General features: G+C 41.8%; 1 long non-coding RNA gene across 1 annotated transcript; it reads right to left on the bottom strand.

The window, feature by feature from the left end:
* Positions 1-21450: 21450 nt before the first annotated feature.
* LOC123377065 lies at positions 21451-65553 on the bottom strand. Its single transcript, XR_006582066.1, has 3 exons — positions 65201-65553; positions 23076-23168; positions 21451-21658 (listed from the first exon to the last, which is right to left on the bottom strand). It is a non-coding gene; the product is annotated as an uncharacterized LOC123377065 (long non-coding RNA).
* Between the last annotated feature and the right edge of the window lie 6536 nt (positions 65554-72089).

Raw genomic sequence — 72089 nt, 5'->3', positions numbered from 1 at the left:
AGGTTGGAAGGTTACAAGACTGCTCGGCTATGCCCCATCCAAAAGACCAATAACAGTAAAGGGGAGCCTGTCAAGCTGTTCTGAAGTGGCTCAAGAGCATGAGTACCAGCCTCGGGGCAGACTGTTAAGAAACAGGGCACAAACTCCAAACTGGTGGCAAGTTCTATACTTCGATTTCACCAACCAATCAAATGTAAACTCAGGTACTATACATAGCTTTGACATGGAGTCACAGATGGTACCCTTACGTACTCTATCTTGTCACTCAGGTGAGCCTACTTTTGTGATAGATGGCCTCTTACACCAAGGATCATAGCAATATTCAGGTTACTCCCAGTCCCAAAGAATGAGTTACTTACCCCAGGTCAAGTGCACTTCAGATTTCACACCAAAGACAAAGGCAACGCTTATAGCCAATCCTATAATAAACTATCTAAAGATGTATTATATAGGAAAAGGAAACAAGAGTTACTTACAAGTTTAAAGCAGGTGAACACACACACAAGTGAGTTACAATCTCAAGTTTCAAAAGGTAACTGAAGCTCCTATAATAAGCAAGCGCTCTATGTCCTTTAGGCTAAGAAATAGAGTTGTTGCTTATGCCTAGAAAACCTTGCTTCTCAGAGTCCAAGCAGCATATCGATATAGTTCCTCCTTCTTAGAGGTTGTTTATTCCTTTCCCCCCCTTGCACTAAGCTGCAAACTCAGCTAATGTGAGGAATTCACTTGCATGACTCATATTCATGTGGGGCGAGAACAATCAATGTATTGCGTCTTCTTTAATATTCCACAATAGTTCATCTGGTGTTGATGGATCTTCCCCATTGGGCAGCACAAAATACTTTCTGTTGGAAACCAGCATTTCACACCAATTAATGTCTCTCTCCTGTCTGGTATTTTACACAGTTACATTGGCTTACAATACAAATGCTCAACATTATTTTATAATGTGGGCATACAGATGTTATAAGTGAGATTAATGCATACAGCAATTTACAAACATTCATTCAATAAAGAATGAATACTAAACACATTCTTATAATGCTAATATCTATTTCAACTATATCAGTGTTTCTCAAACTGGGGTCGCCGCTTGCGTAGGGAAAGCCCCTGGCGGGCCGGGCCAATGGGAGCTGCTGGAAGTGGCGAACCGCGGCCAGTGGGAGCTGCGATCAGCTGAACCTGTGGATGGGACAGGTAAACAAACCAGCCTGGCCCGCCAGGGGCTTTCCCTACACAAGCGGCGACCCCAGTTTGAGAAACACTGAATTATGTTAACACACGGGCTAGCCATACTGATCTAAGCTATGTCTTTGTCAGTGTTCAGTTGAGACATGGGGACCTTGGCATAAGCTGGCGCCAGGTATGCTATTGTCATGGAGCCCATAACATTTATGGATGGCAGAGTCATGAGGGGAGTTGTGGCCAAGGGCATGTAAGTATTCTGTTATCTGCTTCATATGAGAGCAAGGAAAGAAAAGATTTGGCTGAGAGAGACTTCCTTCTTCATCACATGGCTATTTCAGAGCAAGAAGGGCAGGAAAGGAGTAAGTCCGCAAGTTTGAAATATCTTCATGGAAAATGCCCTGCCATCAACCTCTACTCTATTAAATGGTGGAGACTCCAGCTTGAGCACTTCAGCCAATTGCCTTCTCTCACCACACTGTTCTGCCACACCCCATAGCAGCAATCGCTCAAATAGGAAAGTCTCAAGTCATATAGGACTTTCTAGGTGAAAACCAGCATGTTAAAATCCACTTGGAAACCAAGAGCTCCAATGCTTAGCTCCCATGAATGCAGTGGACTAGGTTAATATAACAGTTACATTCAGTAGAACGCCTGAGGGTGAAATCCTGTTGCCATTGACTTCAGTGGGACCAGAATTTCAGCCTGAGGGTTTTATGTCATTATATCATTTTAAATATGTTTAGTATACTTTTATGAAAGCATTTAAATCAGCAGCTCTTCAATGGTTCATGTACCATCTTCTTAAAAAACATTGTAGTGAAGTGACTAGATGGAACATTCACCTCACATTCCACAGTTGGGACCCCCTGATTAAAAAGACAAGGAAGGAATCTGAGATCTTAAATCTTTCAAAAAATGTCTGTACAGCTTTAAATTTACAAATACAAACACTTAAAGGTGGAAGGGAAAGTCACACCTGCCAATAACTGAATACAGGTATCTGTGTTCCTCCTGCATTTATGGCAACAACCATCATCCAACACACAGCAGGGACCTGTATTCCTCTGATAATTTTAAATGTTATCCCTATCACATACTTATAAAAGAAGTACTTAACATGAACTGAGGTTCATGTACCTTTTCATGAACAAGGAAAAAAAACAGTATTCAAATGGTCTATATTAAAATGTATCATTTGTAAATCTACCCCCATTTCAGGAAAGATGTGGACAAATTGGAGAAAGCCCAGAGAAGAGCAATAAAAATGATTAAATGTCTAGAAAACACGATCACTGAGGGACAATTGAAAAAACTGGGTTTGTTTAGTCTGGAGAAGAAAAGACTGAGGAGAGGACATGATAAGTTTTCAAGTACATAGGTTGTTACAAGGAGGAAGGAGAAAAATTGTTCTCCTTAACCTCTGAGGTTAGAACAAGAAGCAATGGGCTTAAATTGCAGCATTGGGTGGTTTAGGTTTGACATTAGGAAAAACTTCTTGACTATCAGGGTGGTTTAAGCACTGGACTAAATTGCCTAGGGAGGTTGTAGAATCTCCATCATTGGAGGTTTTTAAGAGCAGGTTAGACAAACAACTGTCAGGGATGGTCCAGATAATACTTAGCCCTGCCCTGAGTGTAGGGGACTGGATTAGATGACCTCTCGAGGTCTCTTCCAGTCCTATGTTTCTAAGATTCAGTTAACAAGTATGGGCTGTATCCTGCAGCCCTTACTCACATGAGCACTACCACTGATTTTAATAGGATTGCTCAAGATAGTAAAGGCTTCAGGATTGGATCCTTAAATAGTACAAACAGGGTTTTGTATTTAACGCACATTTCAATTCACTTTTAACCATCAAAAAAACCCTTTATAGTCTGTCAAGACATTTTTGAGGAGAAAAGGAGATCAAGGAGATCAAAGCAAAGGTTATTTCCCTGGCGAAATTCCTGCACTACCAGAATCAATTTTCTTTTGTTTAGTCAGATCACAATATGATTGTTGAATATGTGATTGTTAGTCTATGCATTTACAATGCTCCTAACACAGTAGTATCTAGGAATGGTACTATAAAGGAACTTCTATCCACCTCATCTTTATTGTAAGGAACTGAGTGGAATTTTCTATTACTATTCATTTATATTAGAATAGCACTAGAAGGATCAAGGCCTGTTGCTAAGTTCTGTAAAAGAGGTAGCTCCTATCCCCTTTTTTTAGTAGCCCTGAGACTTCTCTTTTAAATTAAATGATTTTGTATCAGCAGGACTGAACAGTTATGCTGTAATGGACTCCCTGTTCCCCAGTGACTGGATTGCAGGTGGTTTAAGAGAGAGGCTGCGGGAACGCAAAAATTAACAAAGTGCTCTTTTGGTGAGTGGCACCACTTGTTCTCAACTCGAGGAGAGTAGGTCCTGCAGCATGAAGGCTTGTGACCATGTTGTTTTGGGACTCATGACAAATTATGACAAACCAACAAATGCTTATTGAAGATGATCACCACTTTGGAGGTGGAAGCACAGGTGTGATCTGAAGCAGTGCCACTCAGACCGTAAACAGGTCCCATGTAGAACAGAAAATGCAATACTCCAACACCAGGCCTACCTTCCCTCAGGGAGCCTCTAGCACCCTGCAGTCTGGCTCCAGTCAGACCTTCCTTCAGGGAGTTGGTATAAGAATTCTGCTCTTCCTCTCAGCCTCCTCTCAAGAGAGCTGGCTCTCTCCTTTTAACCATATCCTCCAAGCCTGACAGCTCTTGCAGGTGATGGAGGGTGGGGCTGATTGAGCCCACAGCACCTGTGTTACCCCTTTTCTGCTCAGTGTGGGATTTGCAAACTCCATCACAGGGCTGCTTTCAAGTCTGTTGGATTCTTTAAGGTAATGTAGTCTTGCCTCCTTCTTTCAAATACCTTGAGGCTACAATATTTTGCAGAGGAAAAACAATTAAACTTTTTCTCTCTTCTATTGAAGAAATCATCAAATGAGCACAGAATTCTTCACATTAGTTCACAGATACAGACGTGAAGTAATGAGATTCAACTATGAGAGCAAGTGAGTACAACAGATCAACATTTGTGTGCTGCCATCTATACATTTTATATTGGCACCATAATAGGGAACATCTTTCTTCATTATCTAAATCAATGAAGACTTCTAAGTTATCAGAGAAAAATAACAAGTTGTTGGAGCAAAATAGTCTGAATATGAGTGAACAGTTAGTGATCAAAATTAAATTGTCTATTTCCCACTTGAATGCATATAAATACACTCAGAGATAAGGATGCAAGCTTGTTTTCCTTTCATTATTAGTCACCACATAATCAGCATATGATGCTTTTTGTCTCAATGTCAGTTTCATAGTTCGTGGCACAAACTTCATGAACAGTTCTGATGTTCTCCAAATAGCACAAATATTTATCCTAAATAAATCATGCCAAACTATGAGATGCACAGGAATGATGGTGGCAGGAACATTCTTCAGGAGAGTGACTTGCAGCAGGCAGCCTATGGGCTCTGGAGCTGTAGGATGGAGTCAGTTCCACTGACTCACTTTCTTGTCCTTAGAGAGTTGCTCACAACAGTTCTCATCATGAGTAAAAACCCACCTGGGTTACCTCCAGCACCTCATAAAAATCCTGCCGGGGCACCAAAGAACCTAGAGTAACTCTCAAACCAACCATGAGACACAGAGAATCCTAAGCCAAAAAGGCACTTAGCAGCAACACACTTCTAGATCACATTGTGGCCAAAGTCAGGTTCAGAGAGAAAGATGGGGAGAAGACTCACAAGCTATGCAGATGGTGCATAGTTTGATCAAATCCCTGCAGCACAGTTAAAAGTCTATCAGCGGTATATGGGTGATGCATAAATGGTCCTCAACCTCAAAGAGGCTGCACAACATTCAGGATATTATATACCAGTACCCATGCCACAGGATTTGTCCTGATAGACTTGCCCTTTAGAGTCTTACCAGTGCAACAAAAAAAAGCAGTTAAACCTAGCAGTGAAAATAAACAAAGAAAAAAATAGTCTAGAAAGAGAGTGCCTTCTTGGGGCTGTTCTGCTGGTATTTCCACAACGTGTGTCCATTCCATCTATTCTATCACTGGGGTATCTAAGACCTGGTGTACACTACGGGGTTAGGTTGAATTTAGCCGTGTTAGGTCGATTTACAAATGAATGCATTCACACAACCAACCCCGTTCCATTGACCTAAAGGGCTCTTAAAATCGACTTATATACTCCTCCCCAGTGAGGGGAGTAGCGCTAAAATCAACGTTGCTGGGTCAAATTTGGGGTAGTGCGGATGCAAATCGACAGTATTGGCCCCAGGAGCTATCCCAGAGTGCTCCATTGTGACCGCTCTGGACAGCACTTTGAACTCCGATACACTTGCCAGGTACACAGGAAAAGCCCCGAGAACTTTTGAATTTCATTTCCTGTTTGGTCAGCGTGGCAAACTCAGCAGCACAGGTGACCGTGCAGTCCCCCCCGAATCGTAGAGTGTAGAATGTTTCTGTGCTCCCCATATCATCTCCGTCCCTAAGGTTATCGCAGATTAGAAAGTGAAAAAACTGCTCTTGCGATGACATGTTTTCCGAGCTCATGCAGTCCTCCCGCACTGATAGGGGAGGCATGGAGGCATTCAGTGGCAGAGGCCAGGAAAGAATTAAGTGAGCATGGAGAGCAGAGACAGGACGCTATGCTGAGGCTAATGGAGGAGCAAACAGACATGATGAAGCAACTGTTGGAGCTGCAGGAAAGCCCACAAGAGCACAGACCCCGCACTGTTTAACCACCTACCCTCCTCCCCATGTTGCATAGCCTCCTCACCCAGGTGCCCAAGAACACGGGGTGGGAGGCTCCAGGCACCCAGCTACTCCACTCCAGAGGCTGGCCCAAGCAACAGAAGGCTGTCATTCAAACAGTTCGATTTTTGTGTGGCTACAATAAGCAATGTCCTTCCCTCCTCCCTCACCCCACTCGGGCTACCTTGTCCGTTATCTCATTTAATTAATAAAGAAAGAATACATGGTTTCAAAATAATAGTTGCTGTATTTCGAAGGTGGGAGGGTGGTTGGCTTACAAGGAATTAAAATCAACAGAGGGGGTTGGTTTGCATCAAGCAGAAACACACACAACTGTCACACCAAAGCCTAGCCAGTCATGAAACTGGTTTTCAAAGCCTTTCTGATGTGCAGCATGCCTTGCTGTGCTCTTCTAATCACCCTGGTGTCTGGCACGAAACGATCATCTGCCATTGCTTTCATGGAGGGAGGGGCGACTGACGACATGTACCCAAAACCACCCGTGACAATGTTTTTGCCCCATCAGGCATTAGGAGCTTAACCCAGAATTCCAATGGACAGCGGAGACTGTGGGAATTGTGGGATAGCTACCCATAGTACACCTCTCTGTAAGTCAATGCTAGCCACGGTAGTGAGGATGCATTCCACCGACTTAATGCGCTTAGTGTGGACCTACTCAATCAACTGTATAAAATCGATTTCTAAAAATCGACTTCTATAAAATCAACCTAATTTCATAGTGTAGAGATACCCTAAGAGTACATCTACACTGCACCCATGCAGCTCACTTAGACATACCTGAACTAGCTTTAATCTAGCTAGCACAGGAACTGGAGCAGTGAAACCACAGGAGCACGGGTTAGCTGCCCAGGTAAGTACCCAGCGTTCTGTGCTGAAGCCCAAGCTACCGTGGCTTCACAGCTATCAGTAATTCGGCTAGCTAGATTAAAGTTATCTCAGACACATCCAATTGCAGTGTAGATGAACTTTAAATATAATTTGAAGAGTAGAACTTGGTGCAATATTAATATTTCCACTATTTCTGTCACACTGAACCAAACACAGTGGGACTGAGATTCCATTGCCTTGCACCTTATGCAGCCATTGATGCCTGCATAGAGTGAATAGAAAGTGGATATAAACCCTTGCAGATTAGGATGGCAAAGTTTTAAACCCTGTGTCCACATGTCTATATGATTAAATAAGGTAGACGGTTCTTGTAGCGGGATGGTCACCCCGCTCATGCCCTGAAGGGCTTAAAACAGCCCTGGGAGAGGGCTGGGGTGGGGGAAAGGGTAGGCTGATGGGGAAAGCAGCCACGGCTGTGGCCAGCTTAATCAGGGCCCAGCTGGCCCTTATAAGAGGGCAGTGGGCCAGAAGCTAACACACTCTCTCTCTCTTGCTTCTTGAAAGAGAAGGGCCTGGCTGTCTGGGAGCTGAGCAGGGCACCTGAGGTGGAGCAGTGCTGGGGAAGGGCAGAGGGATCTGGGAGCTCCAGCCAGGAAAAACCCCAGGCTGCAGGCCTTGCAAAAAAGGCAAAATAGGTACTGGGACTGCAGAGGGGCAGCCCAGAGATAGGCAAAGGCAGCAGGTCCTAACCCCCCTTGCAGACGATGAGTGGTTTACAGACTGCAGTCTGCCCCAGTGACCTGGGGCTAGATGGTGACTCGCAGTAGCCACTGAGGCAGGGTGGAGATAGAGGGTTGGGGGTTCCCCTGGGTGGGGAGACCCAGGTTGTGGGTTACCACTAGGGGCAGAACCCAAGTGAGACACCGGCCTGCAGAGGGCGCTCCGGGCTGGGAGAGCTAATTCCCAGGATGATACCACAGTTCTCTATACCATATGAGGAACAACTGATGTGAGACAAGACTTTCACTGTCACAGAAGGCAAAATTTGGTCTAGTATATGTATACAGTATCTTCCTCATATTTCTGTATGTTACATGCTATTCAGTGATTATAATTCCCTCCACACAACACTACGTCATTTACACTTAGTGATGGAGAACCTCACAAGGCTGATTAGTTGAATTTAGTATTCAGACACTTGGGGGCAGATTCTTGCCCTCTATTACATGAGTCTAGCAACTTGGGATTTACATCATCAACGTAACCAAACATCAGTGGCCCATCATGATTAGCTCAAATTTTTCCAAGCCTCTTTGGAACTGATCAGGAAACCTTGTGAGAAAAAAATGAGCTTTCTTGGGACATTCTCAATACTATTTGCTGTAACAACAAAATAGGATAAAACAGCCTGATTCCCTTACATCCATATACCCAGAAGTAACAACATTGAAATCCATGGAAAAAAATCACACACAATCAAAATCAGCGTAAGTGAGAACACAATTAGGCCCAGTGTTACATTCAAAATGTTTCCTCTTCTGAACTTTTCAGTTGCTAAGCAGCTTAGATATACATAAACATTTAACAAAGGCTATTTCAAACTAGAAAAAAACCCCACTTTGAATTAGGCTTGGCTTGAGGCAATTCTCACATTCTCCTCACTCTCAAATAGTTCACCCATCCCTAATTTACACATGACTGGATTTGTGGACTGCACCATGGCCAACATTACCCAGAGCATTTTTTTTCCCCAATACATCAGACACACCAATGCATTAAGAAAATACTGTTTAAAAAAAGTGAAGTTATGTAAAACATTCAGCAGCAATATGCAGTGATGATTTACATGTTTCTCAGCAACATTTTATCCACTAATCAAATAAAAAAGGCAGTTGTATTAGTGACACACACATCAGAATATTCCGATATTACTCTGACTACATAAATTATTTTCCAGTTTGATTATACATCACTGCCTACATACCTGTAATGGAGCTTCTGACAGAGAATGTTTAAGATCCTTTTCATGTGAATGCAGCATTTTCCACTGTTCTCAGTACTGTCCCCAACAGCAATTGTCTGTTTAATTGAAAAATTTCCAGTCCAATAAAGACCATAAAACCTGGATGATTACAAGGATCTTGACAGGCATATGTCTTGGGTTATTTCAAGAGAGTATTCTTCATAAAGACAGCAAGTATCCATAGCACCATGTGCAATTGGTTATACTTATAGCTCTAAGATACTCAGTCAAGTGTGGAAAAAAATATTATTCTAGGAGGGATTTGCTTTACAGCATCTATTGAATCAAACCTTCCTTCTTTAAAGGAATAATTCTGGAACAAACTGAAAAAAAAATTAATAGCCTGTTTTAGACTGTGCCCAAATGATAGTCGCATCCACAAATATTTATGGGAACAAAATTGTGCCTGCAGTTACATTTAGCTGAAAATTGTGAGCATAACAAAGGAGACCAGGTTTTAAAAATCTTACTCAAAATGTCCAGACATGCAAGCCTAGCCCCCCAAAAACATCTACATTTGGATTATTTTTCCCTTCTAACTTTTTGGATTAGGCTTTAACTGCCTACACACAAATTATTCCCGGTTCCTGAATAACCTGTACTAAATTAAGTGCCCTCCAATCCTGTAGGCAGTCAAGGAATACCTCCCTAATGGAACTTCCTCCCTGGAGAATGAAGGTACATAGTAACAGAGATGAATTAATCAATTGATCCATTACACCTGAACACAGATTAACAGCTTCAGTTTCCACTGTGTGATAGCCAATATGGGAAAGAATGGGGGAGGGACTGAAGGAGTATAGACAGTTCTCTCAGGAAAGAATGTAGCAACATGGAGGAAAAATGGTAACCTTTTGATCTGAGCTGTTCTTAACAAGGCACTCTGCTGGTGCATCAGGACTAAAATGGAAATATCTCTGTACTTCCCAATCAACATACAGCATCTACTTTTAGGTGCCACTGACTGACCATTCCAGAGCCTCAACTATTAATGCCTCTTTCTCCTCCTTTGGCGGCTAGCACTTCCAAGTGACTCACTAATAATACGCAGACTGGGGAGGGCAAGAGAGAGACTGGGGGCCAAAAAGTTTATCTTCAAAATACATAGCGAAGGACTTGCTGTGCCAGTAAGATAGCTGTGTTCTTGGCAGTGTGGCACCACTCTAACACAAGAGGAGCTCCTCAAAACATGACGTCCCCTGACTGGGGGGGCATAATATTTCCCAGAGCTCTCAAGTGCACAGAGGGTGCAGTTTGCACTCCCCTTCATAGCCAGCCAGTGCTCTAAACCACTGCATGGTGATGTCAAGGCAGGACATGTCCCTGTTCCTCTCCATTGTTTGGTGTGACTTGCACCGAGAGCAGTTCATGATAGTATAATACTTTTTTTTTCCCTGTAGTATGATTCCCCCCCCTTCTTAAATGCAACTAATGACTGAAAATAGATAGTTCACTGTGACTGGCCCTCATACAGGGCTATAGTATGCGGGGAAGGCTTCTTACACTTTTCCCTGCCACTGTCTGACTCATAGTCATCTTCACCACTGCCTTGTGAGGTAGGCAAGGATCATCTTTCCTGTTTTCCGTACATGGAAGCTGACGCACACAAAGGTTTGAGTGATGTGTGTCAGGCCACATAGACAGGGTCGGTATTAGATCTGGCATTCAGACACTGGAGCTCCTGCTTTGTAATCTTGGCTGAGATTTGAAATGTGCATCTTAGCCCTGCCCCCTGATACTTGTCTCTCTTTGGCCTCCTGCTTGACAAAGCCTTCCATCAACAAATGAGGCCCTCATGCTAGATCTATTAATGCTCCACACCCAAATGGTATCAACTCAGGACTTCAGATCTCTCTCTCTCTCTCTCTTTAAAATAAACAGATAAGTTTTATCCCAGAAGACTTGAGAGGAGGTGAAAGAGAAAGAGAGATCCTTGTGTGTACACTTTAATTCCAAGAGGTGCTGAGGTGTCAGTATGATGGGAGTTATAGAAGAACCTAGAAAGCCAAGATGGTCAAAAACATGGGGAGGGGTGAAGGGGAGACGGGAAAAGGGAGAGATTTTTAGCACAAATTTTCATTCACTCCATTTTTCTGTCAAAAGTTATGGAAATTTTATGACCAGCTCTTGGATAGCTATATAGATACTTAGTCATGTCCTGTACCGTCTGGAAAAATAGAAGAGTGATTCACACCAAAAATAAAATATTTGAACATGATGTGATGTCACACAATGTCGATCATGTCAATTCCTCTCCTCTTCCCTTACCCAAGTTGTTGGACAGTCTAGAGTTCATTTGAGAAATTAGGCCAATTGTTTAGAATCTTGGTGCAGTAGTCTATGATGGCTTATTACTTATTCCCTTTTCTTCTACCATGATCCCTTTTTTATTGTAGCACAGTTATGGCTATTTAGGAATTTTGCCATTGTCACTATATTTCACCCAATCGGCACTCATAACTTCATGGTGATAGTGGGGATAAACCCTCCTGCTTCAAAAGCAATGACCCTACTGCTCAAACTTAAAGAAAATCTCCTTAGTTCTAGTGCTATGCCTGCATTGAACAGTTAACCCAGATCACAACACTGAGGTTATACCAGCCTGGGTGTGAGCATCCAAACTGCAGCTCCCTATCTGTGTTACTCTGTCCTCATTTTTACTGCACTCGCCTGTGTGTTTCTGGAGGTATGTCCCATGATTCTCTGTCTCTAGGATTCTTTCCCAGTCACTTGTGTCAGTTGTGGGAGACATTATCTGTCCTTCACTGGGAATTGCAGGAAGGCATTGTGCACTTACAGAACTCAAGTGATTTTGCCTGTGTCCATCCTCACTAAAGAATGGGTAGGTTACAACCAGATTTCTAACATTTTCCTCTATACACTCCCGAGTAAACTAGCCTGGGCTTAATTTCAGAGGTTATTCCTGTGCACATGGTAGGTGGGGTTAAAGCTAACCCAGGGTAACAGCCTGGTTTAACTATGGAGTGTAGACATACCGTACTATAAGAGGGACTATAAAGAAGTGCCATTCTGATTCCATCCAGTAGAAGGCAATACATATATACAGCCAGTTCATGGCACTGCAGCTAAGGCCTAAGGAAACCAATCCAAAAGAGGGCTCAGACTTTTTATTAGCTTGCAGCACTCTTCTGTTTCCATCTTGTTTAATAATCCTTCAGAAAGAGTTTGAAACCCTTGACAAACCAATTCAAGCATGCAGAGCAAAACATATGATGACCAGATGGCCCACGGTCTCATACTTCAGCATCCATATGTTTCAAATGTATTTGCAGATTGTTGTTAACAGACTTGTGGTTTAAACTCACATGGATCGTGCTTGGCAGGAAGAGGCCTTACAGATGTTCGCAATCTCCCTATTGCTATAGAATGTATTGTAATGGAAATTATGTTGATTTGCTGCATAACACTGCAAAGTAGCAAAAGATTTCTGTTATCTCTGATGTACTGTTGAGAAAAAAAACTGTTTTTCTTTAAAGAAATGAGACAGCCTTGGAAGACTATAATTTAATCTCAACTCTAATTTAATGAGTGCTTTCAGACTCAAATTATTATGATTAAATCTGATTCTTTTGGCTGAAAACACTGGATACTTTGAGGAATTAATTATTCTGAAAAATAACAATAAACCCAATGCCTGCCAGCACTGATGATCCCTTTGTAGCTTGGAGAAAAGATGCCACCTATATAGAGGCAAAAATGACTTCCATCCCTGATCACAGTGCAAAGTCATGTTAGAAATCTGAGCCATTTAGATTTCTGTGTGGATGACAGAGGAGTTAAGGATAAAACCCAGGTAAAAGCTCAAGTTAACTTTGCAGTTACAAACCCTTCCAGTATCCGGGCCTATGAAACACACAGAGGTGCAAGTTCTGATTCCATTCAGTAGGAGGCAGTACACAAAGACAGCCAATTCACTGCATTATTACGTTACTTTCTGTGAAGGACTGAACATTATACAGGCTGTCAAAGCATCATGATTTGAAGGAGGGTGATTTTAAATGTCGTTAAATCACAATGGAAAAATCCTTCTTAAAATGGAATACTTGAAAAGCTGCCTAAAACTTAATTAGAATAAAGGAGCATGTCTTAATACAAATTAGAGGACAAGATTTGTTTGAATTATATAGCCCTTATGCTTGATAGTTTGATTAATTTCTTCATTTTTATTTTTCATACAGTCAATTACATTTTGATCAAAATTACACCAAATTTAATTTACAGTGGTCTGAGATCAGAATGTGACTGATTGCCCCTGTAGTATCACAACAATGATGGAATAGCCAATGGGGCTACCCAGAAGTAAATAATGTCAGTTAAACAACATCTTAGCCTCAGGGTTAATCAGAAAAGACGATGGAAATAACAGGGAAATGTGTTAAGAACAAAGCTGACATGTCTGCCATAGCAGGCGTGCCATTGGGCAGCTGGGGGAACACATAAAAGGGTATGACCAAAATAATCCCTCTGATGAAAGGCACTTACAGGCAGGGCCGGCGCTTCCATTAGGTGACCCTAGGCGATCGCCTAGGGCACCAGGATTCGGGGGGTGGCATTTTGTGCGCTCCCCACAGGGCGCATGGGAGCTTCCGGTTCCACTCCCGTCGTGCCGCTGAAGAAGGACCTTCTGACGACGTGCCGCAGAAAACAGCGGCAGGCAACTGAGCAGCTCAATGACTGCCACCGTCACCTGTGGCATTTCGGCGGAGGATCCTTCTTCGGCGGCGCGATGGGAGTGGAACCGGAAGCTCTCGCGCATCCTGTGGGGAGTGCACAAAATGCCGTCCCCCCCGAATTCTGCCTAGGGCGCCAGAAACCCTGGCGCCGCTCCTGCCTAGAGGGGGAAACATGTGGGACTTAAAGAGGACCTGCAAAGAGCAGCCCACCATAGACTGGAATGATAAGCCTTGTTTGTGTTCTAAGCAATGTCTGACAGCCCAGGAGAGATTCAGATTCAGGCTGTTGTGCATCTTCTGGGGGCAGGATATTCTTGGTGATTGGATCTAACTCTGGAACACTCTTCTCTCTCATCATGTGGTCCACCAGTTCCTGGATTTGGTGACTTTCAAGTCAAGTTACAAAAGTCATTTTTTCCCAAGTTAATTTTGGGCAGACTGGGTGTATTGACTAAGGTTTGGGAAGCAGTTGGTTTCAGTGGATGTCGTGGTCCCTTTCACATAATATTTGATAATGATGGTAGAATATACAGAGCACTGGATGGTAATTTTCATACATCAAAAATCATTTTCATGACATTTACATAAATAAAGTTGTTGATACAAATTAATAAAAAGACATGGCTTAAACTCAGGAGCCTTTTCTATCACATTGTTAATTTTTACTGGAGTTATTAAATTAATTGTAAATTCCCATTCACGGTACTGAAATATTCTGTTGCAGAAAGCTGCTTCAAGAATTTTTTAGTAATGCTAACAAATATTTGGCCAACCAAAGTAACTCAGGCCTAAATTCAAATATGGCCTATGTTTCCTATACTAGAAAGGCCACACAATTACAAATATTAATCAACCATTCTCTGAGATTTAAGACACATGATCAAATCTAATCCCTAGTCATTTCTCTTTGGTTGACAAACAGTCTGCAAGCAATAATTAGAAAGTCGGTACTATAACATTCTTGTACTTCCATGGCAGTACTTTTATTTCGTATACACTGAACCATTCTGTTCTCAATATTCATTTCTGTACCATACTAATACCTGAAATTGTGCTTTCCTACACAGGAATTTGGCACATAATCAGCTACTGCCCTTCTACAATATCACACATTTCAGTTCTCCTCATTGCACATCAAACAAACCCAGAAAGCAAGGATGTTAGTATTTTAGTTCTGACCTGCTTTTTTCCACCTTACTTGAAACCACATCCTATTATTTGAAGTGCATCAATATCTTGCCTGTCTTCTTAGTGGGATTTGTGCTATGGAAGTTTGGACTTGTATTAAAGCTGGTCATACATTTTCCATCAAAATTGTTTTTTGACAAAAAATGTAAAACAAATATATTTTTCTCTACAAGTGTCTGCTTTCTGCAGTTTGATTTTTCATAAAAAAGACTTACTCAAAAATTGAAATATGGTTCTGAAATACTATCATAGTGCCTTGTGGGAGTTGTAGTTCAGTCACCTCATCCCCATTCTCTTCAATAGACTGGGCTTCCCAGACAGACTACATCTCCCATGATGCAACTGCCTCCCTTTACTATTGAGAGAGACAATGTCACTTCATGAAAAATGTCATATGACCAGGGAATCTGGCCTACAAGGAATGGGAGAATAAGGCAGCTGAGCTACAATCATTATTGCCAAAACAAAATTTTTCAGTTTTCAGCCAAAATACATTTGGCTTACATTTTCCACTGGAACATATAAACTGTATGTACAGATTACAGTACATTCCTTTGTGTGTGTGTATGTGTGTGTGCACACATACAATTTTCTTAATACAGGTCTATTATGTATTAAACTATCCAAGGCCTTTGCAAAACAAGAATTTGCATTTACTAAATGTCTGGAAATTTTATCTCGTGGTAGAACACTGTAATATTGAGAAAATTAACCAAGTGAACCCTCGCCTTGTTTATGTTTAATCTAATTAGGTTTATAATTATAACAATGACATGCTGTCATAATTAGGCTAGCTTCTGGCTTTACCCTTGCTCTATCCAGAATGTCTTTCCGGTCACTACTTTAAACATGGTAGTAGACAATATATACACCTATAAATAAAAATTGTCCAGTTATGGGAGTTACTTTACGATTACCTGATGTAGCTGTCCCAGTAGAGTAGCTAGAGGGATGTAGCATTAATTTCTTTATTTTGTAGAGTAGAACTACTTTAGCTAGAAATATATGGAAGATATAGCAGGCCAAATCCTTGGGGTTTGATTGTGGTTTTTAATCCACAGCCCTGAGTAGAACGAAGAAGAACACTAGCGAGATCATACAACTGTAAGAAAATCTCTCAAGGTCTATTCTCCTTGTGCATGGAGGTTGAAGAAGAGTGTGCAATCTATTCCTTCTCTGAGGTTGGAGCAGTTGCTCCTTGTCAGTATGCTGGCCTCACTCCAACAGCTGGTACAGGGGTTGATGGAAACAATGACCAACTGCTTTTTGCTGTTTGTTCCAACTGCTGCCTCCTTCTCCAGATCCTGGATGGACTGCTGTTGTGTGCAACTTCTACATAGCCATCTTGTGGAGGTTAGAAAGACTTCTTGATTACCCTAGAGCCACTGCGCTCATGCTGGTCCTGGTCACAATCTATCCCTTAGCATAGTGAATACCTGGGTACCAGGTGATGCACTGTGGAGGTTCTCAGAGCCACAATCTGTCCCTCAATGTTTCAAACAGCTGAATCTTAGGGTTGGACCATTTTGTTTTGGGTTTTTTTGGAAACAGAAATTATATGCCACCACACATATTCTTCAAATATCTGTGGCAAAAACAACTTTGTTTCAATTAAAAACACGTCTAAGCAATCAGTTCTTGATAAATGTCATCCTTGTTATGGAATTAGTGCAATATTTATCAAGATGAGTCTTATTTGCATATATGTCCTTCTTAATTACATTTGCATATGCATCACTGTAATTAGCCCACTTGCTTAAATATTGAATTATATAACTGATATGTGCACACCTTTTTAAAAAGTTACATGGCTGGTACAATTTGTAATTAGCTCTCCTTTCATGTGGGCTGGCAGGTCTATATTTTCATTTCACTCTCCTGGGAAATAAGGTGGACTAACTGTGAGGATCAGGAATAGGACGAGATCCCAAAGAACCCAAAACTGCGACATGGCAGCCAGAATGCCTCCCCGGGCATACACTAAACACCTTCTATGCCCTTTGGAAAGGCATATCTCTAAGCCCAGTGCTGACTTTGGCTTTCTAAAAAGAATCTTTTAGGAGACGTTTTACATAAATGCAACTAATCCCCCATCCCATGTTGAGAGGAGAAAAAGCAGACTCTTTCCCCCTCTCTCTTATCTTTTTTTTTTCCTCTTTCCTCCTGATATCCTCTTCCCCCTAACCTCAAATCATCTCGACCATATGTTTGGCCAGGGTTGAAACATGGTCCCCGCCTCCCCAACATCAGACCATAGGACTTGGGTTTCTTTTGGTTCAAAATCTTGAGCCCTTTTGCTGGATTGTACAAAATACTGGGGAAAGCCAATAAGTAAACCTTACTGGCCAAATGAGTGTAAGTTACTCAGAACAAATTTGCCATCTTGAGAGATGGCTGAATATTTTGTCAATAGATGTTATCATTTATTCAATCAGCATCACAATTCTTTGAATAAAACGTTGGACAAACGTTATTCAATTAGCCATAGTGTCCTTGGTCCATGGCTCTGTAAACCTATCTTTTACAAAGTAGGAGACAAATGGCAGATGAAAAGTTAACGTTTCAGGGCCTGATGAGTGAGCATACAATTTTCCACAGTCCAGATGGAGTGATTCGTGTTGGTCTGGCTTAAGAAGGAGCATGTGCCATCCCTTCTATACAAGTCATGGACTGCCTATAGAGTTTATAATACACACCAGATATGTTCATCATAAGTTCTTTTAATATTCTGCCAGGTATGGCCAAGGTGAGCTTAAATAGGGTATTTTACACACAGTGCCTTCAAGTGGTGGAACAGTATAATAAAGTTTAGCGTTTCATTTCATTTCTCCCTTTAAGTTCTATATTCCTACCACTTACAATATTTATACAAAACACATGAGCTTTGAAGTTCAGTACATATCAGTCTGTTAACCGTATCTGAATCATTCTGGTTTTCTAATTACACAACCTGAACACCCATTTTTTCATGTTCTCTCTGTGTGTGTGTATATATATATATATATCTTCCTACTGTATTTTCCACTGCATGCATCCGATGAAGTGGGTTTTCCCCCACGAAAGCTTATACTTAAATAAATTTGTTAGTCTCTAAGGTGCCACAAGTACTCCTCGTTCTTTTTGCATAAAAACTTGGTTATCTGTCTGTCCGTTAGTTTTGACGACTGGCTGTGGTCAGTTTGGAAACCTTGAATCTTCTTCTTATTCTGCATCCACCATCTGTAGAGTTTTCTATGGTGATTGTTCTTTCTCCACAACAAACTGTAGATGCAAATGGTTTCTGTCGAACTCCTCACTATTGACCTCGATCACAAATGATCAGGGTCCCAAATTCTTTTTCTTTATGACAGCTGGAGTCTCCATCCAATTTGACATGAACCTGGTTACCAGGTTCTAGGCCCAGAAGTTCTCTAATTGAATGACATCTGTTGTAAAAGTATTCGTACGCTCTTATAGTCTTTTTATTTGATTTGGATACTTTCTTCATGTCTTGCAACTTTGGAGACAGAACTATTGTTCTCACTTAAGAAAAGAATCTGAGATGCGTTCCCATTAGAAGTTGTGCTGTACTAGCAGCAGCTTTTATTGGTGTTTATCTGGTGTTTATCAGAAGTGCAGGGAATGGATCTCCCTGCTGTAGGATTTTCTTAGCTGTCTGTACAATTCTCTCAGTCTCTCCATTTGCTTGTAGATAATGTGAACTGCTAGTAAATTTTGTTTGGAATGACTTAAATTCTGCTGCAGTGAATTGTGGCCTGTTGCCTGTCACTAGCTGTTCTGGAATTCTAAAATTAGCAAAATTGCACATCAGGTTCTCAATAACACTGCAACATGTTATGTCTTTCAAATACCTTATTTCTCTATACCTGGTAAATAGTCCACTGTTATCAAGCAATGTCGTCCTCTGAATTTGCAGGTCTGTCAACTAGAGGTGTTTGCACACTGCATGATTCAGCATTGTCTCAAGTTGATTTGTAATGGATCTCCTTTCGAAAGTCCAATATTATCAAATCCTCCATGGAGGTCTTCCACCTTTCTCACTAGGCCCACCATGGCTGCCACACCGCAGCTGAGAACACAGTTGATCTTGGATCACATGCTCTCTGAATACATAGCTTTGGTCTTTGTAAGTGGTTTCTGTGGTGAACTGGCCAGTGCAGTTCAGAATACCTCCCGGGCTAGTCAGAGCTGTCTCAGGTGATTTAAACTCTGGGAGGGGTTCAAGGTGATTTTAAGTCCCTTCTGAGATGACTGTGACATCAGCTCCTCAGTGAAGTTTAAAGTAAAAAATCTTACCACGAATATTCAGTTTCACTCTCCAGGCAGGTTCTGTGTAATCATAAGGATAGATGCCAGAGCAATGGCTCTTAATTGTATGTAACATGAGTCAACTCCCTGACTGCTTTGGTGAGGCAAGCAGCTGCAAAATGTCCATATTTCATGCATGTATGACAAAGTGTGCCTCTGGCTGGACGAGCAGCATCTCTTGGGATATGACTTTTTCCACACATTGTGCATGTAGGCTGGAATCTGTCCCTTTTAGCCTTGGGGTTCTCACTCCTTGCCTCAGGGGTTTTCTGATAATGACGTTTAACATTCAAGCGTCTGTTTACAGTTTGTAGGCTAGTTTCAGTTTTTTCAAGTTTGTCAAGTTGCTCTAGGTCTTGCTGTTTCACCAGTTCAGACTGTTTTGCTATTTCAATAGATGTGTGTAGGGTTAGGTCTCTCTCTAATTGGAGCAGCTATACTATTAACCCAATAACCAACCTGATATTTTCATGTTTTGCATTCCCAAGGCACTCTAGTTCACCCATCTTATTATCTAAACTTCTAGCATTTGTGTACAAGCACTTTAAAAACTTGTCACTGTTTCTATGTCTGCCTTTTTTCTGATGTGTCAGATTATTTTTATGTGAATGTTTCTTGTCTGATCTGGCCCATACTTTATCCTCTTCCATCCTCTCCTCCTGACTAAAACCTAAAGAATCTCTATCAATGGACTCTTCTCTAAGAGAAGTCTCCTCTGCAGCAATTGGCTTTCCCCCACCTCTTAGTTTAAAAACTGCTCTGCAACCTTTTTAATGTTAAGTGGCAGCAGTCTGGATCCACTTTGGTTTAGGTGGAGCCCATCCTTCCTGTATAGATTCCCCCTATCCCAAAAGCATCCCTGTTCTTAGTTAACCTCTGACACCATGTCATGTTCTTCTGTACCAGATATGGGCTGGGGCAGGGGTGAGGGCTCTGGCCAACAGCCAGGGATGAGAGATTTGGGGTGCAGGAGGCTGCTCCAGGCTGAGAACGAGGGGTTCAGAGGGTGGGAGGGGGGATCAGGGCTGGGGCTGGGGGTTGGAGCATGGGGGGGTAAGGGCTTCAGCTGCGGGTGCAAACTCTGGGGTGAGGCTGAGGGGTTTGGCATGCAGGAGGGTGTTCCGGGCAGGGATCAAGGGATTTGGAGGGCGGGAGGGGAATTAGGGCTGGGGCAGGGGGGCGGGGTGTGAGAGGGGGACAGAGGTGCAGGCTCTGTATGTCGCTTACCTCAAGCAGCTCCCGGAAGCAGGGGCATGTTCCCTCCTCTGGCTCCTATGCGGAGGCACAGCTAGGCAGCTCTGCACGCTGCCCCATCTGCAGGCACCACACCCGCAGCTCCCAATGGCCATAGTTCTTGGCCAATGGGAGCTGCAGAGCTAGCGCTTGGGGCGGGCGCAGTGTGCGGAGACCCCTGGCTGCCCCTATGCATAGGAGCCTGAGGGGGGACATGCCGCTGTTTCCGGGAGCCGCACAGGGCCACAGCAGGCAGGAACCCTGCCTTAGCCCTGCTGCGTCGCTGACTGGACTTTTAATGTCCCAGAGCCACCAGTGCTGACTGGAGCCACCAGGGTCCCTTTTCAACTGGGCATTCCAGTCGAAAACCAGACACCTGGCAACCCTAGCAGGAGAATATATGGCCCTGGCTACACATACTAGATATATACATGAGGTGGAAGGATCAGTTGAATAGTCTTTTCTATACAGTATCATGTGCTTTGTTTCCTTATTACATATTACTGCATTTTAGTTTACTTGATCAAGCTGTTGATCAGCACAGCTTTTCTTCCTTATCCGTAAGCATATGGTTCTGGTTTTATGAAAAATCCACTCCTCCAAATAACATCCCTGGGATGTGACAGTGTTCCACTGACAAAATGTAATGGTTAGTTTTCAAAAACAAGAGGCATCCACACACCTGTTAGCCCTCCACCAGACCCATCTGCCAGTCATGCTGTTACTGTAAATTAAAATCTTAGTCTCAGTCTCTTGCATCTAATCTGACCACAGGTGAAGCAGGCAAAGATCAGATGTCAGCAAGGAAGAAAAAGCAAAATGCCTAGCAAGAGAAATAGTGGTTTTACCATGTGACCTGGAATCACTCCAGAAAATCATGTGCCACAAAGCAAACATAAAAAAAAAAAAGTACTTGGGAGGTTATCAATTATAACAGATCAGGACTATTAACCAATATATGTATGGGTGTGTGTGTGTGTAGCACACTTGAAATACATGATGGTGTGGTATAAACATTTTATTAGCCTGGGTTTGGAATGGCAGCATTATTCACAAGGGTCAATACACCATCATGAATTTTATATATGCTACATATTTTATAGAAAAACTATATCAGAAATCTCTTTCATACAGATTTTTGAATTTTATTAGTTATGAATCAGCCATAAGCTCCGACCTTCCACATGTGCTGAGTTACTTCGTTACAGAAACTGGTCATACTTCTTGGCCTGCCTCTCTTTTAGGCCTTTATCCAGACTTTCCATAGACTTCAGCTTCTCCCTGGAGGATCCCACTGGCAAGCTGTTGCTGCTGGAGCTAACATTAAAATACCTCCTTACTGCCGCCACCTTGACACAGATCTGGCTTCTTCCCTGTTAAGGAAAGAATAGGTTGCATTTATACCCCTTCGTCTCAGGCCTACAATCCCCTGATCTGGAAGGAAATTAGCCACAGATGGGACTTGGGGTATGAACCCCTCTTGAAGGCCAAGTTCACTGTTAAGGTATAACTACATACTGGCAGCAATGTACAGGGTATGCGTCCACACTGTGGTATGTAGCTACACGCAACACTGAAAGGCTCAGGCATGGGGGAGGCAGTGGGACACTACACTGAAGAAAATAGTTGTATTGTCTTGGGTGTGTAGAGAGCCATGTATGCTACAGGGTGAGGGGAGGGACAGCTCTGTGGTTTGAGCCTTAGCCTGCTAAACCCAGGGTCATGAGTTCAATCCTTGAGAGGGCCACCTACGGATCTGGGGCAAAATCAGCACTTTGTCCTGCTACTGAAGGCAGGGGGCTGGACTCAATGACCTTTCAGGGTCCCTTCCAACTCTATGAGATAGGCATATTTCAGGCATGTCTTTACTCTGTTCACCCAAGCTGTGCCTCACCATCTACACTGCTATTTATATCCATACAAAGGGGGCATGCAGCATACATACACTACATGCTGCTGTAAGGAGTCTGTAGTGCAGACATTCCCTTTGATGGTGTTATCACCTGTGACTGAATAATGATGCCATCTACCTCTCACATAGCATTTTTCATCAGTAGATCCAAAGCTCTTCACAATTTTTAATGTGTTTATCCTCATAACAATCCCATGACTCAGGGAAGTTTCATTATTTTTCCAGATGGGAAGTTGAGGCATAGAAAGACTATGTGACTAGATCAAGGTCACACAAAAAGTTTGTGCTGGAGAAGGAAAGCAAACCCAGGTCTTCCAAGTCCTACACTAGTGCCATAACTCCTGTACCATTCTTCATTGTCTATCTTGCAGCTCAGACCAGTGTAACGTGTCCCATACCAGGGACAAGGGGCAGGAGAGAGGGGAAACTATTTCTACAAGTTGTTAAAAAAACCAAAAACAACCCACCCCCCAAAATTAAACCTGTTCAGTGTTTGAAATCTGCTTAAACCCAGCAGAGATGGATTCACCAGCAGAGTTGTATAACAACTGCAGTTTGTCAAATAGTTCCACAATGATGTCCCCCGGGATACATAGATACACCCTGTCCTGGAGCAGCTGAGCAAGGCCACCTCCCTGCTTTTTCCCAGACGTGACCAATTCCAAACAGTTGGGCCACTGTGGAGCCTGGTTGTAGGTGATAAGAGGTTAATGCAGCCCTCCCTGATTTTATGGTATAGAGCAGTATTTAGCAATTTAATACAAATAAATAAATAAATAAATAGCTATATCATGTATCCCTTGGGAAAAAAATGAGATGGAACAACATGATTCTATTCTTTGTTTCACAAAATGAGGGGATTGGATGCATTTACTTACTGCTTAATCTTCCAGATGCTTTACTGGGGAGTAGATAGGAATAAGACCTCAGTGGGGAATCCCAGATGCATCAGAATTCCACAGCATCTGGACCTGTGGCGTAAACAGATCAGATCACAATGCAATTTAATACTGAGGCTGTAGAGAGCCAAAATGGTTTAGATGAGAATGTAAATGCAGAATCACAAAACTTGCTTATGATTCCAAATTGGAAGTACAGCCAAACTGAAAAGTAACATCGTTAGGTTCACCGGGGTTTGGATTTGAAGATACTGGGCCAGCATATAGAAGAAATAAAGGACAACAAGAAGGTAGAGAATCTCTTTCTAAAAATCCTTATATTTTAACCATGTTGAAAAGCTAAATTAATAATATGCTGATAAAAGTATGTTTACTTACATTTGTGATTAGATCAGCTTGAAATAATTGAGGTACAATGTTAGAGCAAAAATCACCAGCATTATTTATTCTAAGGCATGTGATCCCCTAATACAAACTTAAAATAAACTCATATATAAAATAAACATTAAAATTAGATGTTATTGAATAATATTCATGAAGTTTGACTGTTCCTGTCAATTATTTGTGCATTTTTCCCAACCATTTGCCAGATATATAGATGATGAAACAATATTAGTCAAATACATTATACAGTATATACATGTATATATGTATTAATATTTTAGGATTTTTTCTGACTATTCAACCAACTCAAATTAAAACATTATCAAGATTGTGACTTATACTGACAAATACAAGAAAATGTAGGCCAAAGAAAGATATTTACTATGTCATCCAATATATAGGCCAAATGTGTTGAAATTTAAATAGTCAGCTCTCATTATGTGTTTCATGGTGATTAAGTTGATAAGGAATTGGTGGGACATCTGATACATTTCCTTGCTTTCGTAGGTTCACAGACACACTATTGTTACTTTAATGAAAGTTTTATGAGTCTAAAGCAAGTTTTTTTTTAAATAAACTTTTACTAGGATGACCAGACAGCAAGTGTGAAAAATCAGGACAGGAGGTGGGGGTAATAGGTGCCTATATAAGAAAAAGCCCCCAAAATTGGGACTGTCCCTATAAAATCGGGACATCTGGTCACCCTAACTTTAACAAACAACTATTACAGCATTTAATACATTCTTATTCTAAATCTCTTTAACTCCATAGCACTCTACATATGACCACTGAGCACTGTAAGTTCTAGTGGTACAGGGATCATTATAAATCTAATCAGTATCCTGGATGATGTAGTAGATGTTAATGTTTGGAGGCTCATAAATTGCATAAGGGATTTATTGCATTGAGGAACTATAGAAAATAACCTCACCACACTCTCTCTTTGACCACTTGTTTGCTTCTCTGAAAACAGTTTTACAAACAGTTTTATGCTTCAGCAGGATAGGTTGAAACAGATGCAATATAATAAAATAAAAGGTAAACAGATTAATTTTAATAACATAAAATGTTGTATGTTATGGCTCATTAAACTATATTCATTACCAAGCTGGATCCATAGAAAGTTTCCTAGAGTTTTAACAATGTACCAGATGTCAGATGTTTTGCTCTGTCAGAAGCTGTTATCCTTTAGCCACTAGACATTTAGCATCAAATCTGGCTTTAAAAACAAATGAATCTGGTGCTACCAACCAATATTTCTAGTGAATGTTTGTCAGCATTAAATCATTAGCGAATAGGCTCTGTTTCATGTCGCAACAGCAGAGGTTTTGTAAGATAAAGGAGAGCACTGGCAGCATTGTTTGAAAGCATATATAATTTATCTTGCACCATGAACGTCTCTAGACAGTATTAACAAAGCCAAATTTTAGCCTCATTTATACCAGCGCATCAGTAGGGATGTATTAGTGTAACATAGTTTGCTTTCCATCGTTTACATTCATAAACATTAAAATTCATGAAAACAGAAAATGGCAATAATGAACAACCCTGATGGAAACATTTGTTAAACCTTTAGTGACACTTGGTGTGATATAACTTGATTTTTTCTTTTGAAGACTTGACTACTACCCTCAGTATTCTTGAAATCAAATTCTGATGTCCCAAGTGTTGTCCCAAGAATGGCTCTATCATCCTCAATATGACACTACACTTCCATTCCTGGTTTAGTTTCAACATAAAATAAAATTGTGCTGGAAGCAGCAATTTCTTTCTTATTTCTTAAATTACTCTACTGCCTATTAAGACATTTGGTAGTAATGTGTTAAATCTAAGCCTTGGCTGTGTCAATGGTGCTAAACAAACAACTACGATTACAATGATAAACTCTTAATGGCTAACTTTATTTTTAACAGCGCCTTGGGAAAAACAGAAAAGGATTGTTGACCTAAATCATTTAGGGTACTATTTTCAAAAGAGTTTCTTATTGGTCCAACTCTGCTCCTCTGCCCCTATGCCCCTATTAAAGTCAATGGGAACAGAGCTAAGGTAGCACAGGATACTTCTAAAATCCCACCTTTAAATTTGAAATTAGATATGCGCAGAGGGAACTGTTATTTTATTAAACTATGAATACATCCATAAAGAACATATTATATGGCTGAATTCTTAACTTAGGGTGCAGCCAATACATACAAACCACTCAAGCTCTGCTTTCACAGAGCTGGATGCTGGGCTTATTTTACATAGTATTACAGGCCATAGCAACCGCAGAGGGTCACATATAGTCAAAAATTCTGTGCAGGTCAATCCTAGTTTAGAAGGGTAGGAGGGTACTCAGACCAATTCCTTGGGCAACTGCTGTGAGGGCTGATGTGGAAGAAAAACAGGCATATGGCTGCCCCACTTATGTAGAAGTTCTATGCAGATCCTCCTCACTTGCCTCTAACTAGGGGTCGCAACAATAACCTCTGTGTAGCTATTGCAAAGGGTAGAGATGAGACCAAGATCAGGGACTTCCTCATTTACCTCATAATTGCTGGGAGTGGGTATTTTCAGACCAAAGGATCCTGGACCCTTCTAAGGCTAACAGTTTCATTCCAGAGCTGTGGTATTTTTCAGGAACTCTGTGAGGTCAAGTATCCCCACTGAGTATACCCCAGAAAACAAACAGCGGGAGATGTCAAGCTGATGTCTCTCTACTTAGGAGCTGGTCGAGTAGAGTCATGGATTCCAGTCCTTATGACTGAGCAGCCTCCTCTATCCCTTTAGACTTGTCTGCTAAGAGTGTGGGGCCTGGCAGACCACAGAATAAACAGCTTCCTTAGCATCTTTGTCTGGAGACTAAAAACATGCTTGGTGTTTAATATGGTGTTCACATTCCTTCGTTAGTACTTTCCCAACGAATTGCCACGCTGTTGTATCAATTCCTTACTTTACTAATGTTCCTCCTCTTATAGGAGGTATCAGCCGTCCTTCAAGCAGACCTTAATAGAATTAAAATTTATTATTAGTAGTAATATACAGACCTACAGGGCTGGCCTTATGGGTGGGCGATGCGGGGGATGGCCAGGTTTGCCGTGGTGCGGGGGGTCACTGTAGTCAAGAGGCAAAGAGTGGGGCAAGTGGGAGATACAAGGCCATGGAAGAGAGCTCAGGGCAATGGAGGGAGAGGCGGCAGTGGGGCCCGGAAGCAATGAGGGGGTTTGGAACCCAGGAAGGAAGCAGGGGCCATGGTGCCAAATACAAGTTTGCCCAGGTACCATTTTCCCTAAGGCCAGCCCAGCAGACTTATTTGGTTTGAATTCTTTTCTAGCCAAAAGTATGTTTCAAATTCCCAGATATTTGCTTTATTTCTTCTATTCATAACATAATATTGGAAAAAAACAACTGTTCAGGAATCAGAGACTACCCCAGTCTACGAATGTCAGTTACAATATTTTCCAAATTTGGAAAAATGTTTCGTTTTCTTTGTCAATCCAAGCACAGCCCAAGTTCATAAGATGGGAGAGAAGTTCTCAAATGGTTGCTCCTTCTTGATATTGATAAAAAAGATAAAATATTTCATACAGCACCTGCAACAGTGATTTTTACCAGCTGGATATTTTATATAAGAAGATTTGAAGTCTTTAGTATGATTATAATTCCTACTCCTAGGAGATATATAATCAAAATAATTGAGTGAGCCATTCTTTTACAGCCATTTCCACTGGTTTATATTAGAATTTAAATTTTCTCTTTTTTTCCTGGAGCGATCAGCCTGACCGTTCCTATATCTAATGGTCTTCTGACTCCTTTCCATATAAAAGTGAGAGAAAGGAGAAAAATAAAGCAGGTTTTGTTTTAGCACCTGTTAGCTAGCATAAATTAGCAGCTCTTCTTAAAATATCACTAGTTAGTGTTATTTAAAAACATAAGTAGTATACAGAGATTTACAAGGACCTGTTTATTGCTACCAATTTATTGCAAACCTAAAGCTGTGTATAGACACACACATTTTTGTCACATGCATGACATATGTGTGTATTTACATAGGGCGAAATTATGATATTCTTGCTAGTAATGAGGACTACCTTACTACAGAAGTATTCCCATTGATTTACTTGGACTACTCATGGTGCTATTCAATGTGAGTAAGAATATCATAATCCCAACCATAGTGTATATGCTATACAATTACTATGGTCCGCAGGGCCAGGATCTTCCTGAAAAGTAAGTAATAAGGATTCAACTGGTAAGAAAAAAATTAAAATACATATTCTGCAAGCGGTTGCACATGTTGATATGTAAAAACTGCACTGATAGAGTCAAAGGTATAGATTTCAAAGGCAGGAGGGGACCATTTGTCTGATTTGTTGTATACCACAGGCCATAAAATTTCCCCACTGATTCCTGCATCAAACCTAACAACTTGCGGTTGAGTGAGAGCATATCTTTTAAAAAGACATCTAGGCTGGATATAGAGATTCAAGTGATGGAGAATCCATCATGTGTTGTTGGTAATTTGTTCTGTTTAATTGGAAGGTTAGTCACTCTTGTGCTTTCTCTTCTGTCTGCGTTACATTAGTCCAATATCCTGTCTAACACTGGCCAACATCAGATGCTTCAGAAGGAAGAGTGGGAATCTTGCAGTGGGCAGAGCAAAAAAAGTTCACACAGAACAACATCAATTGATCATTTATGATTGAAATATTTTTTTTTCTGCTCAGTTGTCATAATGTTAAAATAAATCATTACGGGTGAAATCCTGGCTCACTGAAGTCAATGGCAAAACTCCCATGGACTTCAACGGGGCCTGGATTTTACCCTATAAATCTCGGCTATGACATAATTACTAAGTTCAGGGGATCAAACAGCCTCCTCCCACATGGAAAGTTGTGACAGGGGACATTTTACAAGCAAATCTCTGGAAATAATCATTCAGTTTTCTTCATGGAAATTCCCTCATTCCATTAGGAGAGTGTGATTTACACACCTACAGAAAATCAGCCTCCCTGCCATGATCCATGGGAAGCCAAGGCCATCTGTGTGGAGACCTCGTAGCTGTTGTGCAGTCCAGAAGCTTCCTCCAAAGCTCCCGCAATGTACTTTCAATGACTGTACCCTGGAGTCAGCATCTCTGGCCATGGCTTCCCCTGCATTCACACAAGTGCTTCCAATCTCAGACTAGAGTAACTTTTCCATGTGAGTTCCATGAGGTTAGAAGAGGGACAGTGTGCATTCCCCATACCTGGCTCTGCCACCAAACTACCCCCTCTAATGCCCTGGCCCATCTTGACTCCAGACTCTTTGCAGACCCTGGACCACATGTGGAAGGCTCCATCAGGTCTGGGGATGGGAAATGGTACCCCAGAGGCACACAGTGCCACTGTTCAGTGTGCAGAATGGAATATCATGGCATGGAGGGGCCCTCCATGTAGAGACCTGGGGGGGAATGTTCAGGGCTGGGCCAGTATAGTTTATGAGTTACTAAGTACGCTATTTTTAATCCGAATGACCTGATTTGCTTCTGTATAGTCAGCAGAAGTGCATTAGCTTAATTAATCTGCTCTACTTAAACAGAGTTAATTATGAGAAACACGCACTAAAACCAGTGTCACAAACAAGAGCTGTTTACACGATAAACTACAGCGTGTATTTTCACTGTGCCACACAATTCTTTTAAATGGCTTTGTATTCCAGGCACCAGAATCTGGAAGTCTGATATTGATCCAATTACTGTGGCAAGGTAGTAACAACTCACAAAACCGATTCAACCTAACCTAGAGATCTCCCTTTCAATAATATCAATGAATTATATTGACATATCAACTAGAGGAAAAGCCTCCTGTGGCAAAGTTGCCACCCCAACACACCCCGCCTAGCTGGATCTGCCATTGTGTAGACCTGACTTCACATAAGTAACTTGCCTCATTTCCTAATGGCCGGGACTGGAAAGGTGAATGGAAGCTCAAGTTGCAAACAGGGGCTGAATGAGCAGTACACAGGAGTCAGGATGTCTGTGCTAGCTAAGATAAGCAGGAACACCCTCATGCAAGGGACAATGGACAAGAAAAATGTGCAATGTAAAGATCAGATTCTACATGAACAGCACATGGACAGAGCATGCTGTACAGAGACTGGTTCCTGAAAAGTCATGAAGCATCTGATGCAAAGTATAGTTAAGAACGTAATGTGTAGATGTATATAAAGGAAGAGTTTTTCAGTGTAACTTTGGACCCATGGTACAGCTTATACTCATCCTGTATGCTAGTCTGATCAGCATAGCTTTGCTCTGTGCCAAATAAAGGAACCTGAGTGATGAAATCTAGAGTTGACCTGAGTTTTGGATCCTAGAATGAAGAGTTCTCCCAGAAAGTGGAAAAGGTCTTGGAGGGAATCCCAACACATTGCACCACCCTTGCCTCAGTTTCCCCCACTGTGTGTTGGCCAACTCCAGCTATAAGAGAATCCTGGCCCTCTAGCTAGACCACTTTGCAGAGTCCTGCCCCTTCTGGGGCCACAGGGTCCTTTAGAAAAGTCCAACAGAAATGAAAACAAAAACTAAGCCTTCAGCCCAGGTAGGCTCATATGGCAGCCACCTTGTCCCAGGTGTGCCTGTACTGCTTTAGACTGTCCTGCCTACCCACAGGCTTCTGCGCCTTGATTAACCCCACAATCCAGGGGCTGGCACATTCCTCTCCTCACTCGGTGTTAGGCTGCTTGTCAGGGCCCCTGTCTCCAGTCCAGCTTCCAGCTCACCCCAGAGAACCTTGCCTGCTCTGTTTCTCAGGCTGCTTCCCAGACAGCAGGAACACTGCACCTCCTCTCCATCCCCTCTCCATCTGGGTTCACCGAGCTCTTTGGGGAGGGGGAAGCCCCTAGCTGGGTGTTCTACTTAGGCCTAGCAAACCCGCCAGGTGCACCCAGGCTGGTTAATTAGCCCACACTAACCCTTTCAGGGGTGGGGCAGGGGGTAAACCCCCCATCACAACTCCAACAGAAATAATGTAAGTAAGTGAAGCAGAAATAACCTGTATTTTCCTTATTACATTCTCAGTTTTCCTGAGAGCTTCCTGCCAGATCCTGAGTGCCATTTCACTGAAAACACTAAGCACTGTTCAGGCTTAGTACTCTGAGAGCCTCCTGTCCTAGCAGTGAACTATGGCATCCCACTAGTATTTAGTGCACCCACAGGTTAGAATAATCTATTGAGATTACTATACAGCTGCTGGCAGACTTGTAGGTTAAGTATTTACATTGAAGCCCATTTCTATATTCTACGTGAACTAACACAAAAAGAAACAAATTTAAGAGCAACATAAACTCACCCCCAGCAAGGCAGGGATAAGGAGCTAATGTTCAAAGCTGCTAGTCCCTTAGAAATAAGGGCAAATTCACAATCACAGCACTATCTAAAAAAGTAATTCCAGACACATGTTGACCTTGAAAACTCTTCTTGCTGTTAATAGATTAACATGTAGTTTCCCCAACCTCAAATGAAGCTTAATTTTCATAAGTCACACATAATGAAAGCCTTGTAAAATCACTAGAGAGGAAAAAAACTAATTTGCATCCTATTTCAACTTAATGTCATTTAATATCCAATACCTTTCTGGCCAAGATGTACTGAACAGTTTGTAAATAATTGTCTGCTGGCAGCACACTGTGCTCAGGAGGGTGGGAATGGAAATTGTATAACCTCCTTGCTGATCAGTGAACAATAATTTTAAGCATGCCAAGAAGATTATGAAAATCAAACCAGACACTAATATCACTAATCAGAAGTGTGGGCCCAATTCTGATCTCAGTTACACCAGTGTAGATCAGCAGTAACATTAGTCAGAATCGATCGTTTGGTTTCATCAACATTCCATATATCCCCCTTTGTCAGCACCCCAGTGTACTTTCAGTTAGGTGCTTGCTTTGCATACTGAACCCTCCACCTGAATTTACTTAACTAATTAGCACATTGGGTGCCAGGCCAGAAGCACATATCACACAGAGTTCAGTACTTGTGCAGCTGATTATCCTTTCTTATTATAAACCACACTATCCTTTGTTATGTTCATCCACTGAAAAGTGACAGAGCCTGACTTCAGATTCTGAATTTGATATGATGAGAACAGCATAACATGGAAAAGTGTTCTGGGAACATGCACTCTCTTCATTTCAAAGGATGGAGGCCTAGCTGCATTTAATTAAGGTATAGCCGGCCTACATTGATTCAAGGAGTACTGATGGCATGCGATGGTTTAAGTTGGATCTAGATAGAAACAAAAATGGTGCTCAAATATTTTTGCAAATAAAAGCATTGCATTTGATTTGTTACAATTCATGGGGTGAAAGTATTTTTTTTATTTGAAAGTATTTGTTTGTGAGGATCACTGACTATTCATTTAATTTATCACGGTGATTATTTGTCCAAAATTGCATTACAGAAGTCCATTGTTTATTATTTCTCAGTCTGCTTAAAAACTTTCTGTCATCCAATCAGGGAGCAGATGTAACATCATCCTGTGACTTGGTCACTGAAAACACAACAAATGACAAATGGACAAAGTGAACATTTTGTGAACAATTTTGACTTTGTCAATTTAGATATTGCTGGAAAATACTTATGAGCAACAAACACACTGGCAAATATAATAGGGAATGAAATTTAATGCACAGGACAGGGCGTTACTTCTTCCCCAGTCTGTGTGTGTGGATGAGAGACTCAGTTGTCAACCATCAATAATTCTAAGTCCACCAATTGGAATCTTACTCCTTCTCCAGGACAAACCATTTGCTTTCTTTCACAGTGAGAGTGAAACAGCCATATTTAGTTCAACTGCATCAGTTAGCTTGTGCCCCTGCAACAAGACCTACATAGTTGCTTCAAAGTCCAAAAAGCATCCAGTCAACTCAATGAATCACAAAATTCCATGGTTCCCTGACATGCAGTGCCATACCACCCCCGCACACTACCTAGATAATAATTTGCTTATATGGAACTGAGAGTGCGATAATTATGGCAGTGAGCAGAGCAGGAAGAAACTCCACTTTTAGACAGTACTAGCTACAGAGGCTCGTTCACCTGCACATCTACCAATGTGATATATGCCATCATGTGCCAGCAATGTCCTTCTGCCATGTACATTGGCCAAACCAGACAGTCTCTACATAAAAGAATAAATGGACACAAATCAGACATCAAGAATTATAACATTCAAAAACCAGTCAGAAAACACTTCAGTCTCCCTGGTCACTCGATGACAGACCTAAAAGTCACAATATTACAACAAAAAAACTTCAGAAACAGACTCCAATGAGAGACTGCTGAATTGGAATTAATTTGCAAAACGGACACCATTAAATTAGGCTTGAATAAAGACTGGGAGTGGATGGGTCATTACACAAAGTAAAACTATTTCCCCATGTTTATTCCCCCCCTCACACACACACACTGTTCCTCACAACTTCTTGTCAACTGCTGCGAATGGACCATTTTGATTACCACTCCAAAAAGTTTTTTTTCTCTCCTGCTGGTAATAGCTCACCTTAACTGATCACTCTCATTGGAGTGTGTATGGTAACACCCATTGTTTCATGTTATCTGTGTATATATATCTTCCTACTGTATTTTCCACTGCATGCATCTGATGAAGTGGACTGTAGCCCACGAAAGCTTATGCTCAAATAAATTTGTTAGTCTCTAAGGTGCCACAAGTACTCCTGTTCTTTTTGCGGATACAGACTAACACGGCTGCTACTCTGAAACCTAGCTACACTCTGTCACTCACAGGCCAATTCCAGCTCCTTTTAAAGGGCCCTGGGATGGAGCAATGGAAACCCCTCAGGGATGCAAAGGGATGTCACTGGCCAGTGGGTGCTAAAGTTCCACTCCAAGAGCAGGTTCACCTGCTTGTCTCTGTCCCACAATCCAGAGCTGGTTGGCTGGCACCCTTTATTAAAGGGTCAACCCTGTTCATTTCCAAATCACTGTTTGATTTCCTAATATAAAACTCTCAAGAGCTCATGTAGCACTTACATTTTTATAATCCATGCTTAGTACTCAGATCCCCACCTTCCATTCTGGAAACATTTTACTTTTTTTAAGAAGGAAAACTGAAGCAGCCACATGACACAAAATATTTTTTTTTATTTGGAAAAACAAACCCAATAAGAATTCTATTCCTCAACAACAGACTTCCTTAAATAGAAGTATTCAAAAGAAAGAAAATCAGAAAGACACATCTATGGACAGCAATCAGCCATTTTGTCAAAAAAAAATCCCTTTGATTGTTTATTCCTCTGAACCACTCTCCCTGAATTCCCATAGCTGCTTCTCCTTATATACTACCCATTTACCTGTCTGTTTCACTAAAGAACATCAATCAAATCATTTAAAAAAAATACTATAGTTACTACAATAAACCTCTACCTTCAGTTTTGAACACAAATCTATCACTAATTAGTACATATAAATATATCTAACACTAAAAAATACTTATGTTAGCACCACAATTAAAATGCATGATCCTTCTGAAATATCTCAGATGAATACATTGCTAATAAACAACAAATGGAGAATCTTTCAACAAGAAAGAGAGGGCTAAAATCAAATATTACATACACTTTGTTCTCATCTGAAAGGAACACAAATGGAATTGTTAACTGGCACAAAATCTACACATGGTGTGTGGCTGAAATTAAGAGACCAGATGAGGCACAGTAAAGCCAAAGAAAGCTCTCTTTTGTTCTCTCACATTTATCAAGACCACCTGGAGTACATATAAAAACAAAATAAAACAAAGCACATAGTCCAAAGACATCCATGTTTGATTAGGTTCTGATTTATATAGAACTATTGATTGTATTCTTTGAAGTTTCTGTGTTTTTATTGTATTGTAGTAAAAAAGGATCAGCAAATAAAACAGAGACTATGTATTCCTTAAAACTCATGGCAAATGAGGCACTTAGCTGTTGTAAAATAATTTGCAACATGCTGACAAATTTCTCCCCTCTGCTGTGTTTTTATTTCCACATTCAGCTCCCTTGTATAATATGAAAAACAATGTGCTTTCCTCATTTCTAGCATCTGATATTAGCATCCATTTATAAGTTTTTAATAATTTTTATAAACATTTTGTTTAACTGCTCTGCACTTAATAAAACAATACCCTGACATATTTGCTTTTGCTTCTCTATAACTGCTGTTTCCTAATTCAAACACTATAGACTAATTGGCTCATTCACTTGTTAAGAATTCCTTTGAAATCCCTTATATCTTCGTGCTTTGGGACAACTAAAACGGGATAAAAGCAACGTAATACTTTAACGGAAGTTCAGAGGCTGCAGGTAAAAACAGCTGCTTTTGTCAAAAGCAGAATTATGGCTTTATTGATGAGATTACACAGAGATCTTTGACATGTCAGATAATTGTGACGAAAGAACATTAGATACACCTGAGTACTTTGGCGAACTGAATCTCTGATATGAACTATCAAAGAAAAGAGACAAAGTAGATGTAGAGGGTGAAGCTATTTGTTCTGATTATGCAAGATACAAGCTTCTCAAATAGAAGTTAAGAAAATTCCTCCCCATTGCCCAGACTAAGCATAAGAACTACTTTGGGGTGCTGTGTAAATACACCTCTACCCCGATATAATGTGACCCGATATAACACGAATTCGGATATAACGCTGTAAAGCAGTACTCTGGGGTGAGGTGGAGCTCAAAGCAAGTTTGATATAACGCGGTTTCACCTAGAACGCGGTAAGATTTTTTGATTCCTGAGGACAGTGTTATATCGGGGTAGGGGTGTAAATTTCAATTTGGAGATTGTTCATTGAGTAAGGTGTGTGAGTAATGGAGGCAGAATCTGGCACTAATAATATTCACACTTTACACAAATGTGTTCATATAGTCTTCCTTCTACCATTTGTTACCAAAACTTTTCCTCTGATTCCAGCATGCTAGCTTCCAAGATAAGGGAACAAGTACAGCAGGTTAAATCCTTTTTATTGAAAGGCTTCATATGAATTTCTAGTGCTGCTGATTAGGTCAAAGATTGCAACTATGATGAGTAAGTTTCAAGGTTTCAAAGCATCAGGCAGATAGATCAGTTTTCTCTGCAGCTAACATCACTGAATTAGAAAATGTGAAAGGATGGTATCTGAATAGCTGGGTGCCATTAGCCTCTAACAACAGCTGCTAGACAATAAGCTTACAGAGCCCCGTGTGGATTTCTGAAAGTGTGCAGTGGTACAGCTTCCTTGTACCACCTGCAGGGGATATAAGCTCACAAACAATGGATTCAAAACAGGTGAAATCACATATTGCATTCTTTGGCAAGGAAGAGGCGTGTCAGAGAATGGTATGCTGACAGGTATCTGAGACTTGCTGTACTGTGGTTAGGGTGACAAATGTAACAAGAGCACTTGCTGTCCAGAGGTCTTGCAAATTCTAGGCAGCTTATGCATCAGCCCTTCAAATACATGTGACCCACCTTTAAATACATCTCCATACCCCTAAATGTGAAATTCAATTAATCATGCAGGACGTTTAAAACTGTGGTGCATTTCCCTTCCAGTACAAAGTGCTCAGTAAGAAAGGGCATGCCTGAGCCTCTCAGATGATGTGCAATTTTCGGATGCACAAATACTGTATGGCAATAGCAATACCTGACTTGCACATTTGTCATTATGAAGTGGAAGATCCCTTCCCTCTTCCAAACACTAAGGGCCAGATCACGGCCAGGGCTGTGCAGAGCCATAAAATGGACTCATTCCCCACCATGCCCCTGCACACCACCCTGCGTCTCCATTGCAGGTTCAGAGAGAAGCAGTGGTGCATCCATTACTTTCTCTACACCTCAGCAGGTTGATAGATGGTGGCATGGAGGTGTGGGAAATGGGAAGAGCACTGGCATTGCTGCCAGTGAGGGAAAATAGTGATCTGTTACCGGCATGAGCCAATTTTACTAGTCCTATGGGGCAAGGGGGGAGCAGGAAAGAATTATGCCTCTCTGAGGCTACCCTTTGTCCCAGTCTCAGGGTTTAGTGTAATCACAAGAGCCCCAAACTTGAATTTTGGAGGTCAGAGGCTATTGGATAATGGAAACAATGAATAATTGCAAACAACTGGAGATCAGCCAAGGCTGAGCTCAGCCTACAGGCTAGCAGGCAGGTACTCACATGGGCACAGAGCATGTTCAATGCCGCTGGTGTCCCGGGGGATTTGTTCTGTGAATATTTCTTCCAATGAAAGTAGGTCAGTATGGTCAAAAATGCAATCTGAGAAACTAGGAAATAATGTAGCTCGTATTGATTAGATAAAACTTCCATGTGTTCCCTCTGCAAGATACAGCTCCCCTCAAGCAAGATAATCTGTAGTGTCAAGCTCTGATAAAAGATGTGCATTCACTTAGCTTTGAACTACTATATGTGGAACACCATGCTTATAACCTCCAAATGTGACCCATTCTGAAATGTTTATAGTCTAGTGTGGCGTGTTCTCTGAATCACATATATCAGTCTTTACCATAGAAAATAATGAGCAAATTTCTATTCCAAGGGCACTTTTCATGGGAATTCACAGTGTGGCTTTAACAGAGATTGAAGGCTCTATGAAGGAAATAATGGAGCAACTTGAGAAATATAAGTGCAGTAAATCGCCACCATATGGTTTTCATTCAGATGTTCTGAAAGAAATGAACTATGCAAGAGCAGAGTTTCTGAGAGGCTATGCAATGTAACCTTAAAAAGCAAGTCTTCCCAAATGTAGAGAGTCTCCTCTTTTACCTATGTTCTCCAAAGGCGCCAAGAAAAATCCTAGGAATTAGAGAGGCATAAGACTAACTTTAGCCTGGGGAAGCTACTTAAGAGTCCAATTAAGCATAAAATAGTGCGATTATATCCTAATTGGCTCAAATTAGAACAGCTTCTATAAGAAACAATAATGCCTCTGTAACCAGGTAGGAATCTTTGAGGAAGTCCGTCCAGTAGATAAAATAGACCCAGTAACCCAAAGACTGCATCTTTATGCCCTGCTTACCATCAAGCCTGTCAGTGTCAGGAACTTGACACTGGAGGTCACTCAGACAAATACTGAAGCTGTATTTTCAAAAAGCACTGGATAATGTTGTGATCATGAGTAGCAAGTAGCTATGCCAGTTGGGATAATGATAAGGGTAATCACATTCCAAACTCTACACAAGGTTAAGAAGAGATTTTTTCCCATTGTAAAGCTGATACCCCAGGTGGGCCATCTGGAGCAGGGACTGATGCGGAGATGTTGGGAATGTAACATATGAGCCTCTATTCCCTAGGTTCAGACACTCATCTCTTTTAGCCAAGACTGTAGCAGGCTCATCAATCTCCAGTGGGCCTAACCAGCACTAGGGGGACAGAGTGCCACAACAAGCAGGCATAGCTTACATGTTTTTTCCAAAACATCAGATATTGGCGAAGGCACCGATGGGACGCCTGGCTAGACAGGCGGACAGTCTCAGAGTACGGCAAGTCTATGGACCATATCCCTGTCTATGCATGATAAAACCACATAAGGGTCAGAAAACTGAATTTGCATTTGTGGAGCTTCCGTCTGATCATTCCACCAGTGAATTCAGCAGCATGTTCAGGAGCCAATTTGATATGCACAGAGGCATTGGTGCAGTCAGAGCACCAGGACACCCAAAGGGCTGCTGCCTTGGTGTCTTTGTGTTCCCCAGCGGAGATCCAGCTCTGCATGTGCTGACTTTTCAGCACCTACATACAGAGGGGACTCTGGCTACACCCCAGGCTCCCAAATAACTCCACTTTTCCCCCAAATCAAACCCCTATATCTTATAGCCACAGTACCCCTGCCCTCCACTCCCTTAGGCCTGGTCCACACTAGGACTTTAATTCGAATTTAGCAGCGTTAATTCGAATTAACCGTGCACCCGTCCACACCAGGAAGCTATTTAATTCGACATAGAGGGCTCTTTAGTTCGACTTCTGTACTCCTCCCCGACGAGGTGTGGACGGAAATCGACCTTAGTAGCTCCGGGAGCTATCCCACACTGCACCACTCTGTTGACACTCTGGACAGCAGTCCGAGCTTGGATGTTCTGATCAGGCACACAGGAAAAGTCCCGGGGAAATTTGAATTACTTTTCCTGTCTGGCCAGTTTGAATCTCATTTCCTGGTTGGACATCGGGGCGAGCTCAGCAGCACCAGCAACAATGCAGAGCTCTCCCGCAGAGGAGTTCATGCAATCTCTGAATAGAAAGAGGGCCCCAGCATAGACTGACCGGGAACTCTTGGATCTGATCGGTGTGTGGGGCGAGGAGTCTGTGCTTTCGGAGCTGCGCTCCAAAAAACGGAATGCAAAGACCTACGAGAAGGTCTCCAAAGCCATGAGAGACAGAGGATACAGCCGGGATGCAACGCAGTGCTGCATGAAAATCAAGGACCTGAGACAAGGCTACCAGAGGACCAAAGCGGCAAACGGACACTCCGGAGCCTGCCACCACTGCCCCACCAGTGACCATGGACTCTGACGATGGGATAGTGTCGATGGCCAGTTCCTCGGCGATGTTCGCGGACGGGGAAGATGAGGAAGGGTTTGTGGAGGACGAGGCAGGCAACAGCGCTTACAACGCCGGTTTCCCCGACAGCCAGGATCTCTTCATCACCCTCACGGAGATCCCCTACCAACCCTCCCCAGCCGTTAACCCGGACCCTGAATCAGGGGAAGGATCAGTCGGTAAGTGCTTTAAACATGTAAACTTTTATTATTAATGGAACAGGAATTTGAACTATGTGAAAAGGAGGTCTATATATATGGGGATAGAACAGAAATCCTCCTGGGAGATCTCCACGAAGCTCTCCTGGAGGTAATCGAAAAGCCTCCGCAGGAGGTTCCTGGGGAGATCTGCCTTATTGGGTGCTCCGTGGTAGCACGCTTTTCCGCGCCAGGCTTTCCTGAGGTGTTCAGGGAGCATTGCCTCCCCGAGCATGGCAGCATAGGCCACTGGTTTGTGCTGGCTTTCACGCAGCATGTGCTCTCTATCTCCTTCAGTGACCCTCCTCAGGGTGATCTCGCTCGGCGACTCCTGCATCTAATTAGGGGAGTTACTGTAATGTTATGCCTGGTCCAGAGTATTTTCAAAAAATCTCCAGACAGATGGCGTAGCAGAGACTCAGCACGCTGCTGCGTGACAAGCGTAACGGAAAGCCAAAGAATCAAATGGATGCTCATGGAGGGAGGGGGGACTGAGGACGCAAGATATCCCACAGTTCCTGCAGTCTCCGAAAAGCATTTGCATTCTTGGTTGAGCTCCCAATACCTGTACGGTCAAACACATTGTCCGCGGCGGTTCAGGGTATAGCTCGTCAATGTACACCCACCCCCCACCCCCAGAACCACCCGCGACAATGATTTTTGCCACATCAGGCACTGGGATCTCAACCCAGAATGCCAAGGTCGGGGGAGACTGCGATGAGGTGGAACAGGGGCAGAGTTTATGCTTTCTGGATTGCCTGCAGCAGGAGTGCGCACAAGATAAGTGCTGTGCATGGTCTTGTTCACAGAGACAGACTAGACTGTGTTCATTGTTCGCAGAAATGTATCTTTGCAAGGAATTCACTCGCTTTTTCCCATCACACAGCTTCGACTGTCTCCCGACCTGCCACAGCATCCCCCTCACAGAGGCTGGCAAAGATTAGGCGGCGAAAGAAAAAGACTCAGGACGAGATGTTCGCTGAACTTCTCGGCTGCTCCCGAGCCGAGAAGGACCAGCAGAGCCAGTGGAGGGAGACCCTCTCTCTGTACCAGCGCTCACACAGCGAACGGGAGGAGAGGTGGCGTGAGGAAGACAAGCAGGCGACTCAAACGCTGCTTGGACTAATGAGGGAGCAAACGGACACGCTCCGGCGCCTTGTGGATGTTCTGCAGGACTGCAGGCAGGAGGACAGAGCCCCCCCCGCAGTGTATCTGCAACCGCCCTCCCCCGCCACAAAGTCCCATACCCCCCTCACCCAAAATAACCAGAAGGAGGGGCGCCAGGGGCCGTGAAAACTGTCACTGCACCCCAGCAGAGTGCTCAAGTACCCAAAAGCTCTCATACCCTCAATTTTGAGAAGTCCTTCCCTTCCTGACTCACCCAAGCCCCAATCCAAGTTTCATCCCCTGTCTAGTTAATTATTAAAAATACTTGGCTGTTAATTACTGTTTCCGTCATGTTTTTTCACAGAAGACTGTGTTTGAAGGGGTGGGGTGGGGAAGGGGGTTGGTAATTGCATAGGACGGTCACCTTTACCAGGGTACAGACACGGGGGCAGGATCAGCAGCAGGTCACACACACAGTGCAGTCAGTAGGCACCCTGGTTGGTATGGGAGGTGGTTTCCAGGTTCTGTGTGGGTGGGGGGGGGGACGTGACTTTGTGGCGGGGGAGGGCGGTTACAGATTTTATGCAGCGGTCCTTGTCCTGGACCACAGGGCCACGCAGCAGGGGAATCTGTAACCATCCTCCCCCGCCGCAAGGTCACATAGCCCCCACACACAGAGTCCCAAAAAGGAGGGATGGCAGGCTCCGTTGAAACAACCAGTCCGGCACTGCAGACCGGTCTAGGAGCAGGAGCCTGTCATTCCTTGAGTTTAGAGGCGGTTTTTACATCACCGCACACCCTACCCAGCACAGTCTGCGTCCCAGTTTCAACGCTTTAACGCAAAGTCATTAATAAAGAAACCTTTGTTAAGTAACAATGGAACATGTATTTTATTTTTACACGTGTGTTGGAAGTGGGGGAAACGGGATGAACGGGGTATGTAACTGCAGAGGATAGTCAACAGTAACTGGGTAAAGAAACAGGGGCAGGTTCAGCTTCTCTGTAAAAAAACTGAACAGTCACAGGTCACGCTGCTCGCTGGTACTTGAAGAGTTCCTTGTCGCTGTCCAAGGCGCCTGTATAGGGCTTCATGAGCCAGGGCATTAGCGGGTAGGCTGGGTCCCTGACGATCACTATAGGCATCTCCACATCCCCAACAGTTATTTTGTGGTCCGGGAAGAAACTACCTTCCTGCAGGCATCTAAACAGACCACAGTTCCTGAAAACACGCGCGTCATGAACCTTGCCCGGCCACCCGAACGTTGATGTTGGTAAAACGTCCCCTATGGTCCACCAGTGCTTGCAGCACCATTGAAAAGTAGCCCGATTTCTCAGCAGCTGACTGTGGAAGAGGTGGAAGAGGTGGACGATAAGGTGAGAGGAGGTGAAAACGGCCATAACTGCAGCGGGCTCCATGCTCGCAGTGCTGTGGCGTCCGTGCTGTCACTGACCAGAAAAGTGCACGAACAGATTGCCCGCAGGCGCTTTGAGGGAGGGAGGGTGTGATTGACGGTTCAATGATGACAGTTACCCAAAAGCACCCTCGACACATTTTTTCCCCCGGCAGGCATAGGGGGCTCTACCCAGCATTCCAATGGACAGCGGGGACTGCGGGAACTGTGGGATAGCTTCCCACAGTGCACCACTTCCAAAGTCGATGCCCCGTTAGTGTGGACTCACAAAGTCGAATTAGTGTCCTTAGTGTGCATACACAAATTCGACTTCGTATGATCGATTCCACAAATTCGACTTAAGTTGAATCGAACTACTCTTGTAGTGTAGACATACCCTTAGTGCATAAAGTCTCAGCTCTTGTTCAGTTTAGATACATCGTTATACAGTCCTGCTTCTCTCTGACCTCTACTCAGAGCACCATTCCCTGCCCCTCCCCCCCACCACAAACACAACTCTACATGGCATGCTGCTCTCCCTTGTACATGTCTGCTTCTCTACTTGCATTAACTTTATACTGCTCCTGTGCAAGAGGAATTCTCCCTCAGCCCCTTGCGTATTCTGTGAAACCCGTACATGCTACTCCAGTATCTTATTGGAGCCAGGGCATTGGGGGGGGGGGAGTGGGTTGTCCCCATTTTATTCACAAGGGAAATCTCACAACAGTTTCATCTTTAAATGCTTTCTCTGCTAAACAGAATGAATGCTTGATTTTTATTAAATGGCTTATTCAATACTCTTTTGAAGAGCAAGACTGATATTTTTGAAGACTAACTTCAAAAAAATTAAGCGTGAAATAAAGAGATCTGAATCCTACTTTATGTGCAAATCTGAAATCAACCTTAACTCTGGGGCTACTTAAGAATGGTACATGATTGTTCGGTAAGTACCAGCAAAAGTATTAGGAAATCAGATAATGGTTGCTAGCACTGATGGAATACAAAAAAGCCTACAATTAATGTGATGCAGATAGATAAGTCAGGTGCTGTTTATTTTCCATAAAATCACAGCAATCAATGAAAAGTCCTTATGGTTAAAGAAAATGATACCAAAGTACTAGAGAGAAGAGACTATATAAAACATAATATCTGAAAGTTATGATAGGGAGAAAAAAGGTGGGGGCGTAAAACATATGAAGTACTTGAGATTTTCAGGATACCGCTTAATAGTTGTAGCAGGTATATGACTCAGGTTGTATCCCACAAAAGTATTGACATCAATGAACTTATCTTTAAGGACTATACTATTTGTTAAAGGTCTTTGCACTCAGTAATGGCCATAGGTTCAGTTACCAAAATGTCAGGACAGTTTAAATGTTGGGTTGTTTTGTTTTTAACTGCTTGATAATGATTAATTTTGCGATGTGTTTACTATTCTCTTTGGAAACGTCACAGAACTTACTCTTCATTTCAAGTGTTTGAATTTGCCAAGGAAGACTGGCCAACTTACTGCTCTGCTAATTTGGAGTCATCTTTTTTCCAGCATCCGTTTATCCAAATTTTTTGATTGAGTCAGACCGTTATTAAGGCTACCAAGGCTAGTTGACAGGTGCATGAACCAATTATGGTACACTGCTACTGAATGAATTTTAAAAAAAGTGACAGTTTTACTGTTAAACACATGGTTGCAGATTATCATTAAGAGCTTGTATTGATCCTCTTGCAAATTACAGTGGTTTTTACCTGATTAGAATGTTATGATTATAATGCAACTTTTTATATATTGGTCAAAAATGTAACTTCATACAATATCAGTGGAATAGACATCCCCAAAAATACCACACAAGAAAATAGAAAAGCTAAAACATTACTGTAACAAATCTGAACAAATTTGCAGTTTTTCCAAGTCTTGCACTGAATTTGAGGGTTCAAACAATCCAACACTTTTACCAAAACTGCTACCTTGTTAAACCATCTGATCAAGTTTGTCCACATAATGAAGGCACCGTCAGGTTTTTTGTAGACACTGAACTTCTGCAAATTAAATCTCTACCCCCTGCCTCTTTACTTCCCTATGTGTTACATGATTAATATATATTTTTTCTGAACTAAACCTCCTGATCTGATCATTATCAAAATTTGGGAAAATATGGATCCAGAATCCAATCAGAACATTAAGGCTTGGTCCCAATTCTAGGCAGCAAAAGCTTTTAATTTACACAATATACAGAGTTTTGTAATGTAAGTGACGAAGTCTGATTCAAAACAAACTTTATCTTGAAGTCTAATTTTCAAGTACTTCATGATCATTGCAAATTTGAAACAAGTTCCTGCTTGTCTTTTTTATACTCAGTCCAACTTTGAGGAACATATCAGGCAATATCCCTGTTGCAGTAATTTAGGAGTGGGAGAGAACAAAATAATGGTTACTATAGTACAGTAAAGCCTGCTTAGAGATCACCTCTGAAAAGAGACCACCTATCATGAGCAACTATTTGTAGAGGCCACAGACCCCACCTTTGAAGAGAGATCGCCTCTTACAAGAGACCATTTTTATTAAGTGGTTTCTCTTGGCAGGTTTTACTGTAACTAGTAAGAAGTTAGATAAAACCTGTGAGCCAATTCTTCAGCTGGTATAAATCAACATAGCTTCACTAACTTCAGTGGGACCTACGCTGATTTATGCTAATTGAGGCTCTGGCATACGTGGAACATAGTACATCACCATCAGAACATCCACGGTCAAGTAACAGTCTCTTAATTCTCAAATTCATGTTCACCTATCAAATCTTTCTGCTTTGCATTGAAAAAGACTGCAACCTAGTCATGTCTACTGATTTCCTTGGCCCACTTGATGATTGCGACATAATACCCCAGAAATATCAGAAAAGCCTACGGTTCACTGATTCTGAAACAATGATAAAGGAATACTGGTTTAGCTAGGAAGTTGGAGGCAAGCTTCATGGCTTGACAGAGCAGTAGAGAGCAATCTGTGGCCATGGAGATTTTTTTTTACAGAAGGGTAAATTATAAAAGTGAATTCTTCCATGCAAAGTGGGTGATATTTGTATTTAGCTGAACCTGATTTGGAAATATTTCCATTCCAAAGCAGCTTTATTAGTAGCAAGGTTTTCACTAGTATTATAAGTGGTCACCAGGGCCGGCTCCAGACCCCAGCGCGCCAAGCAGGCGTGTGGGGCGGCATTTTGTGGCAGGGCGGCATTTGGCTCCGGCGGACCTTCCGCAGACATGCCTGCGGGAGGTCCACCGGAGCCCCGGGACGAGCGGACCTGCCGCAGGCATGACTGCGGAGGGTCCCCTCTTCCCGCGGCTCCGCTTGAGCTCCCGCAGGCATGACTGCGGCGGGTGCGCTGGTCACGCAGCTCGGATGGAGCTCCCGCAGGCATGCCTGTGGATGCTCCACCGGAGCCGCGGGACCAGCGCACCCGCCGCAGACACTTCTGCCCCGGCCGCGGGACCGGGGAAGGGCGGCGTAGTGCGCCGCCCTGCTTGGGGCGGCGTAATTTCTAGAGCCGCCCCTGAGGCTGAATTCAAGTCACAGAGGTTGAATTCAAGTAAAAGCCCATTTAAAGCTGCCATCAGAGGGAAATATGTGGCTGCATAAAATAATGTAGAGTCAGCATATAAAAATGGTGCTTTTCACTGTGTTTTTGTACTGAAGGTTACACATTCTAATCCAAATATAACAATGTAAAAACCTTGCAGAAGGCCACAATGATCATCACTGTAGTGACAGACAACAATAGCAAAAGGAAAGACTGAGTGAGTGGTATCTCTAAAAATAGATAACAGGCTATTAAAAATGAAATTCATCTATATTGCCAAGCATTTGCCCTGTTGCACTTTGCTTGGGAAAGGGAATGGCCGTTTGGCACAGAAGATATAGCCTGGTTTGCAACTCAGGCCTCAAACCAGTGAGGTACTTCAGCATGTGCCTAACTTCAAGCCTGTGAGTAATCCCACTGAAGTCTAAATTTTTCCCCATCCCCACACACTGTCTCTTCCTGCACAACAATCCTCCCCATACAGAACACAACACAAAACAATACTGGAAAAAGACTCAAAATGATTCCTAATAAAAGGCTCCTATGCACCTTTCAGAGCCAGTAATGTGCTAGGAAGCAGGTAGTACCTGAAAAGCAGTGGGCAGAGCAAAAGAGGGAGGACATGCTCAGAAATTAGATGTTCCCCTCCCCTCAGTCCTTGTGTGCTGACTTTTTGGTGCCATAGAGCATATAGGGTAAGCAGGGTCTGGACATGCCCCCATCCGTGCAGATAGATGTATGTAGTTATTCATTTGTCTGCCTTAGGGGTGGGTGCAGAGGCCAAAGTGATGGAGCTCCTTGAGCCTTCTCCCAGTACTTGGTCAGGGACAGTCGTAATACAACACTTGACCTCCACTGCTTTACCTAGGGAGGCAGCTGCCCTGTGGAGAAATTAAAGGGTTGAAATATGCAAATAGGAACCAAGCGGAGAAGTTAGTTACTAGGAATGTTCCTGTTCAACCTAAAGTTTTGTGCCATGAATACTCTTGCTGTTTAATGGAGACAACTGGATGTGACAACTAGCTTCTATAGGGCCTGGTTTGGAGGTTCATATCTGAAAAATTAAACTAGGAGTTACAATGTCAAAAGTGATTTCAGGAAACAGTAGACTCCAGTAGAGGTTTTACGGTGAGTGGCTAGGTCTATGAAAGTGTAATACAATGTACTCAACATGGTATTAGGGACTCTCCAGAGGGAGGGTTTACTGCACACTAGGTTGACATGCATTAGTTGGTGTATGGTACTAAACTTCAGTAGTAATGGGCACATGGGACAGCTGTGCCCTGTTGCAGTTTGAATCACTGTGTACACATGGTGGAGGCTTGGTTTGCACTAAGTGTGCAGCACTCATGGTCTGCTGATGTTGTATTTTGCACAATATTTGTAAGAGTAAGGAAGAAAGCCTTAACGATGGGTGGGAGGCTGAGGTGCAGAGACTTGCCCAGTGGTATAAGCAGCCAGCAATGGATCAACTACAAAGTATAAACCACCAGGGCAATACTGTAAGGGTCGCCTTTTGTTCTTACTTGGAGGCTGGAACCTGAAAATGTGCAGCTGTCATCCCAGAGTGGGGAGTGAGGTAGGATTTTTAGCACTGGAGTTGATTTTATGAGCGCTAGAAGTGGCAAGTTATGTTACTCTTTATTTTATGCTGTGTGTATGCTTTTCTAAAAAAAACTTTCAACACTGCTAAATTGAATATTGGTGGGTTTCCATGTATCATTCATTGTAGATGCTTTGACTTCTTACATGGTTTTTATTGCACAAATTATGCCAATAAATAACTATCAAAAATAAAACTTTGAAAAAACATTTAATCATTGTGAATAAAGATTGTAAACAGCATGAGACACTGCTAAAGAGTGAACAAGTGTGACATTCACATATAGTGCATTGGAAAGGGCAGCATACATACAATTAAGGGAGAGGAGAGAAGACTCATGTTCATAAGCAGCCTTACATTTTGCCATTGCTGCTTCTGCCTTCTGGGATTGAGTGTCAGGGCTCAGAACTGCAAGGTAAACTGGATAGCTCAAAAATGGTGGGTTCCCACGTGGTGGTGTTCCTGCTGCCCTTTGCTGGAACTGGTGAGGGAAATGGACTTCAGGAGCAAGGCTGTGGAGCTATAACAGGAACATCTGCTGGTGTTCCCAGTATCCTGTATACTCCACTAGCTGCAGAGCACAGCTGGGTCTTGGCTGAACATACTGCATTGTCTGCTGGCCTATTAGCAGTATGCACTCCAGCAGAATGTTCTGCCTATTCATTGCCTCCAGGAGCTGCTTCTGTCTTTCTCTAAGATGCCTTTGGTCATGGCAGCTCTTGTCTTGTCTTGGGCCAGCTCAGTGTTGTCTCTAGATAGCAGCCTCTCTCCCTCAGACATCCAAAATACTCTCCAGTTCTCAGTAGTTTTTCCTTGATTCTGTAAGGATGGCTCCAAATATCTCTTCTTTGGACCTCTGATTCTTCTTTGGACCTCAGGTTGGCCTGCTTCTCAGCCATTGATAAAGGTCCTGTCCTTCAGAGTCTCATCACTGCAGGTATCATGGCTAGGAAAATAGAAAGAAAAAACCAAGCAGTTATTGCTCATATTAGTACTGATTCCACAGAAGAAATTGCAGCAATTTTTGTTATCCTCTATTTCTGAATACTATTCACTGAAATTCATCCCAGGTATTGGGAGACCTCAGAGATGATAAATGGCGGGTGCATAGGGGCTATATTGGGATGCAGAGATTTATGTTCCCAGTTTGGGGGTTGCAGTTTATACTATACCTTGGACGATATGGGCGAAGGATGTTCCTAGTTTGGGGTGGGGGAGAGGAAGGTTGAAGAGCAATCTCCTCTAGGCTGTCCTGACCCTCAATGATTACAGCAAGGCAGGTGGCTAGGAGGCAGAGAAGGGGCTTTTTCAAAAAGCCAAAAGGGCAGACCAATGAGATATGCTATGATACTAAATATTAAGATGGTCCTCCCCCACCCCCAGAAGTGCTGCAGGAGTGGAAAGGAGTCACAAACTATACCTGGGCAAAGATTATGCTGCCATGCTACTGCATGTCTATACTAAAATTGAGCAATTTCTCACTTTTAGTTTCTGCTTCATCACCCCTGCAGACATGCAGAAATTGTAGGGAAAAACTGACCAGGTTCTGCACTGATTGTCTGAAACTTTAATGGACCCCAGTCTGGTTCTGTGAAATATGGAAGGCTGTGAATCATACTCCACCTTTGTTCGCTTGATTGCAACAATGATGAACATCAGCCAATTGTCTTAATAGCTGTATGGCTATACTATTCCTAACCTAGACTTTTCATGTATGAATCCCTGTTTGCAATGCTGTTACGGATAAATACACTTCATCTGGGACCACTGGCCTTATCATCGGTATAGGCAAACAATGCCCATGCATATAAACTGTGAAAAATAACCAACCCTCCTTTTGCCCCTGTAACGACTGTTTCAATAAACTTTTGAATTTTACATAGCTGCATAGTTTCATTATTTTAATCTGCTGTGCAAGGGGAAGGGAGAAGCGGAGGCTGTAGCTGCACCATGAGGTCAACATTTTGAGTAGGCAAATGGGGTTGCCAATGAGTGGGGTGGGGAGCATGGGTATGTGCATTCTGTGGCATGGGTTTGTAGACAGTCAATGGTTAGGGCATCAGAACAAGATAGAAGGCCAATTACCTGGCCCAGACACCATTTTGAAAATGTGCTTGGGGGAGCACAATTGGGAGAGAGAGGGAGGGAGGTGGGGGGTTGAAGAGGCTGCTAGCTCACATCCTCTCAAAACACTAATGGTCATTGGGCACCCGGAACTGAAGTTAGCACAGCTGTATAGCCTAATAAATTGTAAAGATATAAATATACTTACATGCCAATGTACCCTCAAAAGGATCCTCTTCCTGTCTGGGCTGAGTTTAAAGCTGGGAATCAGGCTGGCTTCCTACATGGCCACCCTCAGGGTCCCGAGTTTTTAAGAGATCTGGCTGTACAGGGAGATCTCTCCATTGTCTTCCTCCTCCTCCGAAGAGCCATGGTCAACCTCAGTGGCAAGAGAGCTGGTATCTGTAGTGGGGTGTCACTAAAAAATCCTGTCCAGATCCTCCTCAAGGAGGCCACATGGGCACCACCAGACTTGTTTCTGGAATCCCTTCTGGTCAGCATCCTGGCTGTGACCTTTTTCAGTCATCATCTGCTTAGCGATGTTCTCAAAAAGTTTCTTATTGCGGAGGTTGGTTGCAAGGGCTTTCTGCATTGTTGCTTTTCACCAGATGGTGAGGAGATCAAGGATCTCACCACAGCTCCAAATGGCTGCACAAGACATAGAATCATATAAATGTAGGACTGGAAGGGACCTTGCAACGTCATCTACGCCATCCCCCTGTGCTGAGGCAGGACCAAGTAAACCTAGCTCATCCCTGACAACTGTTTGTCCAACTTGTTCTTAACACCCTCCAGTGGTAACCTATTCCAGGAAGTTGTAAGGCTAATGGAGTAGTATCACTGTAATGCCAGTATATTCAAACCCAGGAGCAAATGGGTTGATCATAGTCCTGTGCCAGTTTTTAAATGGGGGAGAGGACAGCTGGTCAACTTAACCCCACAGCAGCGTGGATAAACTCCAGGTATGGAAGTTGGTCACAGACATCCGCAAAGCAGTGTGGGATAGCAGGAGGAGGACTGACAAAGCAATGCATAAAAGTATTATGTGCACACAAACAATAGCCCACACTAACTCAATTCACAGTGAACTTACTCCACTTTGAAAATGGATTAAATAATTCACAGCAAATGAGTTTTAGTGGTCTTCAAGAGTTTGCTTCATCTGCATGTGGGCACTTTCAATGCACACTAGCTCGAGTTAGAACAAACTAAACCACCCCTATGTCGATAAATACCTGAAGTGAGGTGTTTACCAGTAAAAGCACTTTAAATTTGAATACAATAAATTACTATAATATTTTGCATTTACATGGCACTTTTCATTAATAGCTGTCAAAGTGCTTTACAAAAGCTAAGTACCATTGTTTGCCATTTTTACAGATGGGGATAGTAAGATAGAGGCTGAATAGCTAACACAAGGTTACACACACAGCATCAAGTTGAGAATAGAACCCAGGTCTTAACTTCCAGCCTTGTGATCAGTCCGTTAAGCTACAATTCATAGCTGTTGCCTGAAGGCTATTATTTCCTGTCATGGGACCGGAAAGCTGTTTTCTACCCAGCTCTACAGAGCTACCTACAATACTACACAAAACTAAAAATGAAATGCAAAGGGAATTACATCATGATGCCATATACTTTTCTAAGAACTACCTAAGTATGCATATGCGTGAATGACTGAGGATATCTCCTAATGAAGTTTTTGAATTAGGACTTAAAACTGAAGCTGATAAAGTAGAAGCTTGTCAGGAAATTAAAGGAAGCAGAAGATCCATAGCCTAGATGTAATGTCTTTCTGTAGCCCTCATTGGGCAGAGAGAGCAAGAGGAAAGAACAAACTACTGTGTAGTGTCTTGTAATGTTTTGGTAAATCTTATAAAAAACTTCATATTTACATATCTGATCATTCAATATCCTTTGGGGATGTTGTGCCAGTCGTTTGATATTTTGCTAACTAGATTTAAATATAGAAAGCAATGTGACCTATGTAATATTAATGAATCATCTCTGTTATTAACATGAATAATTATGGATGTTAAACTAATGGACCTTATCGTTCACCAAGAGGTTATTGTTATGAAAGTTTGTTTCACTCATGGAAGATAATCAATGAACAAGGATCAACATATTTTGTATGTGAAGTTTGATTACCATTTTGCTTCTGCAGAAAGTTAAACCACTAAGGGAAGGAATAAGGCCCAATCAGGGAACGTTGGCAGTTCAGATACAGGCATGGATTCTACAGAAAGGGATCAACAGTAAAACTATAAGCCAGGAAGAACATAAGCTGCTGCTTGCAAAATTGTGACAAAAAGCAGACAGCAGTAAGTGACCAGGAAGGAATGTGTCAATCGGTACTGTGAGAAGTACAGCACAGATGGGTTAGCAAATGCACATGCTTGTCAGAATCTGAGATGCGTCAAGAGAGTGTGTTTAAAACAACTGTAAATGGAAGCTTAGGAGTAGTATAAGCACAATATGCCTCATGTGGTGTAATGTTCTCTCCTCTTCAGCTAGGACCCTGAACAGTCTACAAGTTGGTGTGAGATTGACAGTGTGTTCATTGTTAAATATGATTAATCATTGATGAAACACATTAAGGAAAACCTATGACAATTAAGAGTGACAATGACTGATGGCAACGCCAAGATGATACAAAGCTTTGTCCCTGATTTTGTATTCAGGAATTAAATGGGAAGATCAAGGTCAGAGCAAATACAGAGTGAGATAAAAATAATAATAAAAAATTACATTCTATGAATGAGAAGGACAATTTAGCTGTAACATGATGCATATCTGTATTCACGCAAAGTACTTGTTTCAAAGAGAAATAATTGTCTGAAGGAGCGTAGGGTTAAGAACACGAGCAGAACAACATGCTTTGTGTCTTCCTCTTCTGTAGATGGTGCTAATGTAAAGTTAATGAATGGACATCAAGGAAAGTTAAGTTTGGCTGAAAACCCTATGCAGTTAAAGAGTTTTCTTTTCTGCACTCTTCCTCTTTGGCCTTGACTTGTTCCTCAAAGCACTCTAAACAGTTTTTACTGTGAAGTATTCCAATAACAGTAAAAGCTAGATTTGTTTGAAAGAAGACAGTAAATACTATTATCTGATGAGACTCAAAGCCAACCTTTTCAAGGATGCAGAGGTCTGTGATATGATTACAATGATTAGTGTATTTCCTTGATAGTCCCACTTCCACAGACAGATGCTTATTTATATTACAGAGGGAATTATCTCTTTTTGGGTTCAAAAGCAATACTGGACCTCCTCTAAATCTAATAAGGGTTATTGTATTCCTTCAAAGAGGCAAAAGACAAAGTAGGAGGTGAAACTAAATTCTGAATGTTTGTAAAATATTTTAAACGTGGTCTTCATGTCTCTGAGCAAATAATTTTAGCCAATAGTTTAAATTTTCAAGCCTGTGTTACATCACACATAATTAGGGCCCTACCAAATTCCCAGTGCATTTGGGTCAATTTCACAGTCATAGGATTTTAAAAATTGTAAATGTCATGATTTCAGCTATTTAAATGTGAAATTTCAGGTGCTGTCATTGTAGAGGTCCTGACCCAAAAAGGAGTTGTGGGAGGGGTCAAAGGTTATTGTAGGGGGGGTTGCGGTATTGCTACCCTTACTTCTGCACTGCTGCTGGCAGAGGCGCTGCCTTCAGAGCTGGGCAGCCAGAGAGCAGTGGCTGCTGGCCGGGAGCCCAGCTCTGAGGACAGAGCTGCTGCCAGCACCAGTGCAGAAATAACGATGGCATGGTGTGGTATTACCACCCTTACTTCAGTTCTGCTGCCTTCAGAGCTGGACCCTTGGTCAGCAGCCACCACTCTCTGGCCATCCAGCTCTAGCGGCAGTACAGAAGTAAGGGTGCCCCCCCCCAAATAATCTTGTGACCTCCCTGCAACTCCCTTTTAGGATCCCCAGTTTGAGAAACACTGGTCTCCCCCCCATGTAACCTATATAGTATAGGATAAAAGCACACAAAAGACCAGATTTCATGGGGGGAGACCAGATTCCGTGATGCGTTTTTCATGGCCATGCATTTGGTAGGGCCCTACACATTATACATGTAATTTAATTTTTATAATAAAATGTTAATTTTTTTTTAATTTGAACCAGGCCTATTAGTGCTTTTTGTGCTCTCTCTCGCTATACTATTCCAGCCATTTTAGTTTTCCTTGTATATGTTCATATATTCATAGCTGCTGCTTGAAGGTTATTATGACACATCATATTTAAAATAAAGGACTGATCATTTGTATTATAAAAAACATACAAAAATATATGGTTTTGATGTTACAGTCAACAGACTTGAATATAAAATTATTTATCTTAAATTTACACAGTCACACATACAATAAGATACAGTTGAAATTGTGAAACTTGGGAGCCTAAAGTTAGATACACAGTAAGTGGCCTGATTTCCAGAGGGCTGAACATCCACAACTCCAACTCACTTCAGCACCTCTGAAAACATCAAAGACCCAATTAGGCACCGCAGTTTGACAATACTGACCTCCATGTGCCTATATAATGTGTATATTTAATGAACGCTGTGCCAGCATGTATATTTATACAATCCTTGGGGCCTAATTCTGCAGCCTGAGTAAGGAATGCAGAACCAGGCATGTGAGTTAGCACTTGAAGGTTCTGTCTGTCTGCATTGAAACCTCTATGCCAGGACAGTAAATAATCATTTCAAAGAAAAGAAATGGGTACTCTTTGGACATCGCTTACATTTTCACAAGACCGCTAGAAAACTGTAGCTGAGATTTTCAAAGAGGGGAGTTAGGCAACAAAATCCCACTGAATCCCAACTAGAGTTGGTTGCCTAAACATTTGATGGTCACCCATCATCTTAAGTATACAAATGTCTGGGATTCACAGTTGGTGATTTGATAATGAAGTTAATATCTGGTATTTACTATAATGGTACAGTTAAAATTTGTAAAAAAAAAAAAAAGAGAGAAAATAAAAATAGTATAAAATTCTTTAGTCATTTGTTCCCCTTTGGTTCACAAGACCTTATGGCAAAGGATCAAGACATTAAGATGAATGGGAACCCAAATGGATGCTACCCATTGGTACTAGGAGTCTGATTAGGAAAGGAAAATATTGGATCTCAGACGGGTGGATCAATTCAAATTTAGTCACTTTTTTTTCTTTTTTTACAGCTTTAAAGAAATTCTCTGTAATGAGTGACAAAATGCTGTATGCTCATTATTTTATTATAGTAAAGAGTGGGTATTAAAATATCCAAAACATATAGATTAGTATGAATTACAAGCATATAAATACAGAGAGGACCCTTGGAGGGCATATAAAATAAGCAATTGTGCTAAAAATTAGAAAATATTTTATGACAAACAGTTTTTGTTTTTAATATTTTGCAGATTAGTGCAACTTTTAAATTTAAACTGAAGTTGGAGCAATAGTGAATTAATTACTGCTTTTTTATTAAATTGATTTCCCACTTTTCCTGTCTGCATTGTGAGATTCATGGTTTTGACACAAGAGCACAATTAATGTGTATGACCATATGTCATACATATATTTTATACTAATTTGTTATGCCTTATAAAAGGAAATTACTTAGATCTAAGGTTGCATTTTTCTAGTAATGTTATACATAACACTATTTTTATCAAAGATGCCTTCAGCTAGGCAGCAGTTCTGCAGAAAAGGACCTAGGAGTTACAGTGGACTAGAAGCTGGATATGAGTTAGTGTGCCCTTTTTGCCAAGAAGGATAATGGCATTTTGGGCTGTATAAGTAGGAGCATTGCCAGCAGATTGAGGGACGTGATCATGCCCCTCTATTCGGCACTGGTGAGGCCTCATCTGGAGTACTGTGTCCAGTTTTGGGCCCCACACTACAAGAAGGATGTGGAAAAATTGGAAAGAGTCCAGCGGAGGGCAACAAAAATGAATAGGGGGCTGGAGCACATGACTTATGAGGAGAGGCTGAGGGAACTGGGATTATTTAGTCTGCAGAAGAGAAGAATGGGGTGGGGGATTTGATAGCTGCTTTCAACTACCTGAAAGGGGGTTCCAAAGAGGATGGATCTAGACTGTTCTCAGTGGTACCCAATGACAGAACAAGAAGTAATGGTCTCAAGTTGAAGTGGGGGAGGTTTAGGTTGGATATTAGGAAAAACTTTTTCACTAGGAGGAGCACTGGAATGGGTTAGGTAGGGAGGTGGTGGAATCTCCTTCCTTAGAGGTTTTTAATTCAGGCTTCACAAAGCCCTGGCTGGGATGATTTAGTTGGGGATTGGTCCTGCTTTGAGCAGGGGGTTGGACTCGATGACCTCCTGAGGTCCCTTCCAACCCTGATATTCTATGACTGGTTGTACGGGTAGTTCAACAACAGAGAAAAATCAAATCAACCTTTGCAGAATTCAGCGACTACAGAGGAGAATGTGTTATTCATCCATACTTGTTTACCTATAACTAGAGTAATGTCATATTCCTCATTTGTGTTCTAGTCTTGAACATTATTTGATGGCATCCAAAAGTATTCTAGGTTCTTCATTAAAAAAACCAGAAAGACACAGTCTATCTGAAGAGAGCTTCCTCTCTAAATATTAGATATGACACAATAGAAAGGAAGTTATGGGGTATAGTGGGAGGAAAATGGGAAACATATCATCTAAATTTAGTCTACTCACAATCGTTATGAAGATTAGAGACTTTCTACAACAAACAAAATATTTGTGTCATGCACCCATGGGCGCAACAGAGCAAAATTGCACTGGATGCAAGATTATGAAGTAAAAATCAGGAGGCTGTCACTGAGGGAAAAAACAGTGTCTCTTCATAGATATAGTTTGGGGGAAAAAAGCAGCTCAGCAGCTAATGCTCTGAAAATTTTATGAAACACCTTCTCCAAATCGAACTTTTCTTCAGTTATTAATGAAAAGCCAATGTTAGCACTGGTAAGGTGTCAATGCAGGACTCAAAATGCAGTAAGAACTTAAGTGACACTTTTTAAGTACGACAGCTATTCAATTATTTTGAGTTTGTTTACACCTATAGTTGTGTCAAAATGTACTCAGAAGCACATTCAAAAGAATGCTCCCAAACTGAAACTCTAACAGTAGAATATATGAATGGCACGGTGCTTCTTAGGGACTTCTATTTATTTATTTAGGTGAGGGATTTGTGGAGAACTATGTATGGAAGCTTCCTTTCATTTCTAACTTACTACAAGCTTTTTATTCCATCTGAAGATGCATCTCTCTGGTGTTCACCGTATACCGCATCTATTGAGCTGCCCAGATCAAGTATTTAAAAAATTAGCTCAGAAGTACTGGACAAGTTGGACTTCACTAAGCTCGTATTCTGAGATATATTTTAAAATCATTTTGGGCTAGATTGTAACCCTTACAGCGTGTGCACTCGAGCAGAGATGTAAGCCACTCTCTTGTGCTTGCTTCCCACAGGCCCCCATTCAACAAGGAAGTTAAGGCAATACAGATCTTTCAGCATGTGAGTAATGACAATGACTTCAGAGACATATTGCCTAAGTAGCTGAGGGTACAGGTGGGAAGGAGAGGGGAACAGAGAGGCAGCCACTGCTGCCAGGCAGCTACTTTGCCTCCTGCATAGGTTTGTGCTCCTTACCCCTTTCCACACATGTTGGCCAGCACAGCTGAGCCAGTGCAGAGGAAGAAAAAATGAGCCAGGAGAAGGACTGGCATAGATTACTTTTCCCAGGGAGCAAGGGGGAAGCAGGGACCAAACTGTGGCATGGCTCTCTTAATTCAATTCCTGCTGTGCTGCTGGGGCAGTACAGCTATGCAGTCCCTCTCACCTGGCAGACTATGAGATTATAATCCAGTCACTTGCGCTTTTTTAGCTAAAAGTTTATTTATCGTCAAGTAACAGAGAATGCCTAAACTAAAACCAGAATGTGCTTTTTACTTAAGGGAATGGATTTCTTCAGTGTTTCCATATGGGGAAAAACAAATGAACAAGTTACAAAACAGCAGCTTCTGCATTTGACTATATTTCCATGTTCCTTTTGGTCTTTACCCCCAGTTCTCATTGCCTCTCATCTTTCAGAGTCTATTTTTATTAGCTGGCCCTCAATTTTTTATTCACTTTCATGACTGAACTGTCTCTTCCACTTTCCTCCCATTCTCACTTCTTCTGTCCCCTTTTAACTTCATTCGACTACATTCCAGCCAGTAAAAACAAAGTCTATCAAAGGCAGAAGACAGACAAAGAGAACAGGAAGCAAGGAATGAAAAAAAAAAAGAAAAGCTTTGATGCAGAGATTAAACAGTTTCAATAATGTTAAGAAAAAACTAGTTAAGAAAAACATCTGCCAGAATTAAGATGCCATCTTAAAAAATAGACTATTAGGATTGTGCCATCTTCTATTCCAAATGCCTTTGTTTTTGTAGTCCTCATTCCTGTAATTCAGTCTTCACTCCTATAAAGCATCACTAGCCCTCAGTTTTTCAAGCTCCTCTGGCAGACTCTATTCTCTAGATTTCAAACTTGTACTAGGAAAGAAGGAATTCCTAACACAGTTCACTCCCTGCAAACACTCAGGAGACAAAGTCTAGATCAGCTACTCCAAGTTATCGGATCATTTCACACTTACAAGCATCAGTGCTACACCCACTGAAGTCAGTGGAAATCTTTACACTGACTTCCATGGAACCAGAATTAGGCACACGGTACGTAGATAGCAATTGATATAGAATAGCAGATATCATTATTTGCTATTAGATAACTGCTTCTCTAGATCTTATGATACCTTGCAGGGATGAGTGAATCAAAAAAACTTTCCAAACACTGACCATCGTTTCAGCCATTATACATCCTACTGAGTATCTAACTCAGTCTGATGCTTTGAGGATGAATATTTACAAAGAGCAAATTCAAGAGGAATGTGAATACAGGTGACATGAATGTTTGAGAAATTGAATAGATGTTGGTGGATTTTTTAAAACTATATACTCAACTTTAGTTTTGATGCAGAAGAAGGCCCACCCGATAAAAATTTGCAATGAGAACCTACATACACAAAAAGTGTGACACCACCACTCTGGCCAGATCTATGGTATAATTACACTGATGCCACAACAGCTGAATGTGCCAGATCCCCAAGGGTGGTGAACATTGGCATTGTCACTTCACTAACTTCAATCGAAGTATGCTGATTTGCACAAGCTGAGGATCTGGCCCCCAGAGTCCATTCATTTCTCCCTCCAAAAAGGGAAATAACCCACTCTGTCTGGTATCCAAAGATTCCTGCTTGCTCAAGAGCGAAGATTAAGTAATTAAGTTTACTGCTGTTTCATCCATATATGCATGGGGAAAGAGCCAATTCTTTATTATTCCTCTAGACAATGGGCCAAGATCTGAATCCAGTTACACTTGGGCAATCTCCTTGACACAGTGGTCTGTTCCCTTTTCTTTTAGTCATGACAACCCTCCTTCCGGCATTTTCTTTCCTTTCACCCTCCTTCTCCCTGACACCCAGTTGTATGAAGATTAATAGGTGCAGTTGTTTACATACCTGTAACAGAGTGACCTTCAAAGTGATTATGAAACGGGAGTCAGGAGCTCTTTCATCTTCATTAGCTTTATCTTCAGGCTGATCTGTCTTTGCTGCAGTTAGCTTTGTTTTAGTACAGCTCTTACAGTGTCTCTCTTACTTCCTTTACCTTTTAACATAGAACTGGTATTGTACATAACTATACAGAGTCCCTCCCTTCTCAGAGAAGAATACACCTTTTTATTTCTGCATGTGCATCTCTCAGGGGCAATTCTGCCATATGCCACAAGTAAGTTGGTAGGTCACACACTACCAAATAAAACAAAAGTTTGGATCTTTTCCACTGGAAAACATGACATGTTTTAACTATAAAGGCACTAGACATGAAGGGCGAAACATGTTGTGGCTTCAGTGTACTTATATCACAGATCTGGCCAGTGTTATTGTCACACTCTGTATATGCAAGTTCTCATCTATGTATTCTTAAAATGATATTCAGTTATTCGGTGTTATGAAGGGGAGATAATACAAACAGGCTACGGTGCATGAGAGCGCTCACCAGTATGTACATATCCCTACACAGGTTACATAGAACACCTCGGTATATTTACATGCCCTTACAATATGTGCTTCTTCCATTAGCAAAGCTATTTTCAAGGATAATACTTAATGAGGTCAATTAATTACTGTTGGTACAAAGGGCTGCACAATTGCATATCCTGCACCATTCAGGCTATCGAGCCACAAGGGGAAGGGAAGCTTTAATTTCTGGCTGAAGCACCATAAGAGCCTCCTCAACAGAGGCTTCCTGGGGTGTAACCACATCAGTGCATTCTCTCGTTACCCCCTCACCACCTAGCAGTACCCACTGCACTGACAGGCTGTTGGCCCCACCCCAATGAAGCAGATGAAGCCCATTTTACTTTTTTTTTTTTTTGGTGGGGCGGGGGGCAGCGACTCATGGTCTGAAGAGTAATTCTTCAAAAATGGTTGTGGACAAGTTTTCATGACCACATATCGATCCATGAAGATTTTTCACATCTACCCACATATTTTATTATTTGTGTATCATCAGTGCTTACAGGACAGTTTGAAAATGCTCACATATGCATTTTGAATTGAAAATGGATCCTTTCAATAGCAGAAAATGGTCAAATTCTGTCTGTTACAGGTCTGTCTAAAGATGCAGTCTCAGGTGGCAGTCTTGAGTGGTGTCTGCAGGTCCTGGGAGCAGTGAACCAGACACTTTCAAAGAACTAATAGGTGATCCATGAACAAAGCAGCACTGGAGCACCTAGAGACTTTAAGATCAAAAATAGTCCAGCTGCTGAGGATGCTATCATGGTATCCAGCCATCTGGCATATGACTCTGTTTGGGGCTTTGCCCTAAATGAGGACATCCACAGTTCATTGTGTACTGGAATATGAGACATATGAATGAATAAATGAATTAGTTGCAGCAAGTCTTGTCTTAATTCGATCCTCAAGAGTAAAGAGGAAGCTGGGAGAGGATTGGAAGGAAACAAGCAGATAGAAAAAGAGCTTTCCTTGTAAGAGGAAAGTGACAATAAAAAATGTGTTATCGTATCGGGCAGATCTGCTCCCTCCATATATTCTGAGTGAAAGCTGTTGCTTTTATTAAAAAATAAAAATGACTTTTTACTCCTGTTACTTCTGAAGAGCTAATGAAACTATGGGGAAGTGAGCTGGATTGTTTCCTGGCTCAATTATCATTAAAGCAGTAAGTTCCAATCATAGAACTCTTGGTACTAGTGGTGAAGTGAAGATTATGAATAGCATAAATTGACTTTCAGATCACACAGTAAATTTCTGTTGAGGTGGCAGTCAACTAAACTCTCTTAAGGTGTTATTTTTTTGTTTGTTTTAACTCAGCAAATCTGATCTGGAGTCAATGTTATATAGGAGGTCAGACTACATGATACAATGGTCCCTTCTGGCCTAAAAAAAAAAAAATCAATGAGACAATAACCATGGACTCCCCTCTGCCATATTTACAACATCACTTTTCAGAGCAGAACTTCACTATAAGCTATCAGTCTCTACGGATGACTGATGTCTCAGGTCCACTTCCGCTCATTGTTAGGTATCTGCCATTCCCCATGCCGGCATGAGAGGGGTTAGCCCAGCCTGATCTTCCTCTATTCCTGCCTTCATCCCCATGCAAATGGATGGGAATGGAACTTCTCCCAGCCCAAAATAAGGGGAGAAGCAAGAGGGGGCCTTGTACAGCTAATTATATTGGAGCAAATACCTTAGAGGCAGTGATGAGCTGCCAAAATCTTAACAACCAGTTCCCTATTAAAAGTTCTGATTTAAGGGGGGAGTGAAGTGGAGGAGGGGCGGAGGGACACAGACTTGTGGGGCCGGGGGCCCCTGCAGGGCCTGGGGAAAATTGCCCCCCCAGCGGCCCTGGAGCTCGCAGCCCCCTGCCTTACCTTGCCTGCAGCTCAAAGCAGTAGGACGACTCAGGAGCTCAGCTGAGCTGTCCAGCTGGTGCCGGTGGCTGGCCACGCTGCAGCTGAGGGGAAACAGGGGAGGGGCCGGGGGAACCTCAGCCTCCCCAGCTGGGAATCCTGGGAGCAACAGGATGGTGCGGCCCACGGACCGGAGTTCTTTGCCCACCCCCTGACCCTTTAACAACCGGTTCTCCACGGAGGTCTAATTTTAGCAACCAGTTCTTGGGAACTGCTGGGAACTGGCTCCAGCTCACCACTGCTTAGAGGGTAATGGCTTTAGGCAACGTAACACTCCTTGCAGGCTAACTCTGAGGTTGGGGAGGGGGAGATAAACTGCTCATGGTCACTTTTGTTTTCTTCTAGCACACAAGATGAGGGTTTTCCTTTCTACCAGAAGCTGAGTGTCTCATTCTGAAGTGAGCTCAAGGAACCTGAACATACAATATTTTATGGGGGGAAGAACAAGGCAAGAAAAAGTACAAAAATACATTGTAATTTCATTTGTAGTTTTAGACAGGCTCCTTTTTAGAGCAGATAAAAGAACAACCCCACAAAAACCAGAGCTCAGTGACAAAGTGTATAATTAGCTCTTGCTGAGAGCATAACAATAACATTGCCTCTGCATTCCCAGGGCACAGCCAATATCGCTTATTAACAGAAGAGAGATTCATTACTATAAGAAGCAGCATCCCCTCTTCATAAATTCACAGGTAATCTTTTGTTGTTATGGTTGCAGCATCTATGCCTGTACAAGCTTTATGTTGCTTATAAAAATAGTTTTTATTAGTCTATTCTCAGTGAAGGTCAAGGAAAAGATAAGATTGGAGACTGAAGTCTTTTAAATTAAGACAGCATACATTGCAAAATGTTACAATACAAATGTCCCCCTCTGTGGTATAAACCTTGACCTGGCTTTGGGGGTTTAGAAATAATTCACTCTATATGCTAGACTTTACTGAAGCCTTTTCTGACCCAGACCATAAAGCCATTTATTCCAGTAAATTGAGATGGTTTCCTAGTATGGACTATTTTCCACAAGAGACTGCACTGCGACCAAACTTATTTTATGTAAGAATCCAGGGAAGACCTGACAGGCTGTGAAAGGCAAAGGCTTTATCCATTTCAACTTGACTGTGCAGTTTTCTAACTAAGAGTTGCAGATTACAATGGCAGGAAAAGGGAATTCTATTCAAATGCAATGAAATGTGTTAATTGTCTGAAATAGGGTTTGTTTTGTTTTTTTGAGCATTATACAAAAAAAGGAATAAAACACTGTTTGTCTTTAGGAATGTTACTTATATGTCAAATGGTCTCCAAGGAACATTCACTTAATATAACCAGTAATTTTATCTTCAGTGGGGGTCGGGGAAGAGCGTCAGACTCATAATTATTACCCCCAGTGTGTTAATATATAAAAAACAGCAGAAAAGAGTGTTGATTGATTGCTGTGAATTTCTGGCAGCTGTAGCTTTTGAAGCATGAGATACATTAGCATTGTCTCCTAATGTCTTTGATAATTGTTCTGAGTTGATGCTTGTCTTCTGAACTAGGCCTGTTATTTATTCACAAAGAAGTCAGTGGCTGTAAAAATTAAACATGTAGTAAATAGAATGACCTCTATTTCTTCAGGAAAATGACATTTCTGCAAAGAACAATAGAAGAAATAACTTACACAGTTAGTAATTGATACAGGTATAATTTAATGTACATTGTCCAAATACCTGTGCCCTTTACAGCTTATTAACTGTAACAAGCTCCTGGTTGAATTTATTGCATCATTAGCCATCCAGTGTAACAGTCTTTTTGGTGTTAGAAAGTCCGACAGTGAAATATTGACACTGTTTAAAGGAATGTTTCTGTGATATGGTGTCTGGTTTGTAAGGCACATTTTCTTAAGTCACTGTCTGGAAAGGACCTTAAAATAATAAATAATTTCACACAGATGCTCAAATGCCACACTTAGGAATGTGCGTATCACACCTCAAACATAACTGATCAAAGGAAGATTGCAAAGTATATTTATTCCACGTAATAGAGAGGAGAAAAAGAATTTTGATAAGAAAAGATTTGTAAGACAACGCACCTGTCCAAATGATAAAGAAAAGACTCCGGCACTCAGAGCTTTATCATCTGCTACTATTTATATTACCATTGTGTCTAGAACTAGAGTCATGGAACAGGACACATTGTGCCACATGTTGTACAAACAAAGAACAAAGATGGGCCATGCCCCAGGGAGCTTACAGTCCAAGCAGAAGACAAGAGGCAACAGATCGTAAGAGACAAACAGGGGTGTAAAAGTAAACAATGAGACAATGATAAGCATGATAGGTAGGGGTCTTAGCGCACTAACAGTAAATGTCGTTTTTTGTAGGCATCATGGCAAAGGAGTTTTGAGGAGGGATCTTAGGGATGATGCGGTAGCTTTGTGGATGTTTAAGGGTGTGGGACAACTCTGAGAAAGCACACATTTTGTGTAAAGATTTAACAATTGGGCAGTGGAGGCTGGCATCATGGTCCGATTGCAGGTAAGCAGACAGCTTGAGAGCAAGACAGCTTGGCAGTATGGAGACAGACTATGAAGGACCTTGAAAGTGAATACAAGCAGCTTATGGCAGATGTCATAGAGAAGGGGTAGTCAGTGGAGGGATTCAAAGAGAAAAGGGTGACAGGGTCAAAGCAACGTCTAGGTAAAGGATTTTCGCAGCAGCATTCTGAATGAATGAGGGAGGCAAGATTGTATTTGTCAAGGCCAGAGAGAAGGATGTTGCAGTAAATCAAGACACTGGATGACAAGAGCTTGGATGAGAGTTTTAGTTGTGTGCATGGATAGAAAAGGACATATCTTAGAGCTGCTAGGCTGAAAGAATCAGCAAGATTTAGATATAGTCTGGATGTGAGGACTTGTTATTTACAAAGAATTCTACAAAAGCACTCAAACAAAATGGAGAACCTAGAACAGGTTTATAGGATTTCAAGAAAGGCATGGGAGGCAATAATAAACAAGACCAGATATCACTGCTCCTTTTATGGTATGAGTAAAAGAAGATGGCTTAAGGGCTAATGGCAACAGGTACCAGTACATCAACAGTAGACGTAGTAAGTGGCAAAATTAGCAGCAGTGACATTAACTACTCTCCCTTGATTCTGATACAGTCTGTGCAAAGAAACCCTCCTCCTAAGAGTAATACTGTAGGAGTTGATGAGCCATGCCTTTCTCCCACTATGACATGGAATATACATTAGTGTCAGAAAGAGCACATACAGATTATCCACTGGAGAAGTAGAAATAACAATCAGTGAACCCCCTAAATAGGCAGAAGCTATCTTCCACATGATTTGGATTTGGCCCTGGCCCCTGTGTTCCTGTTGGTTTGTAAGTCTAACGATATGTCTTCACTGCACAGTTGACCGGGGCTCTAACCTTCCTTTTGTTCACAAAGAACTGAACTGAGCATGGTGGTGCTTTTAACCTGAACTAGCAGGCCTGGCTGAGGCACTAGGCAAAAGACTGAGTACTGCTTTCACTCAGACTGGTGCCCTACCCACTTTACAGTCAGAATAAATCACTCAAGTACTTATAGTTCTCCAATGCCTTCCCACAATTCCCTCTGTGAGCCCAGACATATAAGTTCTCTCACAAATCACTAGAGAAGAATCATAGAGCAACTCAATTTACTGCAGCACTAAGAACCATTATGCAAGATTCAATGGGTTTCAAACCCAGGCCTGCAGACCTGCCAGGCATCAAACCTCTCCATGACTCCACCCAATGGCAGCTGTATGCAGGTCACACTCCACTAACCATGACCCTTGTGGACAGACTACAGGAAGTCCAGCCTCAAGGCTCCTGATTGGATCCCCACCATATTTAAACCCAAGGGGCATTCCAAAAAGAATCTAGGCAAAAATGTGGATCTCCTGTAGCTGCCATAACCATTCCTGCTAATACTCCAGGCTTTGACCTTGGCTTAATTTGGACATGGAGTCAAATTTCAGGAGTGGGTCAGGAGGCAGACTCTGATCCTTGGTACCAGCCCCAGCCTAGAACTTGACTATGAACGTCTCTGCTACTCTCAGCTTTGAGTTTTACCCTGCTCCAAGCCTGACACATGGGATGTGCCCCTAGAAGTCCTAGCAACGCATACGGATGAGTGCAGCACCAGAGGGGAAAAATTGGCTTTACAGAGTGTCTGCTCACACTTAGGCTCAGCTGAACCCAGGTATCAATCACCCCAGTTAACGACAACAAAGACATACCTTAGTAGAGGATGCATTGCTGATGCAGGGACACTAACAGGCAGACTTGAAATAATGATGCAGAAGTTCCTGCAGCTACACTGGAAAGTAAAACTTTCAGAGAGGGAGTAGGCCTTTTCTAATAGTTGTCTAATAGTTTAAAATTAAGAATTGTTAAGGGACAATGCCAGGGGAAGTAACCTTAATGGCTCTAGCCCATGCTTCTTGGGGGATCATTGAAACCAGTTTAAAAGGGTAGATCAGACTGAGGACTGCTCTGCACTGGGAATTTACAATGGCCTATCTAAGTCTTTCAGCACCCCTGAAAGACAGAGATACCGACCTAACTCCCACTGTGTAGACTGTGCTAGGAAGAATTCTTCTGTCGCTTAGCAACCATCTCTTGGGGGAGTGAATTACCTATGCCACTGGGAGAACTCCTCCATCAGCATAGGTAATGTTCACTGAATCACTACAGCAGTGCAGCTGCATTTTATGTGTAGACATAACCTGAGAACCAGATTAAGAGTCAGATAGCCAAAGCAGGAATCTAGGCTGTACTAGGAGACTGTAAATTGGGGCACTTGTGTTCCTATAATTTAAGGCAAAATTATATCTTAGCTTGTAGTCAAACATAAGAAATACGTCCATAGGCAGTTTTCAAAATCCTTTTTTCCTCCAGTGCTTTATTCCAACTACTAAATAAAACACATTGTTTTAAACAAATTCATTCGGATCTGCAGGATGGATTTACTCTGGAGTGCAAGCATGATCAGAATCAGGCCCAGTGGCAATCGTAGAACAAGTGTGCAATAAAACTCTACCAAAGACACTGAACTGCAATTTACATCACTGTAACTGAGAGCTAATTATAACTCTTGGTTCTTAATAGCCTAACAGGCTTATCCCAAATCACTTTAAAATGACAAAATAAACAAAACCAAAATAATACTGAGCTTCTCCTGCCTTTATCTGCATTTAACAGCATTACACACAGATTCAGTCAAATATATTTACAAGTGTGGTGACCAGTTATAAAATGTTGACAGTACAGAGTGTTTATGTACTGTAGTGTAGTAAAATTGTCCCCCTGTTAACTCTAAATCAGTCTCCGAATAGGTATTGGTGCTTTTTCAGCTGTAGTGGAGCTCTAAAGAAAACATCATCTGTGATATCTGTAGCAGCATTTCTGCAATGATGAATGTCATGGCTGAATTGACACATTCTATAAAGGTATAAACTTACTGGATTTAGTATAACTGAATTCTAGAGCCAGATCATATTTTTGTAAGACAGGGTTTGTTTTGTTCTGTTTTGTTTTTTTTAAATGAACAAATCAAGAATTGTAAACTTCAGTTTGATTAATATACAGTGTCATCTACACACAGCAGCCATATCAGCTCATGCTGTTATCTCATCAGATCTCATAAAACAAAGCAGTGCCAGGACTTGTTAGTATGTGGCAGAGAGACCTCCTAGAAATACCTGCCTGCTGCAGGATTTAGCCTTGTTGATTTAGCAGGTGCATTCCTCTGAGTCAGTTCTAAACCAATGCCCCAGGAGGTTGTGTGGGATCACAATACTGTGAGAGATGCCAACTTTTGGATGAAGAGCTGACCACTTGTGTTGTTGAAAAATCCCACAACGCTGTTAGCAAGAGAGGCATTATCTAGAACCGTGAGAAACACAGCAATTTGGGTTTGCAAGGGTTCATGCACATCTACTTTTTCTGATTCATGGGTATGTGTCTTTCCTTTGCTCGCTTTGAACAAATCAAAGACTTCAAAGTAAGACTCAAACAAAACCATCAAGTTTAACTTAGGCTTGGCCTACACTACAAAGTTTTGCTGGCAGAGTTACGTTGGCTAGTAGTATGAAAAAAACCCATACCCCGTAGCTGACACAGCTGCGCTCGCAAAAACCCTGGATAGATGTGCCTATACCAACAGAAGAGTGTTTTTTTCCCCACCATAACAGAGTCACTGGGGGAAGTTGTGTAGCAATGCCAGAACTCTTTTTGCTGACATATGCTGTGTCTCCATTAGGGGGCTTTGCTGCCACAACTATAGCAGCAGAACTGTATCTACAGAGGTCACTAATGGGCTATGCTTTAACTACTCCATGTAGTCCTTGCTGGAGCACTCTAAGATGTACCTAACATTTCCTGTGGACTACATTAATGTAAATTAGATATCTTTTAGAATGCAAAACACCCCTCTAGGACACTTTGCTGGTGCTGTGTAGACAAGCTCTTAGTTTCACACTGCAGTCATGACCTTAAAAGTCCATAAATGAGCACAGGTTCACAAACTTTATCACAGCTTTTGGCAAGCCAGGGTTAGCTTCTGCCTAGCTCTAGATTTTATCTGTATTTCCTGGCAATATTTCAATCTCATAATTATATTCCACCTACTGAAATATGCTCTACAGTTGCAGTTAAATCAAATTCTGCCTTGAACTGCTCTTTAGTGCTCTATGTGGTTTGATTTTCACCACATTCCTTCCCAGAAAGGCAGAATTTAGGTAATGAGTTAAGCAATCCTGTACTATACATCAGTGGTTCTCAAAGCCGGTCCGCCGCTTGTTCAGGGAAAGCCCCTGGTGGGCCAGGCCGGTTTGTTTACCTGCCGCGCTCGAAGGTTCGGCCGATCGCAGCTCCCCCTGTTCGCGGTTTGCCACTCCAGACCAAGGGGGGCTGCAGGAAGGGAAGCCAGCACGTCCCTTGGCCCGCGCCGCTTTCTGCAGCCTCCATTGGCCTGGAACGGCGAACCACAGTCAGTGGGAGCTGCTATTGGCCGAACCTGCAGACACGGCAGTAAACAAAGCCCCCGCCAGGGGCTTTCCCTGTGGCGGACTGGCTTTGAGAACTACTGCTATACATAACTACAGTAGAACCTCACTCAGTTACAAATACCTCGGAGGTTGTTTGTAACTTTTGAACAAAATGTTATGGTTGTTCTTTCCTCTGGAATGGTGGCTGAAGCATGAAGGAGCATACAAATGTTTAGCATATCTGGCACATAAATATCTTGCAATGCCGGCTACAAAAGTGCTATGCAATGCTTGTTCTCACTTTCAGGTGACATTGTAAATAAGAAGTGGGCAGCATTATGTCCCGTAAATATAAACAAACTTGTTTGTCTTAGCGATTGGCTGAACAAGAAGTAGGACTGAGTGGACTTGTAGGTGCTAAAGTTTTTATATTGTTTTGTTTTTGAGTGCAGTTATGTAACAAAAAAATCTACATTTGTAAGTTGAACTTTCACGATAAAGAGATCCACTACACTACTTGTCTGAGGTGAATTGAAAAATACGATTTCTTTGTTTATCATTTTTACAGTGGAAATATTTGTGATAAAAATATAAAGTGAGCACTGTACACTTTGTATTCTGTATTGTAATTGAAATCAATATTTGAACATGTAGAAAAACATCCAAAAATATAATAAATTTCAATTGGTATTCTATTGTTTAACAGTGTGATTAAAGTGTGATTAATTTTTTTGAGTTAACTGTGTGAGTTAACTGCGATTAATCAACAGCCCTATCTATACATGTGACCAAATTGTAATACAGCAAAAAGTAATGTTTATATTTATATTTTTGCATTTGCTAAAATCTCACTGTACCACAAACAGAAGAGAATCAACCTCATTTGTAGGGCTGGCTGAACAAAAACTACAATTTGCAAAATATGGTTATTGTGGGTTGGGCAGATCTCTCTGACCAGAAATTCCATCCTGGGCATGACAAGTCTTCCCAACAGAAGTTTATATTAAACTTGGTTTCTGCAAAAAGTTTCAGTATCAGCATGTTGGCATTTTCCCCAGCTAAAAATGTTCTGTTGAAAAATTCCCAACCAGCTCTACTTATTTGCACTTGAAGTGTGAAATAGTTCCCAAAACAGATGGGATTGCTATCGAAACCCAAGAATGCTAACACTGGAAGCCCAAAAGCAAGGTTACACCAGATAACAGGGTAAAATGATACAAACGGGACCTCGTTCTCATCCTGTGTGAACCAGTTTTACGTTGAAGTTTGACTTCAGTAGACTTACTCCTGATTTATATTGATGTGACAGAAGAATTAGACTCATAGACTCTAGCCCACTAAGAACTCTGAATGTTCAAACATTTAAGTCAATGGAAATTTTGCCATCAACTTTAATGGGCTCTAAAAGTCTTAGATTAAATCTGATTCTAACAGGCAGATAGTTTGCGTAGGCAGCAGGCAGGCAATTCTGTCCTTCCTCAAGTTCCACCATAACCACAGCCACAATGGAAACTAGCTACAGGCTGTCTTTTGGCCAACAAAGTATACAGTGCACTATGGTCTGGCATAGATGAAAGCATTCACAGGCCATTCTGGAGACTATTCGAATTTCGACTTCAGCACAAGAACAATATCCTGAGATGCCAAAATGATAAAAACCTTCCTTGACTACTTGTGTCTCCTAATTATCTCACATCAGTCCATGGTCGGTCTATGTAGCTGTCCCTAGGGATAAGAAAAACCCCCAAAATATGAATGTAAAAATATAAGGGCAATAGGGGAAGACTATGCAGTGCTATTAGCTTCATCCAGGCATTATGTATATGGGAAACAATTTCATTATCTCATGGGTCCTTTAAAAGGGATTTGTCAACACTGAACACTAATGCAAAAATACATTAGTACTGCCACTGGCAAACATCTTAACCCTTCTTTCTGCAGAACTGTGAGATCCTTTTCATTAGCCTCTTACCCCTACAGGTTTGTCAGCAATAACTTATCAGGCACAGATATGATGGTAACACAGTAATTAGGAATTTGCTTCCCTAAGAACATCACCTAATTATGATTAAAAGACATTTAAGTGGATATCTTAATGGATACAGGCTCTTCTTGCATCACAAGCTACACATACTCAAAATAGCTTCTTTCATCTTTAATTGAAGATGCACAGCAGCAAGACCGTATTCTCTGAGCTGAGGACAGACTTCCTTAAGTAAGCAAAAACTACATTTGTGTGATATTTCAGTAAAATTATTTACTTTATGAAACTCACCCACAGGCTAATACAATTCCAAATCTTTAACAGTATAAATTAATAAAGAAAGCTTTTTTCCCCTAATTTTTCAGAATACAAATAAACTACGGCCAAAGAACTAAGTAGAAATATTTGAATTGCTTTTATTTACTTTTACCCCCAGGAGCAATTTCACTTTTTATTTCCAGCAAAGCAAGATTCATATGGCCTTTAGCAGAGTACATTACAGCCAGCAGCTCCTGCCACATCACTGAAAATAAAGCCAGCTGACATCCCCAATGACTTTTGAGACGTTAAAATAAAATGCCTCCATTAAATATTAATGTCAATACACAAAGTGGCATTAAAATGGAAAAGGTTATGTTGACAATCCAACTTTAGAATTTTCTACTGATTTTAAAACATTTTAAACTGTTAGGGTCCTGTCCTCCTACTACCACCCCGCACATGTATTGTAAAACACAGTAGTTAAAACATTGCCAAATGCAGGAAGAAATTGCAGCCATAAAAATAAAAGTGCCAAAAATCAGTAGCATCTCCTCTTTGGTTTACTTGCAAGACAGCATGGATGAACAGATGTGCTACAGGCATGCTAGAGAGAACTACATTTAATGTGGGAAGGATAAATCATTATTCAAATAAACCTGCAGTTCGATAAATAGAGAGAGAGAGCTGTAGAGGCGACTGTTTAGTGACTTTGGCATTCTTATGTGTAACCCGTAAAACTAACTAGCAAGCTTTCACCTGAATCGATAGGTCTTCAGCTGTCATTAAGACTGTGCCGATCACACCACCATTCTTCTCGCATTCTTGCCTTTCTTCTCCACGTTCGTCTAAAACGTTTAACAATGTCATCTTCCCATCTTCTTGGAGGCCGACCTCCATCTTTTCTAGTCTCGCGGGTACCACTCAGTAATGATTGCAGTCCACCTATTGTCTGTGAACTGTGCTATGTGGCCTGCCCATTGTATCTTATTATATCTGCTTTCCAGGACAATATGTTTCACACCTCTGCGTTCTCTAATCATTTCATTTGGGATACAATCCAGAAGGGAAATTACCAACATAGCTCGTTCCATTGCCCTTTTAGCTACCGACAGCCTCTGTTCTTCTCTCTTCGTCAGTGCCCAGGTTTCACTGCCATACAGCATGGCTGACAGCACTGTTGAATTGAAGATATTTGTATGTGTGGTCTTGTCAATTTTTCCTCTGAGGACGTCCTTGATGGAATTAAACACAACATCCTGCCCGAATCCTTTGCAAGAGTTCTCCGTTCATGTCTTGGTGCATATTAACTTCTTGGTCCAAATATACGTATTATTCCACTTCAATTTCTTCTTCTGTTACTATTATTCAGGCTTTTCTTAAGACGTCTGATCACGTTTTGTTTTGCAATGGTTCATTTTCAGACCGACCTGACTGCTTTTCTTGTCGAGTCTTCATAGCATGCTCTGCAGTTGGTTGGTGCTTTCAGCAATTAGTATGATGTTATCCACAAATCTGAGATGCAATAATCGTTCTCCATTTATATTAACACCACTCCTCCAATTGATCTTGTTCATAACCATTTCAAGACAGGCGGTAAATAGTTTTGGTGAAATTGTATCTCCTTGCTTTACGCCTTTCTCAACTGGGATGCGGAGGGGAGTTTCGAGACTAATGTCTGTTGTACATCCAGTATTTGCTTCCTTCAACAAGCAAGCTTTACTTCTACATTTTATTAATAAATTGATATCTATTATCTGAATGTATATACTGGTGTATAGCCTATTAGTACTTCCTCCTGGGATGTGCTAACTGAATGTGTAACATTATTTTGCCCTTAGTATGAATGCGGACAGTCATGTTGTTTATAACTAAGGTTAACCACAAGCAGCTTTT

The sequence above is a fragment of the Mauremys mutica genome, chromosome 9 (genome assembly GCF_020497125.1).
Source record: "Mauremys mutica isolate MM-2020 ecotype Southern chromosome 9, ASM2049712v1, whole genome shotgun sequence".
Taxonomy (NCBI): Eukaryota; Metazoa; Chordata; order Testudines; family Geoemydidae; genus Mauremys; species Mauremys mutica.
This window is presented reverse-complemented; position numbering and strand designations above follow the sequence as displayed.